General features: G+C 38.2%; 1 pseudogene; it reads right to left on the reverse strand.

Moving 5' to 3' along the window:
• Positions 1–48,187: 48,187 nt before the first annotated feature.
• LOC132662599 (U6 spliceosomal RNA) lies at positions 48,188–48,286 on the reverse strand (annotated as a pseudogene).
• Positions 48,287–60,948: the final 12,662 nt, after the last annotated feature.

Genomic DNA, 60,948 nt, shown 5'->3' on the forward strand with positions numbered 1-60,948 from the left:
GAGAAGAGAGAAGAGAGAAGAGAGGAAGAAACAGGAGAGAAGGAAGGGAGGGGAGGGGAGGAGAGGAGAGGAGAGGAGAGGAGAGGAGAGGAGAGGAGAGGAGAAGGGAAAGGGAGGAGTGGGTAGGGGAGAGCAGAAGAGGGGAGGGGAGAGGAGAGGAGAGGAGGAGAGGAGAGGAGAGGAGGGGAGAGGAGAGGAGAGGAGAGGAGAGGAAAGGAGAGGAGGAAGAAAAGAAAAGAAAAGAAAAGAAAAGAAAAGAAAAGAAAAAAGATGTTGGGGAAAGGGGTATATTTGTTGAGGGAATGAATGAATAACTGCTTACCCAGCAAGTAGCCCATTTGGTCTGTTTGAGATCTCACTTTTCCTAATCCAGAGTGTGAGTCAATCAGAGCCAATAGCAGGCAATAAGTGAAGTGATCGATATTAACTTGGCAAAAGAGGCTAAGAAATTTGTCCTGTGTCACAAACTAATACACAGGCCATGGCTAGATCATCATCTTCCCTCTCTGAAGATCCTATTGAGAAAATGTCTAAAAATTCTATCCTTCATTCTGCCCATTTTCAACCAAGGAAAAACACTTGGTGCAATTTGTAGATGCTTTGCAAGGGCTCAGCAGCTCTGCTAGAAGTCATCAAGAAAGCTGTTTGTTTCCTTCTGTAATTCTGGACTCAGTGCATTTGTCTCAGGCTCTTGGTGATCTGGGACAGCACATTATGTGATGCCGTCCAGGGCCATGCCACTTAGGAAGTTTTGCTTATGTCAACATTATGCACTGTACACATTTTTTTCCTTTTGCTAGGGGCAGCTGAAAGTAAGTGACACTAATTTCTATTCTGCAGTTATCCAAATATTGCACTCACAACACAATCCATAAACATAATGACTACTCATCAATAAAGCAGGGGGATGTGTGAGAAATTGTAATTGTCACCCCCCAAAAATTTAAAAAATAAAAAGAAACAACAAAAACGCTGGCAAATGGTAGGTCCCTTATCTTAATTACAGGCTTATTTGCATTTAAATGAAGGTTATTCTATAATTACTACTGAATGTTTTGTGTTGGAGTTGAAATACCACTCTGCAGGCTGTCAGCCCATTTCCTTTTCATTTTCTCTTGTCATTCTTCTTCTCTATAATTGTCTGACATAGGCAGGCACAGAGAGGTGCTGGCTTTTAATTCCCTTTCCAAAAACATCACCACCTCAGGGCACCTTGTAGATTCTGGGGCATCTCGCTACAGTCCTTCTACAGGATGGTGCCAAGAGAATTAAAGAAACCTCCCTCTGCAAAAAACAATCTCCAGATCTGCCAACTTGGGAGCAGAATTAACTTGGCCTGACTATGCATTGGCTATGATGCTGAGAATTCCCTCTCCCTCCCCTGTGCGCACATCACACCCAGCACAAACATTAGCATTCATCAACAAATACAGTCCATTCTTGTTACCTGTGGTAGTACTGTTCTATAAAGTCACCGTGGACATGAATTAGAAAGCACTGAACCATTGCTCCTAAGGGAAGTACAGGACTATGTTCCTGTAAGCCTTTGGTCACAAGATTTTTGTTAACCCATCAATACAAAAACTTATTTTATGCTCAGAGACACTTTGTTTAGTATATATTGTTGATTCATTAATATCAAACTCACAGCCAATAGCACCATAACTCATACGTGAACAAAGTTCATTTAAACATATATATTTCTCCATAAACACATAAAGCCTTCTTGCACATAGAATCACTGGGCGACTCTCCAGCACTATGCTTGAGGGCCATAGGGCCATTTTACACAGGAATACACCAATAAAAAACACAAAAGGATTTTAAAAAACACAACAGACCACAAAAAGACACTTGTTTAAGTAAGGGGACTGAAGCAAGAAGGCAGAGCATCATCTTGTTTAACCTCAACTGGGAACATGTGTATGAGGTGACTCACATTTTTCACAGTTCTGCACATGTCTGTGAATAACTGCAAAAGCATCATGGGTATCAGTTTAGGGGGTTACAAATAAATTTTAGTGAGCAAGTGAATTCACAAATATGGGACCCATGCAAAGTGAGAATGGGCTGTGCTTACTGAGCATCTCTTTTATGTTTACCACATGTGAGATGCTCTCCAGAAACTAAGAGAGCATGTAGTCCTCAGATTGGAGGGGGTGGATGGAAAGGAGCTGGAAGCAGAGAGAGAAACTGACAAAAAATATATGAACAAGAAAAAAACAATAAAAGTTTTAATCATGATAGTGCCATGAATAAAACAAACCGAAAAAGGATTGAGATGGAAATAATGAGGGCAATAGGAAAGGGTTTGTTTTAGATATCAGACGGCATTCATGGTAAGATTCAAGAGACCCTGAAGAGTTGGGGGAGGGATGGAGACAGAGGGAGGAACATCAAGTAAGAAGAACTGACCCGGGGAAATGTATATTCCATAAATTTAATCAGTGGGACTAGAGACTGTTGCATGTGAAGAAAAAGGGACAGTATGAAATGGGGTTAGAGGAAGGGCAGGGGCTTGGTCTGGCAGTGCCTACTAGAGGCGATAAAACAAGTGTACTTACTTATTGGTGCTCATCCCACTGGAGGGAAGAAATCTCCTAGAACCTAATAAGGTGCAACATACTGCAGGTACTCATAAGCTTGGCTGACTCACTCACCAGAATGCCTGCAAAACACGATGGGTATATCAATTCAGGATTGAGCTTTACTGCATATAACAGAAAAAAACCCAAAATATGTTAGCTTAAACAAGATCACAGTTTATTATTCTCACTTAGTAAGAAGTCCAGATGTAGGCAGTTGCTGATATTGGTTTAGTGGCTCAAGGATGTCCAAGTTGAGGTCTGTGGAATTTGCTTGATTTTGCCTCAAGGTTGTAAGATTGCTGCTCCAGCTCTAGCCATCACATCCTAGCTCCAGAATGAGGGAAATGCAAAAAGTGTATGTATCAACTGAGTCTAGTCCCTCTTATACAGCTTTCCTGGAGGCCCACCTGATGACTTCCACTGATATCTTATTGGCCATACTGTGCCATGTGTCCACCTCCAGGTGCAAAGGAGACTAGGAAATATATCTTTTATACTTGGATACATTGCTTCCCCTAACATAATTGTGTGTAAAGAAGAGGGGAAAATAAACTTTTTCAGCAACTGGTAGTCTCCATTCATTGAGATTAGGGGCACACGTTCCAGCCAATGCCTTGGAAGTGGTACAGCTTCAGAGATGAGGGACACTGGGGCCATATAATAGATTTAAATAGTGGATATGGAACTTTAAAGTTGATGAGGAAGATCCATTAAGTCAAAATATCTCCATCCATTTCTCCTTAGACCGGTAGCCCTTTATATTGCGGATGAGGGCCCCTCATAAACCAGTAACAAATGCAAGAAATTAACACGCACACAGCCATGTTCAGTCCTAACACTGTATTGTGAATTTGCTTATTTATGGTTTTCATCTGTCAATATAGAAGTCCTTATGCCTAGGGTGAATGTATCATGGGGAAGATATGCTTTGAAGTTGAAAGAAAGGGAGAAAAAATAGAAGATCTAAAACAGGGCTATTGTCAAAGAGATAGGTCCTAGACAGACAAAAATTAAGAGGACCAAATCAGTCTATAGAGTTGAGAAAGGTTCTTCTGAGGAAGTGACGATTAAGCTGTGACCTAAGGATCAATAGGAATCAATTAAGTATCAGGGTAGGGGAAAGCAAGAAAATTCCAGTCCCAACATCCTTTGCAAATGTTAACGAATGAAAATTAAATCAGGACAAATGCCATGCTTAAATGATAAGGGGAGCAAAGAGACCATCTTAGTTGTCTTTGCTAATTTATCAGAAATTCAAACCTATTGGAAAACTTCTTGATTTCTTGGCTTTTTAAGGTCATTGCTGGACAGATGCCAGTGCTAGTGCTTTGGGTTTCCTTAGCTCTTTATGTTCTGCACTTTATGTCCTTTGAGCTGAATATTTACCACCTAAGCCTAAAGGGCAGGTAGAAAAGCAACCTACTGTGTGGTTTGGCTCAAACCTGCATGGAGCAGGTGGCTCTTCCCCTGCATGGGACAGAGAAATCTAATACCTTTTGCTAGCCCCTGCCAATTCTGCTCCTCCCATGCTTCTACCTGCTGGGCCTCATCCCTGTATATGGGCAGGTAGGCACCTGGCACAGCAGATGTACCCGATGACCACAATACAGATGTCCCCAGGCATCTCAATGTGTATGTATCCTCTACCCAGCTGCCAGGGAGGGCTTTCCAACCACAGATTCCATGATGCCTTTTCCCTACTCAGGAACCTCCAGTGGCTTCCCTATAAAACAAAATCCAATCTCTTTAGCATAACTTAAAGACCCTCCCCAATCTATCCTCATCCTAATTTTCCAGATTCACCTCCCACATTCATCTCCTGCTCTCAAGCCACACTGACTGCTTGCCACTTTCTAAACACGTCATGCTCTATTCTTGCCTCTATATCCTCTTCCTGGCATGCCACCCTCACCCCACTCCTCATCTGGCACTTTAAGACCCAGACCTTATGTCACTTCCTATGTGAAGCCTCCCACAATGCTCAGCTAGTTGTTCTTTTTGCAATTATTTCTTGCAAATATTTATTCATATATCTGTTCTCTCCTGCTATACTGTAGGCTTCTAAAATACAGGGGACAATTATAACCATTTGTGCACCCTCTGCATCTTGCATAGAGCCTGGCACATCCTAGGGCTTCAAAATCACTTGTTTCGTAATTAACCATGGTCCAATGAGTGTGCATGACTTTGCAGTATGCAGTAGTATCCATCTTCCTGAGAGCAGCCACCTCTAATGGTTCACCTCTGGTCCCCCACCCTGCCCTGAACTAGTGGAGAGGTTACTGTGTGGCACCCCTACAATTACCTGCTCCACTGTGTTGGCACGTTCTGCTTTGGCACCCTCCCTCCCACTAAAATGCTCCCAGAACCTGAGTTCTCCAGCTTTTTTGAAGTCCCCGTGGAATGAGCAGCAGCTGAAAGACGAGGTAGATGAGGGGGCTTCACAAGGATCCTAAGTAAATCTGGGGCTCCCTGACCCTGACCTCACCCCATTTTATGACTTCCACCATTCAGGGCATTTATAGTGTGGGAGGTTGTGCATGACTGCAAAGAATATCCTTGTCCCTGAGCCTCTCTTACCCTCCCCCAGCCCCACTGCACACTGAAGTCCCATCCCATTGTAGAGGGAAGAGAGAGCTGTTCTCATCAGCTCCCCTGGGGAGCTGGGGGCTGCTGCGCCATTGTTCTCCTTCCTCTCTACCATGCTTCCCCCTTATTATTTTCCTCCATGCACACAGCCTCTTCATCTCCTCCTCCTTTGAAAGGAGCCTCGGCACGTTTCCCCTTGCCCCTAACAGGTGTGGGGAATGACCCTGGCCCTCCGCTGGGGGCCATTTGCTGTGATGCTCCAGCTTTATAGAGTGTCATTTGTATTCAGTCCTTCCCTCTCTTGCTCTTGCCCAGTGTGTTTTGATGAGCTTCTCTCTGCACTCATATTGTCTCAGTCGTTAACCACTCATTTGCAAGTCTGTAATTTACTTTTGATCATTCATTTTATGAGGCACACAGGGTAAAAAGCCGATTCTGTTCTTTCCTTCTTTTTCTCCTCCTTCCTCAGTCTTGTTTGCAGCTAGAGATTTTCTCCAAGTCCCAAACCCTGTTGCCTTATCATCTCACAGAGAGGCATGTGCTGCCTTGACATTCCTAGGAGAGATTTTCCTTCTGCTTCACCTTCTGATGTGGTTCATTAGCTGTTCTCCCCCCCTCCCCTTAGGGATTAGCTTCTCTGGGAAATGCAATAGTTGGTGGAGGCAATTATTTGTGGGTCTATTGATATGATAACCCCTATTGACAGCAGGGGAATCACTGGCAGAACTGATAGGATTGCTCTGCCACGCACTAAACCCCCAGGAGGAGGAGTTACAAGCTGAGGCCCAGCAATGCTTTCCCAAGCTGACATTTCACAGCCATTTTTTGTTCAGCAGGAAACAGCTTCAGCCCAGGATGAGAAGGCAGCTGCCTGCCAAACAGGGGCCCTGAGTATCTGGCTGTGTTTTCCTCCTTCCTGTGGTCATCAGAATTTTCAGTGAATAAAAGCTGCTGCCTCTCTCTTACCAGAGGGGAGAAGAGTTGGTGGCAGGAGAGGCGTAGACTCATTAAGCCCAGTTTTAGCTGAGCTTCCCAGGTTTTCCCTATTTTGTTTTCTTCCTCTTCTCTTAGGAAACACTTTCCCTAAAGCAGAAAGCAGCACTTACATTATCCCTTGTTGCAGAAACATTCCAGGCTGGCAGGATCACAGGAGATCTGTGGGGCCTTCAGTCACCTCCTGGCATCCCCTCCCCAGACATTCGTTGGGTCCCCAGACTCCCTTCCTCCCCTGAGTACCCACTATGGCTCTTAAAGCCTCAGAAGTAGGGTAATTTTGGTTATCCTATCTTTCACGGATGTCACTGTATTGGCCAAACTGGGAACTTTTGAAAATGAAAAGAAACACTAGTAACAGGTACAAAGGACAAAAATGGATAAACCTGAAGTCCCTGTTTACCAGACTCCCAAATCGCTCTCTGAGTGCTGGGTTTCAGTGTGAACACAACAGGTGAAGATTCCTTCCCTCTCCCCTCTCCCAAAGTTGCACTAGGGACAAAATGCTTTTGAGTTGAACTTGAAAATGGGCTTTCACATAAAAACAATGACATAAGTAGGGGTTAGACTGAATAGTTCATTATGAGCTATGATGTCAATTTTTCCTTTGAGAACATGGTCTGCATTTATGCAAGAATTTTCTTTTTTTTTAATGTTTATTTACTTTTGACAGAGAGAGACAAAGCATGAGTGGGGGAGGGACAGAGAGAGAGGGAGACACAGAATCCAAAGCAGGCTCCAGGCTCTGAGCTGTCAGCACAGAGCCAGACGCGGGGCTCGAACTCACAGACTTCGAGATCATGACCTGAGCCTAAGTGAGACGCTCAACTGACTGAGCCATCCAGGTGCCCCTATAGAAGGATTTTCAATAGGTGCCACCTTCTGCTGTGAAACAGTAGTTTTGCTGTCAGTTTTTAGATCCCTAAGTTTGCCTCAATGGTCTCAGACAACCCACCACAGATCAGTGCAGGAGCCATGTACCCTTGAGTCAAAGACTTGAATGCAAAATCCCTGGCCAAAACAAACAAACAAACAAACAAACACAATTCAGGTAAAAGACTTTCTCATATATTCAGCACACACTGGGTATAATGAACTTCTGAGTTGTAGTTCTGAGCTACTACAACCTCAGGGTTTGAGTTCTAATCAGGAAATAACATTCTACAGACACCTTTTTAATTAGGAAGCCAGCACCAAGATATCCCAGCCAAGATGAGAGTGCTAAAAACTCATTTTGAGGGCCCTGAGCAGAGCTGGAACATGGCTCAGAGGATGTCATCAAAATTTTAAGCTGAGTAAGGAGCTTATTCTCAATTCCTCTTTTTTGAGGGGCCAATCTTTAGAACTATCCTTTGGAGAAAGTTAGTAAATCTAACATACCTTTACTGTTAATTAGTATCCCTGGATCAAAAGCATCTTAGAAGGTGAATTTACTGCAAAGGAGCTTTCCACATGGGCCTAGGACATTTTGAGTCTAATCTCCACTAAACACAACTTTGTAGAAGCTGGCCTGTCATAAAACCTACAATAGCCACATCAAAATGGCATCCCAAGGGGTGCCTGGGTGGCTCAGTCAGTTAAACGGCAGACTTCACCTCAGGTCATGATCTCGACTCCGTGAGTTTGAGCCCTGCATCGGGCTCTGTGCTGACAGCTCAGAACCTGGAGCCTGTTTCAGATTCTGTGTCTCCCTCTCTCTTACCCTCCCCCGTTCATGCTCTGTCTCTCTCTGTCTCAAAAATAAATAAATGTTAAAATTTTTTTTTTAAATGGCATCCCAAGGCTTATTCTTTAACTGCCCTATGTGACGTGGCCCCCTTCCTCTGTGCAGATTGGCTTCCCCACAGACCCCAGGAAAAGTCATCCCCTAGGCTCTTGCCAGTCCAACCAAACACAGAGCTTAGTTGGTCCTACAACATTGGGATGTGGTACTCTCCAGCACAGGATGTACCCACTTCCAGGACCCAAGGCAAGTTCCTCTCCCTGGCACCCTAACAACACAACCCCATGTTACTTCTCCCTCTGTAATCCCATGGTGGTTATATTCACCCATCCCTTGTTTCTGCCATTTCAATATATGTCCACTAAGCCACTCCAGCCATATAAATAGCTCCTTTTATGGGGTCAAATATTGGCAATTCTATATAAATAAAACATTCATTTCTTTCCCTTTCTTTTCACCCTCCACCCCATATCACTAATGCTAGGTTGTGGCATAGGGGCTCAATACACACTAATTAATTGGTTAATTGATTCATCATTTGAAAACACCCTCCATCTAGTGTACCCACATGTATAACTATTTAGTATGGACAGAATACTGCCTCGTGAAAACTTATGCTACATGACAATATCTACGTATCCTAATTGGTAATGATTATTCAGCAGCTGGGCCCTGGGTGAGAAGCAGCATCCCAGAGCATGAGATGAGAGGCTTTAGCTTCTGGTTGAAGGTAACAAAGGGTGAAAAAAAGAAAGGAGAATGAGCAAATGGTGTGAACCTCATAGAAAGTGAAAACTTGGTTAGACAAATAGCCCAGAGACTCAGACCTGAGATGCTGTTCTCATTCCTTCGCTGAATTCCAAGCATTTGAGGAGCATATGGCATGTGCCACTTGCTTGCTAGGTGGGGCACACACACTTAAGAAGAAGGCAAAACCTCTGTCCCTTGGGAGCTCCCAGCATGGTCTGGGAAATGTGGAAAGAGCAAAGCCTGATCCATTATAGGGGAGCTACAACATAAATGCAAATAAAAAGCTGTGGTGGAAAAGAAGATAATTAATTCTTCCTAGGGGAACCAGGGAAAACTTCACAGAACATCAAACTTTGGAGCTGTGTCTTTAGGGATGAGTGAGTGGATAGAAAGATAAGAAAACAGGGGAGGATATTTCAGGTCAAGAGAACAACATGTGCAATAACAAGAGAGTAATATGGAACCAAGGGCAAGTTGAGAAACTAAATTTGCATAGCCAGGGGCCTAGAGAAGCTGAAGAAAAGCTCAGTTTGGATTGAGGGATGGTCAAAAAGAACAAGAGAGAAAACACAGAATATTAGAGAGAAAAAAGGAACAGGAATAAGATGGTTATAGATGGTCGAAGAGATGGAATGAAAGCTCCAACGACATCTCCAAACCAATCCTTCCATCTCCTGTGGACCCTGGCTGTCAAGTGATACTTCATATATGCTCAGGGTGTGCCCTCTTATCTGTATTCCTCCAGGAGTATTAAATGGCTTTCAGTCACCACAACTGTCCTTAGAAGTACATTTACAAAGTCTCTAATATATGCCAAATGTGCATTCAATCTAGGGATGCAAAGTCAAAGAAGAAATAGTATTAACAAGTGCTGCTACTAGCTTGTGATCTAATCCAGTGGGTGGAGAAGTGAAACTCCTTTATGTGTGTGGAGGTCATGGTAGGTGAAACAAATGACAAAGTTTCAGAGGTGACAGTATCAGGAACAAGCCTCAAGAATCTGAGGATGGATTTATGTAGTTTCCACCATCATTTTGCTTATTGCTATCAGTGTGGAGACTCATACTTGGCTTACACTGGATCCCATTTCTCCAACTCTGTGATAAGATCCATGGTTGTCAAGTTAGGAGATTTCATGTTTTTTTAAAAAATAATCCTGATATTTTTTAACCTTGTCTTTAACTGGTTTAGCAATATTGAACACAATTTAATCTTACTTTTTCCCCCTTCCCCTTTTCAGCAGCCCCCAAAATAAAAAAATAAAACAAAATATTAAAACACTTCCTCAAACACTTCCCAGCATACATTTATTAGATTGTAAATGGTATATTTTGGCTGTAGGATACATGTTGCAGGTACCACTGGAAAAAATATGTATGTATTTCAAAATCATGTGCATATGTGTGTGTGTGTGTGTGTGTGTGCATATACCTATGAGTCCCAGAAAAGTGGGAAATTATTCAATGTTAAAAAAGATTAAGTTGCAATGAAATGATTTGATGGTCTTTTCAACTATTTTTTTGTACTTTGTATACTGTCTCCTCCACTGATGCTTGGCTTTCTTGCCTAACATATTGTTTGAGTCCCTCTTTTCTAAAATAAGGGGGTTAGAAGAGAGGAAGGGAAGGCACAGGGTGAGGACAAGGAATCATCTATGACCTTGTCTCCTCCCTTGAGCCATGGTTCTCTTTCCTTGAAAGAGTAGCTGATACTTCCTTTTTCCATTCCTCATAGGATTATCCCTGTGGTAAACCCTGAATCACCACTCAACCTCCACCTGTTTTGTGGTTTTTTTTTTCCTACCAGGACTCCCAACTGGTTCAGGACTCAGGTAGTCATGTCTTTCCAGGCAGACTGTGTCCCTCCCAAACCCAGGGATAAATCTTATTCCTTTGAACTAGAATTTCCCAAACTTTTTTTTTTTTTGTCTCAGGATCTATTTACACTCTTCCCAATTGTGTTCCTCAAGGAGTTTTGCTTATGTGTATTATATCTATTGATATTTACCACATTAACATTTGAAATTGAGAAATTTTAAAACACTTGTTTGTAAAATGATTCCAAAAAATGATAAAACAAGTACATGCCAACATAAATAACATATTTTTATTAAAAAATAACTACATGTGCCAAAAGAATTTGAGGCAAGTGGAATTCCTTTACAATTTTGTAAATCTCCTTAATGTATGGCTTAATAGAAGACAGCTGGATTTCCATCTCTGCTTCCACATTTCAATCTGTTGTGATATTTGTTTTGGTTGAAGTATATAAAGAAAATCTAGCCTTTAATTACACAGGTAGGTAATTAAAAAGAGAGGAATATTTCCTTTTCAGATAATTGTGCATATTCTTTGATATTCTAAACCTTGCAAGTGGTGTTTTTTTTTTTATTTACTGGCAATGTAGAATCTTAAACTAAGTGATGACCTTTTCATATTTTATTGCACGAAAATCCATTAATTTATCTTGTTCTTTGAATGGGTCATTTAGTCACGTATGATTTTTTTAACAGCATGCCTTGGTCATTTGGAAAATATCAGTTCACTAAATTATGCAGATCTTCTAAATGTTGACTTATTTTACTATATAATATCAAAAAACTCTCACCAAAACACATTTCTTAATGTCACCACTAATTTTATCAAAAAAGTTTTTAAGTGTTTTGGAAACTATAAAGCTGATGGTAGCAGGTGCAGGTTTTTCTAAAACTCTAAGTTACATTTGAAAGCTCAAATTTTATCATTAGCAACAAAAAATGTCAGTTGTTTTTCTGGAAGTGACTTCATTCATTTTTGGGAAAATTTCTGTCAAGTGTATAGTGTGAATAACCATACTTTGTCTCTTGTTATTTCAAGTAAAAATGGTGTTAAATGGAAAAGTGGATAATTGATCTTACTACTCAAATAATCACACAAGTGTTTTCGTCTTAAGACAGCCATCATACTTCAGAATGTAACAGAAGTGGTTTATGTGTAGTTCCAATCTTGTCATCTAGAATAAAAAATAAGTAAAGGCCAAGTTTTATGAACTTAGTCATTTTTACTACTTCATCAAGGACATTTTTAAGTGAAACTGGCCTTTTTCTTTACCATAAGCTGTGGCAGTGGAGAACACAACAGCTACACAACAGAACAATGGTGTCTTTTTTTTTTTTTTCTGTATAAAAGTTACTATACTACAATGGTACATAGTATTGAATTCATGTTAAGTATGAACATACCCAACCAGCAAGGGTCTGCACCCTCCTGTCCCAGGAGCCCCGCCCCACCTTCAAAATGGTTTCCCATAGCCAGAAACATGGCTCGTTTTTGTTTTTTTTTTCAATGCTTTCATTTTCATTTGTGACTTTGTCTGGATTGACACTAAGGTGTTAGCAGTTTTACCTACCATTGCTTTTGCACTATCAGTGCAAATATCTACACAGTCAAAAAGACCTGTAATTTCTTAGTATTACTACAAAAATAGTTTGACTTTGCTGACCCCCTGAAAGGATGTTGGAGAGCCCATGAGTCCATGATCTACAGGTTGAGACCTACTGGTCTTGCATAGCCAATCATAGCAACTCCATTCTGCCTCCCAATTTATCAGTTTATTCATGGGCATGAGGCAGCTTTGACCTATGATTGATGAGGGTAAGTATATTGAGAAACTTCTTGGAAGGTCTCACATTCTTAAAAAGGATGCAAAGATACAAATATTTTTCTTTTCTGACTCTGGAGATTGGCATCATCTATGATTCTTGGAAATGCAGTAGCCATCTTGCAACCAGGGGGGAAAAGCAAAGAAAATTTCAGAAACATGGATCCTAGACTTCTAGCATGACTTTGAGCCAGCAAATTAATCAACATGGTCATACCCTGTCTCTGGACTCTGCTCTGTGAGATAATAAATGTTTTCTTGGTCACTTTTTAGTGAAGTATTTAGTGAAATATTTACTTTTACTTGTAATGATATTGTCTTTAACCTTGCAGACTCCGCAGTCTCCCTTGGTTGAATATTAGTATATATATACTTTATGTAAATCCAGACTTCCCAGCTAGGTTACAAACTTCTTGAGGGAAGAGATAAATAGTGATAAATAGTGATTATTATTAGTGCCTTATTAGTGATAAATAAAGGCAGTAGAAAGTCAGCACATTAGTGATCTTTTTAACTTCAAAGAATTCTTCTATGATTTGGTGACATGGTTATGTTCTGTGGTCTTGCTGCTAGAGCATGGATAAATTTCTTCCATTTTGTAAGACACAGATTCTTCTCCTTATGAGTCCCTGTCATTTATGCTGTCTTTCACAAATCTTCTCCAGATAATTAGTTTCATAAAATATTACTGTCTGACCTATCCTCCGCATCTCCAATCCCCATTCTAAATAATCAGTCAAAGATGCTTACTAAAAAACCACAATACAATAATAATACAACAACATATATATAATGAATATTAAAGGAGCATATTGAATTAATCATAAACATATCTTGAAGACTTACATCTGGAAGCCCATCTACCTCACTCACAATCACGGGCTTTGACTTTCTTTTTTGAATGTATATGTGAGATTTAGGTGCCATTGTTACTATATTTAGCCTCTGGAAAATTTCCATAATGTTCCTCACTTCATGATTGAATCTTGGATGTAACCAAGAACTTCCATTCATCTCTTTTCCCAATCAATTTTCCTAAATCGCAATTCTGCCACTTACTGGGCTATTTAGCCACTTTGTGCCTCAGTTTCCTCTTCTGGAAAATAAAGATAATAAGATAATCTATCCCATAGTTATAAAAATTAAATGAATTAATAAACAATGCAATTCAGAAAATGCCTGACACATCTTAAGAGTGCAACAAGAATTTGTTCTTATTACTATTTTTAACATCATCATTATTGTTACTTTGCCTAAATATGCTGATTCTGTACCCTTTGATATAGGACTTTAATCTCCTCATTTCCCACATTCTGGCAAGTATAACAGAGCTATTAGCAGCTGCTATTTTATCCTGTTATACCCTTGAAATGCACAAAAAAAAGTTACAGAAAAATAGCTTATACAATGTTTCAGAGAAGAAGAGATTAGTTTTTTTTTTTTCTGGTAATTTCCACTATATCTACAACCTTATTCTATTTCTTTTCTTTCTTTGACCATATCTTCCTTTTTTGAGTTTTCTCATTTCTTCTTTATCCTCAATTTTTAAATGTTCCTCTACACATATTTGAGATCCATTCCATTTTGGGTTCTAAGAGCATTTAAGAGAAGAACAAATTTATCCCTGTCACTCTTATTGACTTTGTGGTCAGAGCTGGAATCTTGAGCAATTGATTTTTGTTTGTGTATAGTTTTGATACACTGCACTTCAGTAATTTTCCAGAAGGACAAAGGGCCTATGGCAGATGGTGGGTTTCCCTTGTCTAATCAAACACCTGCTCAGCATTCTTGTTCAAGAAACTGACTATTCCCACGAGCACTTTGGAAAAGAAAAATAATGTGTCATCACTTCCTTTGACAAGGGGGTTGGTTGGTCTTTTACCCAGATAGACCGTCAAGAGAACCCAAGAGACAAACGTGTAGGAAGAAAGATCAAAGTTTCTTGATTAATAAACATCTTAATGTCTAAACCCCTAGAGCCAATGATTACTCTCTTCTTACCCAAAGATAGTAGCTGTGGAAGCTATCTTTCCCTAACTTACTGTCACTCTTGCAGGTCTTTCTCACTGTTACTTCCCTGGAACCTCCTAGTTTGTGTCACTTCTTTTCTATCTTCAGTATTTTGCCTCATTATTTTTCTTGTTTACCTGTTCTCTTTCCAGACCCACTCTCCAAATCTTTCTTCATTTGTACATAAAAATATTTTCCTTTAACTTTTCAACTATTTCTAATCCTTACCACTCTCATAACTGGGCTCCGCTGGGGTTTAAGACAATTAAAAACAACAAGGAACCTATGAGTAGGGTGACCATATAATTTATCATCCAAATTGGAAAGTTTTTGACAGTGAACAGAGGTGCTATCAATAATTAACCCAAGACTTTGGGTGTAAACTGAGACTGTCCTGGGCAAATAAGGAAACAATCCCCTTATATACAGATGAACACTATTATTTCCAGGGTGAGCTGATAATATAATTCAAGCTTTCTGAAACTGAGCTTTCTTCATCTGATGTTGACTTTGAACTGGCATTTTGTGCAGTTTAGTAAAGTGTGCATTCAAGCTATCAGTGGTGGCCAATGTAATTATGTTTAAATATGCCCTATCTTGAGTCCATTTATCTGTAACAAATTTTCTGTTTCCTAGTGTATGATTGAACAAGAATATTCTCCCCACCCTCCCATTCCCTATTCTGGAGAAGGATTGACAAGGTGAAATTAGTGACGTCTGTGGGGAAAAGAGGGGAGAAAGTGAAGTAAAAGCAATAATTTTGAAAGTCCAAAATCAGTCTTCCAGTTTGATAGACCTAAACATAATTTTATTCCCTTACCTCATCTATTTCTTCTCACGAGGGCCATTATTATCCTGCTATTGGTTCCATTCTTAACATAGGAATGCAATTGAAGATTGGAGGTCTGCGCCAGAAATAGACCTATATGGAACCACAGTAGACCACATCAGGTCAGCAAAGAATTAATTTGGGACCAACTCTTTAACAATACAACACTTTGTGAGCTTCTCAGGGAAGTCCTACAAGAGCTCAGGTGTCCAGAGGGTGAGGGATGGGGACAGATGTATGTAGACCAATACCAAGCTCAAGTCTAGGAACTAAATGGGATGGGCTAGGAAGGAGTAGGAAGATGGTGAGGCAAGAACTGAGCAGGAGAAGAGGCCTTGTTAGAATATCCTCACGATCAGAAAAGCAGATTTTCAGGTCAATGCAAAAGAGAAGAGGCAAGAACTTCAGGCCAGGAAGGAAGAGACACAGATGAGCCTGACTGAGAAAGAGAGGTGACTGTTACCAGTGTCCACCATCACAAAGACTTTTAATGGAGGGTACTCTGGATATTAAAAGTAAAGTTTCCCCAAGAGGAAAAGACTGCATAGACCCTAAAAACACTTATGAGAAAACACCAACATCATATCCAGGCCTCCCATCCCACCAAACTCTGATCCTTTGGAATCAAGGTTTTAGTGCGCCTATCCAATTCAAAATAACTAGAAAATCAAGTGATCATTCCTGCCTATATGGTTCATTATCCAGCATTATGTGCTCAATGCAGCCAGGGTTCAAAGAGTGAGAGGAAAGAAAGGCACTCAGCTCTACTCTGGCTTTCTTTCTCCTGCAGAAGTCCCCAGTTTCCTCTCCACTTGATTTGGTCACTTTAAGTGCTTGAACCCAGATGTCAATGTTTGCCCTCTGAATCCTGGTATTTAGGCCTCATGGAAAATAACTTACTCGTGAATGGCTAACAATACACTTGCCAAACTGCAAACATTGCCAAGATACTTCTCTTGGTTCCTCACATTTAAAGAGCTTTATTTTTTTTCAAGTACTGTCTGAGATGTCTCTGTGGATTGGTGTTTATATGCAGCAAGTGCTGCAGTTAGTTAATAATGTCAAGATCGTTGAGCCTCCCTAATGAAAGAGATACACAACATCAACTGTCATTTTAAACAAACATGCAATCAGGATAGCAGTGCTGGAAATATGATCTGCCTAATTTCATGGAGATGATGCAGGAACCAGGCTGCTTTCAAAGTGTTTCCTCTGGCGAGCTCCATTTCACAGGATTTCGGGGGGGAAACGGTGGATTTTCACAAGAACCACAAATTGTCAGTTCTGTGAAAAAGAAATTGCTTTAGCAGCTGGAATTCAGGAGGACAAATAGGTGCACTGATTATATCTTCATTGTTCACCAGAGCCACAGCACTCAGCAAGTTGTAATTACGCTGTGAAGAGCTCAGTTCTGATAGTCAAGTCTTCCCCCCGTGTGAATATAAACAGTATTATTCTATTTGTTATCAAAGGCTTGCAGCCTATCCTGCAGCGCGCGCGTGCGTGCACACACGCACACACACACACACACACACAACATATACAAACCTATGGAATCAAGCTCTAGCCCATTTTGTCCAAATTTAGTAGAGCCTGGACACATTAGCATTCTGTCCAATTAGCCTTCAGCACAGACATGACTGGCTGCACTCAGCCAACTCCTCTGCCAAGTGTCATACAGAGGGAATAAAAGAAGTAAGGTAGAAAATTAAAACATGAATAAGTGAGTTAGGAACTAGTATTATGTAAAATGATAGGGAAACTAAAGACAACACACTTTGGAGACATCATTGAATAAGGTTTGCATAATGTCTGTTAGCCACCTCTGAACAGCTTTCTGACAAACATCCAGCAAATAGCACATTCCTACTGGTCTCATTTGTCCCTGATATGCCTCCACACACAAGTCTGTGGCAATTACTAATTGTTTCATTAGCCACTGACCCTTAATTTCAATTTTCCCTTTGATTCCTAGAATCTTACTCCTTTGAGCATCAGGAAAGAGGCAGCTCCTGGTATTTCTGCTCCTCTCTCCAGTTTGCAGCGCAGCTAAGTAAACATTACCAGCCTTGATTAGGGGCAGCTACTCATCTGACCTAGGGAATTTACCTTGGGATACTATGAAACCTTAAGAAATTATGGAATTCCAGAGTTAAATCCCCAGAAGAGTCCCAAAGCCAAGCTACAAGGGAGAGAGCAGTGGCAGATATATGTTCCTTTCCCAGAATGACATTCCCTCCATCTATGGGTTGTGGTGATTTGTGCATCAAACACCAGCCAATAAATCAAACATGGTTTGCTGATCTCATATTTCTTCCTCCTTCTTCTCATTCAAAGACCTAACTCCTATTTGAAGAAAATGGGAGAGCAAAATGAAAAAACTTATAGATTGGGCACTTATAGACCTAATTTCAATTTATATTAACAGTTGTATTTAACACAAGATCAATTAGAATCTTGTACTTTTGAAATCCTACCATAAAAGAGGATGGCTTTGAGATAAACTAAATGGACAAGACAGACTCTACAACAGAAATCACCTTTGGTATTCAACTGAAGTTACAGGCTCACCATAAAGTAGAGGCCAGAAGAGGTTGGAGGAAATAGGAGAGAAATTATTTTTGTGTTTCTTTAAAGATGCTAAGTCTTAAATATTTAGAAAATATGCAAGTAAGAATTTTTGTAATATTAATGGTTGGATACCGATAGAGATAAAATCTTGATAAGGGATAAATAAATTGAAACTGGTTAGCATACTTCACAACTACTACCCACTCACATATGCTAAAAGAAGACTGAGTTTAGGAAAGAAAAAGAATGAGAAGATGAACCCAATATGGAAGATTTGGGTGTAATAATGGCCTATGTAGTCCATTAGCATAAATGGATAAGAATGATATGTATATCTTAGGACCAAGGGCAATTGTGGAAGAAAAAACATGCTGAGGTCATAGCTAGTAACATAACAAATGACTCAGTAAAAGAAGGAGTTGCTTAGTATGCAGAAAACAGCAGTGGATATACAATTAGAAGCATGAGTTCTGACTGTGGATCTGTTGGTGAGTGTTGGTGTTATCCTGAAAACTAAAATGCCTTGATTTTCACCTTGAGAAGAAGATAGGAGAAGAGGAGAAAATAGGATTATATTCCAATATTCCTGGAAACTCTGACACTTATAACTGGACTTTATGACACTTATTTGAAAACATACAATCTGAACAAAAGGCAAATAGATGCCCAAATAGGGTTGAAAATAGGAGGAAAGCAAAGACCATAGACCATGCTGATAGTGGAATAAGGAATCAGAAAGGACTAAAGAAAAATGAAGGCTGTCCACACTTAGGAAGGACCACTGAGTCTTTCAAGGTTGAATCAGCACTTGCCTTCACAGTTAGGTGATAATCACCTAGCATACCTAGGCCTCAGGTAATGTGATAGTATAGGAGAAATGTAAAATCTTCAACCTCATAGCTTAAATCTCCGAATTCCTCTCATAACAGTTATAATTTTTATAAAAGGAGCTATCACAGGACTTGAGCACATAGTTTCTTATAGAACAAATGCCTAACCTTTCCCCCTAGGTCTTGACAGAAAAGAGAGAAACAAAGGATGTAATGAAGAATACCAGAATCTGGGGTGGGGTGGAAGTAGAATACTTGATTGACTCTAAGATAAGACCCTTCTCAGAAAGTCAATTTCATTTAAGACTCAGTTCCATCTTTATCCCCACAAAAAGTCTCTCCCCGGGGCTTACCAATGAATTTCAACAAATCTTTAAACACTGAGTATATCCAGGGTGCCTGGGTAGCACAGTAGGTTAAGCAGCTGATTCTTGGTTTTGGCTCAGGTCATGATCTCACAGTTTGTGGGTTTGAGCCCCACGTGGGGCTCTGCACTGACAACACAGAGCCTGCTTGGGATTCTCTCTCTCCCTCTCTCTCTCTCTCTACCCCTCACCCACTCTTGCTCTCTCTGTCTCTCTCAAAATAAAAAAGAGAATGAATGAATGAATGAATGATCAGTATATCTGAGCCACCACCCTGAGCATAACACTGTACTACGGCAGTGGGCTGAGCTGAGATGGAGTGTGGAGGCACAAAAGTAAGGACAAGAACAAGAAACCTGCCCTCACTTAGCTTTGTGATCCTACTAAAAGAAGATGCAGACTTTCTGTGTGATGTCTGTCAAGGCATTGACCATTTTTGCTATTAAATTCTCCAAACTGTAAACCCAGAAGACAAGAGCCCTCCCTGCCTCACAGATTAAATAATCCAGTGTAGCTAAGAACAGAAGGGAAGGGAGGAGAAGCATATTGCAGATTCTAGGTATCAGCTTGGAACCTCTTTTGAATAAATACGCAAGTAAGATGTACAAAGAGAAAAAGAGTTACCACTCCTATAATAATAAAAGACATCTAATAATAACTACCACAAGGTCTAGTATGTCTCAGAACTAGTGTGAATTGCACTCAGGTCTGGCTTCATGGAGTGCAGCCTATGAAGTCACACACAGCATCATGCTCAGAGGTACCCTGTGCTTGCTGTAATGCTATGCTGTTACTGTCTTTAAAATTCTTAACTTTTGAGCAAGGGACCCTGTATTTCCACTTGGCACTGGGTCCCACAAATTATGTTGCCAATTCTGACTGGACTCGAGGGCCAGGATTATAAAATCAGTCTGGACAAGGCATCTGACATCATAACCCAAGGCTGAAATAGCCCTTTATCCTTGTCAGTTTCCTTAAATGTTTGGGCTCTTTGTTTATTTTACTTTTCCAGCTAAGCATTTTAAATGTCCTTCTTACCATTCTAAATTTCCTTACATTTAAAATCTTTGTGACCTTCTTCAAAAAGATCTAATTTTTTTACCTATCAAATGATATTCTATAATTTAGACTTTTTGAGGTATGAATACTAGACATTGTTTAGACCCACAAAAGTCTGAAAATATTGTGAGTACATTTGTGGGTCTACAATGGCCAGGGACTGACACACGCAGCTGGTAGTGTTGCCACCAGCAACAAAAAGAAAGTCAAAGAGGAGATGAGCTCTTTACAAAAATATATCAAAAGGTGCCTGTAAGACCTCTTCTGTCAAGGACATTATGGGATATGAGTTGTTAAAGCAGAAAATTGAATAATAATAATATTGAACAGAAAATCACGTATAAAAACACTCTTGAAAGAGGTAGAATAGAGAAGTGGCTAAGAACGTGGCTCTTGTGTCAGACATCTGAGTTCAAACACCAGCTCTGTAGTTTTACTAAGGATGTGAACTTGGACAAATCTCTTCACCTGTGTTAGTTTTCTATTGCAGCATAATAAATTACCACAAAGCTAGCAACTTTAAACAACACATCTGTATTATCTTACAGTCCCTGTGTGTTAGGAGTCCCAGCATGGCTCAACAAGGTCCTCTGCTCAGGGTCTCACAAGGCTGCAATCAAGGTATCAGCCATGCTACATTCTCGTCTGGAGGCTCAGCTAGGTAAAGCCTAATTCCAAGCTCATTCACCTTGTTGACAGAGTCCATTTCCTTGCACACACATGACTGAGGACCTTCACTTATCACTGGCTGTTGACTAGCAACCTTTAGGTCTGAAGGGTCATCATCATCTCACTGCCATCCATGGGTGGGCCATGGATGTCTGTTTCCTCAAGACCACACCAGTCTGCCAAGATGAGTTATACATAGTGTAACAACATTGTAGGAGTGAAGTCCCATCAGATTTGCCATATCCTGTTGGCTAGAAGCAATAGCAAGTCCTTACCCACACTTGAGGGGAGATTAACACCAGTGAGCGAACATCACATCATGGGGTCTTTTTAGAATTCTACATACCACAGTCCACCTTTAATTATAATTTGGATAGAAAATAATGTATAAAATCATTTTTGAAAGAGGTAGAGTAGAAGAGTGTTTAAAAGTGTGAAATCTTAGATCAGACATCCAGAGTACAAATCCTAGCTCTTCAACTTCACTAAAGGTATGAACTCCGGCAAGTTTCTTAACCTCTCTCTGCTTTTCGATTCTTCCCCTATAAAATGGAAATCAAAATGGTAATTACCTCATGGGTTGATGGGAAGATTAAATGAAATAATGCTTGTAATTTAAGAAAATACCTGGCACTTAACGAATGCTCAATACATTTTAACTTAATAAATATGTTCCTCCTTGCAGCTAACTTGGAACAGAGTCTAGTCCTAGTTGTTGAAACCAACATCCCTTGGAAAATTAGAGGCAGAGCCACAGCTAGACCCCAAGGGCGGAGTGTAAGCCTGTTATTCTTGCTGAACCAGAGTCTGCCTTTCCAAGCTGTCACTTCCCTTACTGAATCAGCCTGCCCAGTGGGTGGGGATGGAGAGATGCATTTCCTTTAGAGTGGGCTAGTAATGGCCAACATAGTAGAATGAGCAGCACAGCACAGAAAAGATGGCTTTCCTCCTGGGAAAAGTGGATGGTTAGACTTGGAGGCTAACTTGAGATGGGGGCAGGCATGGGGACTATGAGGCTCTGAGAGAGAGCTGGGGGTGTGTGGGTGGAACAAAAAGTTTAGGGAGACAAGGGCAGGAGTGTGCTGAAGTGACCTTGTCTCTGCATCAAGCTCAGAGCAGCAGAGGAGATGCTGACTTGCATTTCTGCAATTGCATGAGTCACTCGCCATATGGCTGACCTCATCTCTCTCTGGATTTCCCACAATGGTGTAGATGCAACTACTGCATATATAGGTGTGCATACGTATGTGCCTGGACAGCTACAAGTGTAGTGGGTCAACACTCACTCTGAGGAGCTGAGACCCCTCTCCTGGCAATTAGGCGTGAATTTGGGCCTCAGTATGATAACACATCATTGTTACCAAATACTGCTGGTCAGTGCAAGGATCTTAATTTCTAAGGAAATGACTTAAAAGATCACCTTCTCTGAAGTTGAAATTAATCTCTTGAATTGATGGTGACCAGGGGAAAAGGAGACAGACAGTAGGAGAAAAGGGATATCAGCATGACTCAAGTAAGAAGAAAACAGAATTAGTTTTACATTTGCAAAACAACTCACCTGTAACCAAAAGCTTTTTCCATGTATTCTCTTAGTCCTGACCAAAACAAATAAAACAAAGAAGATATTATCTGCATTTATGTAAGAAAATGAATCTCCAGGACATGAAATACATAGCAGAGAAGAATTCTAGAATGCAGGTCTTTAACGTTTAATTCAGTGTTCTTTACAGAATGGGAAAGGGGACCCCAGAACAGCCTCCTTTAACACCCTGACATCTATATAGAGGTTACTGGCTAAACATTAATTGAGCAAATTCTCTCCAGGCACTGCCAAAATAGAGATATGTGATATTAAACTCTCTGAAACTGTTTTCTTACCTGTAAAATAGGGATAATAATAATATTCACCTAATTGCTTTGTTTGAGGATTGAATTAGTAAGTAATTATAAAGTATGTAAGAAAGTGTCTACACAAAATGTTAAACTAAGTATTAGCTGATGGTTTTGGCCTCTTCCTTTTGCCTTCACACTTAAAATAAAAATACTTCTTCAGGGAGGATCTTCAGGGAGGAATAAGCACCAACTTGCTAAATGCATTAATGAATGAATGAGGAAGAGTGAATGGAGATAGCAGAGAACACAGAAATAAAGGCAAAATGCCCAGGAAGGTAAAGTAACTGGTTTTCTCACAGTTGCCTAATTGACAACCCAAACCTCAGGTTTAGCTAATACAGCATGAACCTAAGTTTACTAAACTACCAAGGAGTTTCCTTCTCTCTCCATGTTAGTATCACTTCCTGGTTTATGATCATAAAACACTACTTTTCATATGAAACAGTTTTAACTCATCTGACACCCTGACATTCACTTCCCTATACTCAGTCTCACTGATGTACTGGTGAACTGGCTTGGCAGGTGAGGGAGACCTGATGGCAGTCTTTGCTGATATCTGTGGCATAAGTACTCCCACTATGATTGATTTCAAGCTACCTCAGATTTAACAACCAGCTGGCAAATTTCTGAATATTTAACAATCGGCTCCTGTACACAGCTGTGCCCACTCCCCTGCCTTTCTTCTTGTTTCCATAAGAGGATTCAGTATGACTGCAAAGTCCATTAAGCCTCATAGGGTATGGATTCTTAAATCCAGCTCCCCAAAGAATACCACCCCCGTATCCCACCATCTCTGTACGTTGGGATCTCAGTGCATAGGGCAAGGAATAAGAAATCAGAGCAAAAGGAAACAAGCAAGAGAACCTGGGAGCTGAGGTTTCTAAGTTTTATTCCAAACCACTATATTAATAAATGGTTTGAACTGAAGAAAAGCCAACTTCACCTGGTCTTGGTGGCTTATTTTCTCCATTCATCAGACAGTGACAACAGCGACCTCAGTCACGGGGAGGCAGGAAGCTTCATTAGCTTATGGCTTTTAAAGGCTCACACACAAAAGCCAATGTAATAGGAGTGCAAAGTCTCATTATTAGGTAATAACTCTCATCTGGCTGATTCAAATTGCATATCTCTTTGTATCTAACCTTCTTCCAATTACGTTGCTTCATTTTTTTCTGGATATTTTTTAGAGTCACTTTGAAGTGTCATAATTACTATTTCAATAAAACCTCACACAAAATGATGAGTTTAAACTGGAGAAAGAAAGCAGGAGAAATTATGCCTCTCCTCACCTCCCCCCAAAATTAAAATCTCATCCCTGTTTTACAAGCAGTGAAATCAGTGCCTTATTTGGAGGGTGTTCATTCAAGGAGAGAAACTTTTTTATGTGGAAATGATCATTGTACACTTGCCAGATAGTTAATTACATTAGGTTGTTCTGCCCACGATTGCAAATCAACTTCATGCAGCAGGGACTTGTGGTCAAGATAATAGCGAAAGATAATGCAGTAAAACAACTGTGAAAAGAAAATGGTGCAAAGCATAAATGTTGAAAATTGCTGTTTGTTTTTATATATATGTATTTAGGAAGGTGGCAACATGCTCTTTGCTGTTATCACAAGCATTAAAGTTTAATAGACCATCCGTGAGTTATTTACTGCTCAGAAACACCCTGCTCTGTGAGATAAAGTAGCAGCTATCTTTCTAGTTTTAAAATTGACATTCAGCCAGTTATATTTCTGGTCTCTCTCATCACTTAGATGGCTGTTGACTTTTCGTAAATGTCAAAGGAGATTTTCAACTTAATTTTCTTCCTCATGCTAGTTTCTTCCTTGGGCTCTCCAGAGGCCCTGCTTGTCTGTGGCCTCTAAGTCAGCTCCAAGAAAGGTTGCAAAAAAGAAATCTCTCATTTGAGAAAAGCCAGTGCATTTACAACTGTCTTTTGCACACATTCTAAAGAAGGAATTTACTGTAGCTCATCCATAATTACTCCTGCTTATTCTTTCTACTGTGTTCACTAGGATGAATGATATAGTGAAATAGTACAGCATATACACATATCTAGAGGATCACAAATTGTAACTATGTGCTATGTCCCTGTGTGAGTGGCTTCACTTTTCTTGGTGTATTTCGGGGCCTTTCTTGTTTCTCATGACATCTCTCTTCTCTGCAGGTTTTTCCTCAATCTCCATCAGCTGGCCCATGTGCTCCACACTCTACAGTCCCAGTTCTGGAAGATCAAGTCTGACTAGCTTAGCACTTTTTACTCCTACACCAAGTGTTTTACCTCACAGAGCCTCCTTACCACTTTACAGAACAACAACCAGACGATGGCTAGACCACTCATGGGTAGGGTGGTAACATCTAGTCAATCAGTGGTCATTTCTGTGCAAAGATTACCCATCAAAACTGCCTTAGTCAGTGGCCACAGGTTGGCAGTGTCACCTCAAAGGAGATGTCAGGTGTTTCATACACTGACTAACCAGTGCTGTATAATATGCTACATTCCGAGGCAGCAGGTACTAACCACAGTGAGGAACTCCAGGAAGTATCAAGCTCAAGAAGAAATTGGGCTAGGAATTTTGAACAAGAGAGTGTGGCTGCTGGACTTAGTTCAAATCCTCACTCTACCATCAATCTCCAAATGACCTTGGGCAGGTGATTTAACCACTCTGTGTGTAATACCCTCATACGAAAAATGGGGTTTCTAACATTACCTACCTCATAAAGTGGTCATATGGATTAAATGAGGTACAAAATGCTGAGCCCAGCGTCTGCCCATGGTAAGTGCTTACTGTCTGGATTGTCTTCAGCTGTTTATTTGATATCTGTTTATGCGTATGTGTCTGGGTTTATCTCAGGTACACAGAATTGGAATTAATGATAATCCTTGGTCCAAGACACACTTCCCTCATTTGTCTATGCAGTGTGCTCTCTTTATTTTATGTACTCATTTATAATATAATCGACATATAATAACCCATCAACTGTAAGCCGTCCCAACCCAACTCAGTTCCCTCTCTCTCCTGAAGAGATAATCACCATCCTAAATGATGTGTGAATCATTGCCCAGCTTTCTTTGTATTATTCTTATAAAAATACGAATGCTTAACTACATATTGTTTAGTTCTAGTTGTTTTTAAAACTCTATAAAAAAGGGTATCATATATGGGACTTGCTTTTTGTCCCTTAAAGTTATATTAGATTGGTTCATGTGATCATGTGGATCTTATTTATTCATTTTTATTTCTATGTAATATCCTGTTATGAGATAAATTATTTAAAGGCTCAGTAAATACTATTGTTTTTAGTTATCACTCAGTGCTAGCCACTTCTCTTTGCCCTTTCCCCAGTTACTAAACATCCTCTGCTAACTCCTAACTTCAACCTTGGACATTGTCATGTTCAGTCTAGGACTGAGCTCTGACCAGCAGTGGACCAAGGCAGACAGCACCCACCTGTTTCCTTCCTCCCTTTCTCAGGACTCTGCACCCCTGAAAGATACTCCTGCTGTTTGGTCCATTCAATCCTCTACGAAGAGAAGAAGCCTGGCAAGTAACTGGTATGAACAGTGAATTGATTGTTGCCTTTTAATTTCTTCAGTGGGAACAGGAAGAGCTTTTATTGACAAGGCTGTTATGCAAATGTGAATCTATCACAGTGCATTATTGGCATTCTTATTATCTGGCACTTCTGCAATCCTGCGCTGTTTCAGCTCTCTTCCCCACCCCCATCTTCTTTTATCATTTCACTGATGGTTCTAGTAGAAAAACTGCAGACTACAATGCTTTATGGAGCCATGGATAGGTAGGTAACAGCTGGAAGATGCTTCCCATGTGTTGTCTGAATACAGAAATGGCAAATAAAGCAGGAGCCCTGGGTCCCAGCTGCATTTTCTTTCTAGTGACTGCTGTGGACCCAATAGAAAACTTACGAAGTGACCCTTATTAGTTTGGCCAAGCTCCCTCCCAGGCAATTACTATAGCAAAGCTCAGACACTGAATTCTGATTGATTCTGGAAGATTAAGCAAGAAAACGAAGGCATAATATTGTAGCCAGAAAGATAACCTGGCTTTAAATTCATGCACTGATTCAGAAGAAACAGGCTGGCTGCCAACGTTTCATGCCAGGTTTTCTAAGTGACATCACATTTTTTTTAATGCTGATTTTGACCTCCCCTCCCCCCAAATATATATCCACGCTTCTGATTAAAGACTAGATGCAGAAGGTTTAGCTTCATATTTCTTCCTCCCACCAAATTGATCATATTTTTCTCCCATGTTCTTTGAGTACAAGAGGTAAGGTGGGAGGAGGGAAGAGAGGGGAGTAGTATAATTGAACATATATTGAAGAATTTCTCTGTAAACTATAACTCAGCTCTTTGCTGGTGTAGGGACCACATTTGAAGGTTTTCTTTCATTAATTCCACTAATGGTTTCAATATTTGTATGCTTAATTCTTCGTAAGCTCTGGCTGAGAGATTCAGAATCAGCATCCCCTATGGTGAGTGCTGAGCTGGAATCTGAATGAATGGCTATGTTTGCCATAGTGGAAGAGGCCATTTTTCTATGGTGAGATGGTAAGAACCTAAACCACCTACCCCCACACAGCTCACATTCATATGACTTGACCACTCTGCTATCTTTACTAACATGACCTTACTATTCCAGGAAACCCTTGCCCAGAAAGATAGATTTGCAAATAACTGAACGTTCTTGAAAATCCATTTTATTTATTTATTTATTTATTTATTTATTTATTTATTTAAGAGAGAGAGCATGCATGCAAGTGGGGTGGAGGGGAGGAATAGAGGGAGAGGGAGAGAGAGAGAATCTTTTTTTTTTTAGGTTTTATTTTTTTTTATTTTTTTCAATATATGAAATTTATTGTCAAATTGGTTTCCATACAACACCCAGTGCTCATCCCAAAAGGTGCCCTCCTCAATACCCATCACCCACCCTCCCCTCCCTCCCACCCCCCAACAACCCTCAGTTTGTTCTCAGTTTTTAAGAGTTTCTTATGCTTTGGTGGGAGAGACAGAGAATCTTAAGCAGGCTCCACACCCAGCACATAGCCCCACCCGGGGCTCTCACAACTGTGAGATCATAACCTGAGCCAAAATCAAGAGTCAGATGCTTAACCCACTGAGCCACCCAGGTGCCCCAAAATCCATTCTCATATATATATATATATATATATATATATATATATATATATATATATAATTTATTATCAAGTTGGCTAACACACAGTGTATACAGTGTGCTCTTGGTTTTGGGGGTAGATTCCCATGATTCATCACTTACCAAAAATCCATTTTAAATTGACAGCTTTTTAGTAGGTAACACCAAATTGATTGTTTATGACCCACATCACTTCCCATCCTATTCTCAAAACCCTCACCTTCCTGGGTCCACTGATCATAAACACTTACATCACGATCCTTATCCAATCTTAATCAACCTTCTTCATTTAAAGGTCCACTTTAGATGAGATTTCAAGACCTCATAAGTATCCTGGCTTTGCCCTATACCCCAAGACCCTACAAGAACTCTGTCAACATAATGTTCTTTCTTACCACAGGAAGCAATAATATACTCAGCTCTGACTTATCAATGGGTTATTTTGTGCCAGTGTTTGACAATGAAGGGGAAGAACAAAAAGAGAGGTAAGAACTGGTTATTGAAAAATGACTGAGACTCGACCAACTATGGAAGACAGAGAATATTCCAAGAGGGGAAAACAGCTGAGCAAAGACAGGAAGGCTTACAAGTATACCAATCCCAGGCCATTCTAGGGTTTAAACTGCATTGTGTCTGAGGGAACACATTAATCTTCTTCCGGTACAAAAGGACAGCATCTTATAAGCAACTCCTTCCCATGACTGAGGAGTTCTAGCCTGCAGGGGTCAAGGGCCTTTAGGAATAAAGAGTGGCTCCCAGACACCCAGAAGTAAACTGTTTCACCTCTGAGCTGTAGCTTGCTCACCTCCTAGGCTGTCTCCACCATACTGCCTGTCCACCTTTCTTCAATTTTCACTTCACTCCTTTCCAGGAGTTCATCCCAATTTCACGTGGACCAAATCCAAATCTGCTACATGTACACATCATTTAGCCAGGCATTCTGTCTTCATGACTATCATCATCATCATCATCATCATCATCATCATCACTATTACCATCATCACCAAGTCTTCAGAATCTAAACTAGGAAAGCCAATCAGTAGAATGTATTTGAGTACCACACATTTAGCTTTCCATAACCAATGATTTATTACTTTTGCCAATATGCACTCCTTCTCAGAGATCTTAATAAAGCCACGAACTGCCTCTTCAGATGAATGTTTTCTTCCCATAAGCCTCAGAGACCTCCACATGGGGAACAGATTTATAGATTGGACCCTGAGCCTGGGGTCTGGTTAATATGGTTCTCAGATCATAGTGGTCTGGCCTGTGCCTTCCCACAAAGGAAGCAGTTTAGGAGACTGGTCCAGGCTACATCCCTGATACTTGAAAAGAAGACATGATATGAATGTATGTACTTTTTATAGGCCACTTTTCCCTGTAACAATTTCCTTTTTGTTTCCCACAATCTGTAACTTCCTGGGAAAGGCAGCTGTACTGCACATAAGGGAAGATTTGATCTCCATAAGCCCAGAGAAGTCCAGTGCTGGTGGGTGGAAAGAATCAGATCTTTGTAGGCAGACAAACATGAGTTCAATCCTGGTCCTAACCCTGTGACTTCAGATGGGTTCCTTAAACTTTCTTTAGTTTACCAAATGTTAAAAGGAAAAAAATTCCTAATACAATAAGGCTGCTGAAAGAGGAAAAGTTCCTGGCACAATACAGGTGCTTATTAAACTTTATTTTCTGCTCTTACCCTCAGTTTGCAGCCTTAAGGCCTGATTCCCATTCACCATGGTAATAAGAGACTTGACCTTTTAAAGCAAGAAATCCATGACTTAATACCCCCAGCAACTGTCTATGATAGGAGACTACATTCATTCCATAACTTCCCCTTTTGCATTCACATGGATAACTGAATATTGCCACTGAACATGTAAAAGGTGTCTTCCAACCTCTCTGGAGGTGGAGATGGCTGAAAAAGTGAGGAGTGGTGGCTAAGTAGTGCCTTCAAGTATAAAAAGTGTAAAACCTCCAAGCGTAAGCCAACCTGTCACTCTCTGTGTTGCCTATAAAGTTGTTATGGCCTGGAGCATGTAAGCCGAGTCTCCTTGGCAGGAATCCCAAAGGCTTTAGCATTCATGACTGCCCAGCATTTCCCAGAGTTCTTGCATGAGCTACAAAGATGTCCCTTAGCTTGCTGTCGAGTGAAAAATATATCATTCCCCTGTCTTTCTCCACTGTCATCTCTTCACATGCTCAGCTAATTTAGTCGGGAAGCAGACTTCTCCAAGAAAAGTCATACTTAAACAGGGCTTACATGCTCCCACAGTTCTCTGCAACCTGCAGAAATTAGGTCTGATTTCAAATCCAGGTGTTCAAAGAGAAGAGGAAGCTGGGTCTGGGAGAATAGATGGAGCTGATTGCCTTGAAAGCTTTCTTGTTAATTTTAGTTTCAGTCTCTGTCCCCAGGTCTTTGGTGCCAACTGGAAAGAGCTCTTTCCATCCAGAGAAAGTGAATATAGTATTTCCCAAAAAACCCTGAACCATTGCCCATACCTCAGATCTCTAGGCTTTCCTAAGGTTATAGTCACCAAAGCTAGGTCTTAAAAGTAACTGCAAGAATACAAACTGCAATGATCAAAGGATGCTCTGGGTACCCCGGAGGCTTCACGAAGACCCACAGCGCCCTCTGCTGGGAACAGGCCTGTCATAGCACCTGAGATGGTTCTGCAGCAATTTGCCCATTGCTTTCTGTGTTCACATATCCGATTCCTCCGCCTCTCAAGCCTTCTTCCCCACGGTTTCTGGGACCCAGCCAGGATTCTGGTGCTTTTCAGCTTATATATCCCATATATATATGATATATATATGGGATTATATATATATATATATATATATATATATATATATATATATATATATCTTATATATATGGGATTATATAATATCCCATATATATATCTTATATATATGGGATATCATATATATATGGGATATATAATATCCCATATCTTATATCCCCCTCAAATGCCAAAATAACCAAATTTTTACAAATAATGCATTTGTAAACGGTTATTTCAAAACATTCACATGCTTTTGGGTTGAGTTGACCCAGGCTTTGAGTACATCATATCTTGGAAATTTTTTGGATTGCCAGAAGATGCAAGGAGTAAGAGGAAACTTTCAAGAAAAAAAAATATTATAAAGGAGGATTTATTCCAGAGTATTGCTACAGATCTGTCCATTCCATTTTTACCTGGGATACTCTGCCTTAATATTTTCACAAATAATCTAAATGACGAGGGAAAGGTGATGTCAGGTATACAGAAAGAAACCTTCAAAGGTTGTGGTGCCTATTAAAGCAGTGTGCCCATTAAAAAACTATTTCATGGAAAGACAAAACTACCATCCATACCTATAGACAGATACAGCTTAAGTGCTAGAAGTACTAGAAGTAGAGAAATCACTGGAAAATATTGAGTTGTCCCAGTAAAAGAAGACTAGATTGAGAGTCAGAAGACGAGATTTCTAGCTACCATTTTACACATCTTTGAGACTTGTTATTGTCTTCAGTAAGTATTTGAAAACCTACTGTTTTCCAAACACATAATAGATCCTAGGACACAACAATGGAGAAGAAAATCTGCCCTTTCAAAATTTGCAGTCTTCTGAGGGCAGAAATTTAATCAAACACTATAGCTTCCTGAGATCAGTGGCATGAAAGGATAAGTACAGGGTGATCTCAAAGAGCATAGCAAAGGAGTTTAACCCAGAGGATCAAGAAAACGGTTGCGAATGAATTTAAAGAATGATCTGAAGGAGTTGATAATTTTTCCAGTTTGATTTTTTTTTATTGGGAAAAATATACATAACAAAACATTTATCATGTTAAACATTTTAAAGTTTATAATTCAGTAGTATTAAGTGCACTCACAATGTTGTGAAACCATCACCACTATCCATTTCCAGAACTTTTTCATCATCCCAAACAGAAACTCTGTACCCATTAAAAATTTGATTCCATTCCTCTCTCTCCGACCTCTGGTAATCACAGTTCTACTTTCTGTCTTTATCATGTTGACTACTCTAGATACCTCAGTATTAGTGGAATTATGTAATATTTTTCCTTTTGTGTCTGACTTATTTCACTTACTTTAATGTTTTTAAGGTTCTTCCTTGTAGCATCTTTCAGAATGTCGTTTATTTTTAATGTTGAGTAATATTCTATTATATGAATATATATTCATTGTGTTAATATATCCATTTCATTTATCCATTCGTATTTGTTTATCCATTCATATATCCATTGTATATCCATTCGGATATTATACATTCATATATCTATTCATATATGTATATCCATTCATATACTGGATTGTTTCTACCTTTGGCTATTGTGAATAATGTAATGAATATTGGTGTACAATTTATCTCTTTGAGCACTTGCTTTCAATCCTTTTGGGTATATAACTAGAAGTGGAATTACTGGATTATATGGTAATTCTGCTTAAATTTTTTAAAGGAATTGTCATACTGTTTCCCACAGTGGCTGCACCATTTTACTGTAATGTAAAAGTGTTCTAATTTCTCCACATCCTCACTAACACTTATTATTTTCCTTTGATTTTTTGTGGTTTGTTTGCTTGCTTTTGTTGTTGTTTTGATAATTGCAATCCTAATGGGCATAAAGTGGTATCTCATTGTGGTTTTGACTTTCATTTTCCTAATGACTAATGATTTTAAGCATTTTTTTATGTTTATTTTTGAGAGAGAGAGACAGAGACAGAGCACAAGCAGGGAAGGGCAGAGAAGGAAACACATTGAATTGATATTAACTTCAATCACATAGGAAAACTCTATTCCTATAAAGTTCTGTTCCCCCTTTTATGTTATTAATGTCACAGATTACATCTTTATACATTTTGTACACAATATTTTTATGCACTTTTTCTTTAAATAGTGTAGAAGATAAAAAGTGGAGTTACAAACAGAATTATAATAATACTGGCTTTTATATGTGTCTTTCTATTTACCTTTATGCATTTTATCCTTCTTTTTCAGAATAGTTTTAGCTATGACAATTCCTTTGTCTTTCCATACCAATTCTAGAATACTAATGTCTGTATCTACAAAAATGCTTACTGAAGTTTTGATAGGAATTGCATTAAGCCTGTATATCAACTTGAGGAGAATTGACATTTTTACTATGTTGAGTCTTCCAATTCATGAACATAGAGTCTCTCCATTTGTTTAGATCTTCTTTGATTTTTTTCAGTATTGTGTAGCTTTCACATACAAGTCCTGCACATGTTTTGTTATATTTACACATAAGCATTTCATTTTTTGAGCAATTATAAATAGTGCTGTATTTTTTTAATTCCAGTGTTCATTGTTCGTGTATCAAAATTACAATTGATTTTGTCCTTCTGGAAGTTCCTTTTTTTAAATATTCCATAAACTTACTTTCTATGGAAAAAAATTACATTATCTGTAAATGGAAACAGATTTATTTCTTCCTTCATGACCTTTATATCTTTTATTTCCTTTTTTTGTTTTATTGACCTGACTACAATGTCCAGCACTGGGGTGAATAAGAGTAGTGGGAGAAGCCATCTTTAGCTTATTCCTATTCTTGGGAGAAAGCATTCAGTCTTTCACTATTATGTACATATCAGCTGTAAGGCTTTTTGTAGATATTCTTTATCAAGTTAAGGAAAATTTCCTCTATTCCTATTTTTTGATAATTTTAATCAGAAATGTATATTGAAGTTTTTCAAATGATTTTTCTGTATCAATTAATATTATTATGTGATTTTTCTTAAACTTGGTAATATGGTGGATTACATTGATTGATTTCAAATATTGAACCAGCTTGCATTTCCAGAATAAAACCAACCTAGACATGGTAAATAATTTTTAAAATATATTTCTAAATTCTATTGTAAATATTTTATAAAATATTTTGTATCCACATTTATGACAGATAATTGGTCTGTAGGATTTTCTTTTTTAACTATTTTCTGGTTTTGTATCAGAGTAATACTAGTTACATAACATAAATTTTTATTTTCTCCTCTTTTCTTTTTTTTTTTTTTTTAGCGTTTATTCATTTTTTGATAGACAGAGACAGAGCGTGAGTGGGGGAGGGGCAGAGAGAGAGGGAGACACAGAATCTGAAGCAGGCTCCAGGCTCTGAGCTGTCAGCACAGACCCTGACACGGGGCTCCAACTCATGGACAGTGAGATCATGACCTGAGTCGAAGTCGGACGCCCAACTGACTGAGCCACCCAGGCGCCCCTCCTCCTTTATTTTCTAAGTGAGATTACATAAGTTTGATATTAAATTTTTCTTTAAATGTTTGTTAAAATTCTCTAGTGAAGTATTCTGAACCTGGAGATTTCTTTTGGGGGGAATTTTTAAATTATGAACTCAATTTACCTAACAGTTATGAGGCTACTTATATAATTTATTTCGTATTGGGTGAATTGTGATAATTTGTGGTTTTCCAGGAAATGGTTAATTTCCATAAAATCACATCTGTAAATATAGAGTTGTTTGTGTCATTCCCATATGTCTTTTTTGTTATCTGCAGAGTCTATCATGATATCCCTGTTTCATTCCTAATATTGATCAGTTGTCCCTCTTTTTTTTTCTTTACCAGTTTTGCTAAGGGGTTGGTATACTTTTTATTAAGTTTTTTTTTATTTTAATTCCAGTATAGTTAACATACAGTGTTACATTAGCTTCAGGTGTATAATATAGTTGTTCAGAAATTCTGTCCATTACTCAATGCTCCGTTACAAGTGCACTTCTTAATCCCCATCACCTATTGCACCCATTCCCCACACCGATCTCCCCATCCAGCTCTTTGTTTCATTGATTTTTCCATTGTTTTTCCCATTTTCAATTTCCTACTTATCGCTTCTTATTATTGCTTCCTTCCTTCCACTTGCTTTGGGTTCATGTTCTTCTTTTTCTACATTTTAAAGGTGGGAGCATATAGAATTGATTTGATACTTTTTTTTCATGTCTAATGTATGAACTTAGTGCCACAAATTTCTCTTTCACCAATGCTTTAGTTGTTTCCCACAAACTTTGATTTGTTGTATTTTCATGTTTATTCAGTCCAATGTCTACTTTGATTTCTCTTGAGGCTTTAGATTTGACCCATAGATTTTAGTTAATTGTTCTGTGGGTTTCCAAGTGTTTGGAGATTTTTCTGTTATCTTTCTGGTTTTGATTTCTAGTTTTACTTGCTTGTAGTCAGAGAACACACTCTGTATGATTTTAACATTTTGAAACTTGTCTAAGTTTGTTTTATGACCCAGGATATTGTCTACCTTGGTATGAGTTCCATGGACACTTGATAAAAATACTTAAGATACTTATATGCTCCTTTTGTGTAGAGTGTTTTATAAATGTTGATTAGATCCTCTTTGTTGATGGTGGATTTGTGTTCTTCTGTATCGTTTTTTATTTTCTTTCTAATTATTCTATCAATTGTTGGGAGAGGGGTTAAAGTTCCAACTGTAACTGGATTGATCTATTTCTTGTTTTAATTACATCAGTTTTGCTTCACATATTTTACTGCTTTGTTATCTGGTACATGCACACTTGGCATTGCCCCTCTTGTCCTTATATGATGTCCCTCTTTGTCTCTGTTAATTTTCTGCATTGTAATGTCTACTGTATCTGATATTGATATATCCACTCCTGTTTTCCTTTGACTAGTGTTTGCATAATTTTATATATTCTCATCTTGTTATTTTTAACCTACATAGAAAATGTGAGTTTTTTGTACTGAATAGATCATTGGATCATGTTTTTTTTTTAACTCACTCTTCCAATCTCTGTCTTTTAATTTGTGTATTTAGAACTTTTAACAGTTTAATGTAATTATTGATATGTTAGTGCTTACATGTAATGTTTTAATTTTATTGTGTGTTTGCTTGGTAGAAAATGCTGGTTGACAATTCTGAAACACGTTGTGCCACTTCTTTCTGTGCTACATAGCTTCTAATGAAAAATCCACTGTCATTTGAAGCAGTTTTTCCCCTATAGCTAAAGAATCATTTTTCTCTGACTGCTTTCAAGATTTTCTCCTATGACTTTAGTTTTCTAATTATAATGTTCTTGACATAGATTTTTTTTTTTGGTTTATCTTGTTTTGGATTCACTCAGCTTCTCAAATTGGTAAATTTATGTCTCTTGCCAAGTTTTCAGCCATTATTTCTTTGAGTACGTTTTTAATCCTGCCCTCTTTATTCTTTCTTTCTGGAAATTCAATGATATGAAACTTAGATTTTTTTTGTCATATCTCCAAATGTCCCTGAGTGTTCTGTTTATTTATTTCCAATCTATTTCTTGCTGTTGTTCAGACTGGGTGATTTCATTATTCTCTCACCAAGTTAACTGATTCTATCCTTTGTCTCTTCTATTATGCTGTTGAGTCCATCCATTGCAGTTTTTATTTTGGCTATTATATTTTTCATTTCCAAAATTCCCATTGGTCCTTTATATCTTCTATTCCTTTGCTGTGCCTATTTTTTTCTGAAGTTCTCTATATGTTCATTTGTTTCATGTATGTTCATAATTCCTCACTGAAGCATTTATAGCATAACTGCCTTAAAATTTTTGTCAGATAATTCTAATGTGTCTATTGTTTTTGTGTTGCCATATATTGATTACTTTTTTTGCGTACTTTGAGTTCTTCCTGGTTCTTGGTATGACAAATGATTTTTTTAATTTATTTATTTATTTTAAGAGATAGGGACCATGCACATGCACATGCACACACACAAGTGGGGAAGGGGCAGAGAGACAGGGAGAGAGAGAGAATTTCAAGTAGGCTCCACACTCTCAGTGCAGAACCCAAGACGGGATTTGAACCCACAAACTGTGAGATCATGACCGGAGCTGAAACCAAGAGTCAGTTGCTTAGCCGACTAAGCCACCCAGGTGCCCCCCCCCGCCTTTTTTTTTTTTTAAGACAAACGATTTCTTTATTGAAATTTGGACATACTTGCATTATGTTATAAAAATGGATCTTAGTTAAACTTTCCATTTTATCTGTTTTTCTCTGATACTTCTCCAATAAGAGAAAGGATATGTGCCACCTTGTCACAGCCAGTTAGAGGTAGGCATCCAGGTTATCCAGTTGGCCTTCATTAGTACTTGAGATAGAAACGCTTTCCATTACTGCTGGGCAGGGGTGGTAGTTTGCACTCTTTATGCAGTAGTCATTGATAATTATAATGGTAGTAGCCTCATTGCCAGTAAGTGGTAATAAAAGTCTTGACTCTCTACTGGGCTTCCATAATGCTATGCCAGTGAGAAGGGGAGAGGTATCACATTACTGCCCAGTGGGTGTGGAAATCCAGGCTCCTCACATAATCTCCACTGACATCATCATGAGGATGCCTTGTTACTAGCCAGTAAGTATGGAAGTCTCCTCACCCTAATTGATGTTTCCCAACATAATCTTAGTGGGGTTATTGAAGTGTCTTATTAGTCTTCCAAAGATGGAAGTTTATGCTCCTCACTTGGCCTTTACTGGTAAGGATGGGAGTAGGCCACAGCTTCTTCTGTAGTGTTTGGCTACAGTAAAAGTTATTATATAAAAGTTTTAGATCTTGCTAGACTCCTCTGTCCTGATCTTTTATTTACCCTGTCCCTATTTCCTTTTCTGCATTACTGGTTTCTTCAGCAACAAGCCTTGGATATAGAAGACAAAAGGGAAATCTAGGGAATCCACCAGCATACCATTTCTCACGCCCCAAGTACCTAAGCAAGTCAGCATCTTTCTCTTCACTCTTCAGAGTCTTATGTATGTTTTATGTACATTATTTTAGGATTTTAGTTATATTTAATGAAAGTAATCAGGAAAAGTATGAAGCTATTTTAAAATGTTTGAAACAAAGTGTAACAAGAATGGGGTTGATGTGTAAAGTTTCAGGAATCTCAGATAAGGCAAAAAAAATTAATTGGTATTTGTTGGGTGTTTCTAAAGTGTCAGTTTTCTGTGCTCTCAAGATTTGCATTAAATAATAGGCAATGTTTTGTTTTCCTTTTAAGGAAGTATGGCTTAATATGGGAGACTAAGAGGACAAAAATGTCATCATTTCACCTTTGGCTCAATGAAACTACAGTTACCCACTTACTCAGGGGTCATATATTGTTATAAGTTATAACAAGTGACCAGCAGTGGAGAATTAACTTGATACCAAGACTTCTTACAGAAATCCTGTTATCTCTTTACCCCTAAGTCTTCCTCCAATTGGCACTCCTCCTGTCCTAGGATTGGAAAGGGATAGAGCCAACTCTCCTTTCTCATTAACTGCTGAATGGGAAAGTCATTCCTAGGGACAGAATAATATAGGAAATAGAGTTACCTACATCTAAATTACATCCCTAGGTACCAATCTTCTTCACCACGTGAGCATTGTCTTCTTTGGCAATGCTGTGCTTAGAGAACGAGGTAAGGTAAGAGGGGGAGATTTGTGAGGAACAGATAGAATTGTGTTATTATGCAGAAAACAGGAATCTAGAAATTGACTTAAGGGATCCAGAAAATGTAGTCAAGTCAATTTGGCAACAAAACAAAACAAAACGAAAGCCAGTGGCTCACATCAATACAACCAACATATTCTCCACCAAATTTCCACCCCTACTGTCACCTAGATTAATAGAATGAGGTTTCTCTTCACAAATAACCCTCCAACTTATTGTCACTTCCAAAGCTTTTCTTTTCTTAGAGACTACACTTAGTGTTGTTCATTCTAACTGTATTCCCCCTTTAAAAAGTGCTTAAGATCAAAGAAAAATAGAACAATAAATACCAAACAAAAGGCAAGGTAAAAACCATACTCAGAAAAAATATATAACATTTAATGCCTTTATTATTGAAAAAAATTAAAAATGAAAGGAACTTAGTAGTTCTTTTAAATTAGGAAAATACAACAAAACTGTAGAAGAGAAAGCAGAGATTTAATAAAGGGCAGAAATCTATAAAATGTAAACATTTAATTTCATAATGTGATATACTCCACATGACAAACTTGAAAATACTGGATAATATATATAAATGTTTTATGTGTTTGACTGAGCTGGCATGAAATAAAGATTTGAAACATGAACAGAGCAATGAACAAGCTTGATATGATAGACATATAGAGAATAACGTTAGGAGGTGAAACACACCTGACATGTCATTTCATGTGGTGGGAATGTCATTGGAGTAACACTTTTGACTTCTCTCTAATTCTAATTCAACACACTCTTCTCTAAGGGATTAATCTGACTGTTCAGTTTAGAAAGAAAAAAGTATATAACATACAAATTCTAGACCCTTCCCCTTCAATTTCTCTTAAAACCAAGCTTCCAACAGGGACCATATAGTCTGCTTTGCTACTCTATGCCATAATTTGATCATTATAGCCACCACCATTATCAGAGAGGTGTGTGTGACCAGCATTCCCTATGACCATATGGGTAATTCTGTCTAAATCTGAGGTTTAGTGTTAAAACACTTACTTTCCCATGAATATCAGCCATATCCTCTAACATTAGCTTGATCATTATAGAAGCGATAGTTTAGATTCCATCTGTCAACTTTTTATTTTACGTTTTGATTGCTACCAGAACTCTTATGGAGAAGACAGGTGTATTATTGTTGGCTGACCTCTGAAGTCCAACAATAACTTGAAGAGGCACATTGTATTTAAATTCACATGGGACACTTATGAAAATGCATAACATACTAGGCACTAAAGCAAGTCTCAAAAAACTTCAAGGAATTGGTACATACACAATACATTTTTCTTTGATTAAAAAGTCGCTTAATGGAAATCAATAAATAAAGGGAAGTAATTTTTTTTAAATAATTTTTAGGGACACCTGGGTGGTTCAGTCAGTTAAGCGTCCAACCCTTGATTTTGGCTCAGGTCATGATCTCTCAGTTTGTGAGATTGAAACCCACGTCTGGCTCTGCACTGACAGCAGGGAACCTGCTTGAGATTCTGTCTGTCTGTCTCTCTCTCTCTCCTCCCTCTGTCTCTCCCCCACTCATGTGCACACCACATGCGTGCACTCCCTCTCAAAATAAATAAATAAACTTACAAAAACTAATTTTGTAAATTATAAAATAAAGCATTCTTAAATAACTAAAAGATCAGAGGGGATTAAAACAGAACTTGGAAAATATTTTAGATTAAAGGATAACAATAATACTTCATATCAAACCTTATGGGATACAGTTAAAGTGGCACTTACAATAAATTTCTGACCGTAAATCTTTATATAAGAAAAGAACAAAGGACAAAAAGATGAAACAAGCACTAAGAAGTTATGGAGCACCTGGGTGGCTCAAGTTGGTTGAGCGTCAGACTTCAGCTCAGGTCATGATCTCACAGCTCCTGAGTTTAAGCCCGGCGTCGGGCTCTGTGCTGACAGCTCAGAGCCTGGAGCCTGCTTAGGATTCTGTGTCTCCCTCTCTTCCTCTAGCCCATTCACATTCTGTCTCTGTCTCTCTCAAAAATAAATAAACATTAAAAAAATTTAAAAAAGAAATAAGCACTAAGAAGTTTAAAAAAGAACATCAGAATAAATATGAAACAAGTCGAAGACAGTAACTTGAAAGCAAACATCAATGAAATAGAAAAAAAGATTATGAAGAACTGGTAAAGCTGAATCCATTACAAAAAAAAAAAAAAAAACAGTGGCTTTCCTCAAAAACTTAAAAATTGAACTACCACTTGATCCAACAATCCCACTCTTGGATATATATCCAAAAGAATTGAAGTTAGTATCTTGAAGGGATATCTGCACATCCATGCACATTGCAGCTTTATTCCCACTAGCCAAGGTATGGAAGCCACATAAGTGCCTGTCAATGGATGAATGGATAGTGAAGATGTGTTATATATGTATTCAGCAATGAGAAAAAAGGAAATCCTGCCATGTATGGCAACATGGATAAACTTTGAAGCTATTATGCTGAGATATTCACACAGAGAATGACAAATATAGTACATCACTTATAGGTTGAATCTTTAAAAAACCTGAACTTGTAAAAAACAAAGTAGAATGGTGGTTAGGAGAGACTGGAGGGTAAGGGAATTGGGAGAGATATTTAAGGGTACAAACTTACAACTAGTAGATAAGTTCTGGAAATCTAATGAACAACATAGTGATTATATTTCACAACACTATATTATAAGCTTCAAAGTTGCTAAGAAACTAGATTCTAACTGTCCTTGACATAAAAAATAAATGATAGATATGTGTCACAATAAAGGTGTTAGCTAACATTACTGTAATCATATTACAATACATAAATATACTAAGCCAACATGCTGTACACCTTAAACTTACACGATGTTATATGTCAATTATATCTCAATTTTTTAATTAAGATAATTAATATAAGCAAATTCAAAAAGACACCTAGGAAAAGACCAATAAAATTCAGACATTTGTAACAAGATGACAAGAGAGAGAGAGCACCACAAGCACTACCAACAACAAAATAAAATGTCTGAAATATTAAGTATCGTTAGCTAAGGTTTTTTCTAAAACCTGACAGGGTTGGTACAAAAAAGACAAACCATAAGCAAATATTAATAATTGATCATGATTTAAAATCCTTAAGCAGATATTAGCAAACCAAATCAAGTATTGTTAATAGCAATATAGTAATGGCCACTCATAGAAAGTGAAAGACAAAACCAGGAGGAAATTAAGAGGATTAGACTTTTGAAAGAAGGAAAGTGCAGTTGGAGAGATTCAAGTTTATATGGTGTGTCACTCAAGTTCTCCAAAGAAATAGTACCTATAGGAGATATATCATCTATCTATCTATATCTATCTATCTATCTATCTATCTATATCTATATATATATATATAGATATATTCATATATACAAATATACACATTTGTGTATAAATCCTTGCATAAATATATAAATATAAATGTGTGTGTGTGTGTAGAGAGAAAGAAAGACAGAGACAGATGTATTTCCACTGGCTCACACGATCGTGGAGCCTGGCAAATCTGAAATCTGGATATCCACATGCAGAAGAATGAAACTGTACCCTTAGCTTATACCACTCACAAATATCACCCAAAATGGATGAAGGACTTGAACTTAAGACCTGAAACTGTAAAACTCCTAGAAGAAACATAGGGGAAAGACTTATTGGCATTGATATCAGCAATGATTTTTTAGATTTTACACCAAAAACAATGAAACAAAAGCAAAAATAAATAATCGGGAGTACATCAAACTAAAAAGATTATCCACAGCAAAGGAAAACATCAACAAAATAAAAAGCTTACTTATGGAACTGGAAAAAAATGTTTGCAAGCCATGTATCTAATAGGGGGTTAATACTCAAAATATACAAGGAACTCATACAACTGAATACCAACAACAACAACGACAACAACCTAAATAAATAAATAAATAAATAAATAACTCAATTTAAAAAATGGACAAACTACCTGAACATACATTTTTTTCGAAGAAGACACATAAATCACCAACAAATATAGGAAAAGGTGCTCAATATCACTCATCATCAGGAAAATGCAAATTAAAACCACAATGAGATACCACCTCATACTTGTTAGGATATTTATTATCAAAAAGACAAGAGATAGCAAATGCTAGCAAGGATATACAGAACCGTGAGTCCTTTTACTCTATTGGTGGGAATGCAAACTGGTGCAACCACTATAGAAAACAGTCTGGAGGTTCCTCAAGAAATTAGAAAGAGGAACTACCACATGATCCAGCAATGTCACTTCTGGATATATATCCAAAGGAAACAAAATCTTTATCTTGAAGACATATCTGTATTCTAATGTTCACTTCAGCATTATTTATAATAGCAAAGGTATGGAAACAATCTAAGTATCTATTGACAGATAGATAAAAATATAACACACACACACACACACACACACACACACACACACACTGGAATGTTCTTCAGCCTTTAAAAAAGGAGATCCTGCCATTTGTGACAACATGGATGAAACCAGAAGGAAATTGTGCTAAATGAAATGAGGCACAAAGAAAGACAAATACTGCATAATGTCACGTATATGTGAAAACTTTTAAAAAAACACATTGAGCTAATACAAACATAAAGTAGAACAGTGGTTGTCAGGGACTAGGGGAGTGTTGGAAATAGAGGTTGGTAAAAGTACAAACGTTGACTTATAAGGTGAATAAGGTCTGAGGATCAGATGAGTAACATGGTTACTATAGCTGATAAATATTATACAATTGAAATTTTCTGAGAGAGTAGCACTAAAAGTAATCTCGCTCCCTCTTAAAAAAACAAAGGTAAATATGTGAGGTGTTAATTAGCTTGATGGTGTGGGAAGCCTTTCACAATGTGTACATATAAGAAATCATCACACTGTACAGCTTAAATATACTACAACTTCTGTCAATTATACTTCAACACATGGAAAAAGGCAGTGGCAATGCACAGCATAACACAAATGGAAGTAAAAAGTATGACAAAAATATAGCACAAATGACTGGGTGGAAAGTAAGAATACTTAAGAATCTTAATCTATAAAGTGCTATAATATTATTTTAAGGTAGACTGTGAAAAGGTAAAGATATATATTATAAACTATACAACAATCACTTAAAATATAAAACACAAAGAGGTTTTTGTCATCTGATATGTTAAAAAAGAGGTAAAATGAAATTTTAAAAATGCTCAATCCAAAAGGAGGTAGAATAAGAGAGGGGAGGATAGGAAATGAGTGAATAACACATGGGATAAACAGAATACAAACAAGTTGGATGATTTAACCTTGACTCTACAAATACTTAGATCAAACATTAAGAGTGTAAACCATGGGTCAGCAAACTATGCTAAATATGGCCCATTGTGATTTTTTATGAATAAAATTTTATTGGAACACAGCCTTGCCCATTCATTTATGTGTGGTCTATGCAGCTTTCATGCTTTAACAGCAGAGTTTAGCAATTTCAACAGAGACAATATGATCCAAAAGCCTAAAATATTACCATCTGGCCATTTTGGAAATGGTTTGTAGACCCTTAGTCTATAAACTACAATTTAAAGTCAGAGATTCTCAAATTGGACTTAAGAAAAATAGCTAAACGTGGGGTGCCTGGGTGGCTCAGTTGGTTAAGCATCCAAATTCAGCTGGGATCATGATCTCTCAGTTCATGGGTTCAAGCCCCATGTCGGGCTCTGTGCTGACAGTTCGGAGCCTGGAGCCTGCTTCGGATTCTGTGTCTCCCTCTCTCTCTGCCTCTCCCCCACTCACACTCCATCTCTCTCTCTGTCTCTCAAAAATAAATAAACTTTAAAAAAAATTTAAAAATAAAAATAGCTAAATGTGATCTGCAAGAAACGCACCTTAAATACAAAGGCATTGGTAAATTATAAGTGGAAGACAGAAACAGTGATGCCAATAAACATTAACTATATGCAAGCTGGAATGGCTAAGATAATATCAGACGAGGAGACTTCATAAAAAATATTATCACCAGAGATAAAAAAGGAACATTTCCTAAGGATAAATTTGTCAATTCATTAAAAAATAACAAATGTAAATGTGTATGCATCTGACAGATGCAAAATATATGAAGCAAAAACATACTAGGACTGAAGTGAGAAATGGACAAACCTACAATTATAATGGGAGATTTCAACACTCCTCAATCAGTAATTGATAGACAAGATAGATAGAAAATTAGCAAACATAAATACTTGAACTGTACTATCAACAAATTTGACATACTTGATATTAATGAATATTTTACCCCCAAACAGCAGAATACATATTCAAGTGTTGGCAGAACATTCACCAGTATGAGATCCAATCTTCATAGTTATCAATGGCAGAGATCTATAGTTCCAAAGGATCTTTGGAGTTTACAGCCCCCAAGACTGATTTCTTTTTTCTTTTTCTAGAAGTTATAGTTTCCATTGTATAACACGAGAGGAAACCAAAAGCCTAACTGGTGGTCTGTTGTACCCACTATCATTTGTCTAAAAGTGACTCTTCCTGGGGCGCCTGGGTGGCGCAGTCGGTTAAGCGTCCGACTTCAGCTCAGGTCACGATCTCGCGGTCTGTGAGTTCGAGCCCCTCGTCGGGCTCTGGGCTGATGGCTCAGAGCCTGGAGCCTGCTTCCGATTCTGTGTCTCCTTCTCTCTCTGCCCCTCCCCCCTTCATTCTCTGTCTCAAAAATAAATAAAAGCGTTAAAAAAATTTAAAAAAAAAGTTACTCTTCCCCTTGACTTTTATAAGGGTTCATAACATAAGCATATAAGACATACTAATTATACACTCAGCACTGAGAGCAACAAAAGTGGTACACAACAGTGGTCCAAAAAGCCCACCACATGGTCACAGCACCTTCTGTAGTAAGCAGAAAACAAAACAGTATCTCTTTCTCTCTCTTCTCTTAACTCCATCAGAGAGTGAGAAGCAATCATGATATGGTCACTTGACCTCCTTGTCTGTCTATGTGACCAGCTACAAAAAACACTCAGTTTAGGGAACAAGTAAGACCTACAGTTTAGCCTGCTCAGCAGAAAGTTCAGGGATGCTCAAGGTCCATGGTAGTCTGCCTGTCCCAATGCATAGTAATAAAATAGGTAGGCATTGATATCAAAACAGATGGACAAATAGTTCAATGAAACAAAACAGTGGACTCAGAGAAAAACCATGTATAGGTTAGAATTTAATATATGACAAATATGGAAATAAAGCACCACAAATCAGAAGTGGAAGAATAGGTTATTTTGTATATGATGCTAAGAAGGAAAATTAGATCCCTAAATAACATAATGCATAAAAGTAGAATCCAGACATATTAATGAAAGATAAAATAGACAATCAATAAAATAAAATGTCAGAATATATATTTGTGATTTAAATGTAGGGAAGAATTGTCTTTAAAATACTTGAGAAGCACAAACCCTCAGGCTAAAATTAGTTGAATATACCTATATAAAAATTAAATATTTTTGTTTAGGAAGAATAGTGTGTATAGAGTTCATAGAGAAGTGATAGACTTTAAGAAAAAAACTTGCAATATTCAAAACTGACAATGTAAAAATGTACAAGGAATTCCTTTAAGTCCACAAAAGATAGATAACCCAAGAGAAAAAAAAAGTGGGCACACATATGAATGGCAATTAAAATGAAATACACCCCCAAAGCAATAAGCAAATCAAAAGATATTCAAGCTCAGTAGTAATCATAGAAGTAAATGAAAACAATCATGAAATATCATCTTATCCCTTTTAATTTGCTTAAAATGTAAAACTAGGCAATACCACTTATTGGTTGTATGTAAGAATAAAGGAACTCACTGCACTCCCAGTGGGTGAAGAATGGGGGAACACTTCTAAGCTATCTCTCAGAATTTTGTCAAATCACATCTACACACCCTCTATGACCCAGGAGTTACACTCCTAGGTATGTAGCCTAAAGAAATTCTCCCATTGATCCACAAATGACATACATAAAACTGCCCATTGTTACCTTGCTTATTGTGATACAGATTCAGAGCAATCTGGGTGCCCATCCCTGACTGGAGAGTAGACATATTAATTTTGGTCGATACACATGCAGTCTTATGCAGCATTTACAAAAAATGGACTAGATGTTCACAGAGTGCTATGGCTGGTACTCCAGTGCTAAGTAAAAGAAATAAAATGACATCTGTGATTTACCATGATTTCCAAAAATTAATAACACAGGGACACACAAAAAAAAGCGTATTTTGTAAGACTACATAGAATCAAAGAATACATATAAAATGTATTACAATGTTTGCCAATGTTGAATGAGGAGAATGAAAATTTAAAATGGGGACAAATAGGAATGGAGACAGGGGTCGAGAGGGGGAGAGTAAATAGGTATTAGTAAATTAGTAAATTAGTTCTTTCTCTCTTGAAATAGTTCAAAATGACCTCAAATGGAGGTAACAACATAAGGTAAAGCACAAAGGCAGGAATGCATAAGTCTGAAAAAACAAAGAGAAATAACCCAATCTGAATAGAACAGAGTGTTTCAATAGGGGTAACTGAAAAGAAGCTTGGAAAGGTATGTTGGTAGGCTGAAATTGGATGATTTTTATTTATTTTGATCTAAAAACTAAGATATAAACTTTACTAATATTTCATATATGGATTGACCCTGGGACTCTAGCTCATAATTAAAGACATTTGGGTTCCATATGGAAGAAAAATTCTGAAAAGAGCCAAATTTTCTGTCATTTCTCCTAAAATCTTTCCTAAATGTCTTCTGTTTCAGTGTAGCTAACATCTATGGGCACTTCCTATGGCTCTGTGATGTCATTTCCTTTTGTAGCTATTAGTTCCCTGCAGTGTTTGTACTTTACTCAACCCAGGCTGTCTGATAACAGATGTGATTTCCAGCTGTGTCTATATACCAACCACAGCGGGTTCATTAATAACAATTATTAAGTACTTTATGTTATAAATCGAGCCTGTGGCAATAGAGAAAACATCCAGTCATTTGTTTTATGGCCTCTTGTCAGAGCTAACTATAAATTCCCATTATCTCAACATTATCAGCACTACAAAATGAATCTAAGCATGAGTCATAAATAAAACTACCAAACAGCTCAATCATTCTGCAAAGAACAGAGCATAAATTAACAGTTGACGATGTAATGTTATATATGAACTTAAGTAATAGCTCAGGCCTTCTTGTCATCTAATTATGTAAATTATCATTTTTAAGACTTAGATTTGTATTTGCATGGCCGGTGCATTCATTTATTCATACAATTAGAGTTCAATAAATATGTAGTCCATACATCGCCCTCCCATAACCCAAGAGTTCCTGCTAATGATATATGAAGTACAGTGAAAATGAAGAGAGAGAAGTTTCAACTGAGAGAATGTCTCTTAGGACTAGAGAGTGCAGGGGGAAAAAATCACATTTTCCCTGAATATTACATTTCACAGGATAAATCATTAAATTTAAGAAAATTAATAGACAAAGAGTCATGAACTATATGCATTATTGTTTCCTACATGGAAGTCCGTATGGATTTTCAGTCAATCATAAAAATATTCATTTAGTTATCTCTCTGCATTGGGCCCAAGTCATCTTCAATGATGAAGACAGAACAGAACAATAAACTGAACACATGAATTTAATTTTTTAAGAGAGAAATAGCTAGTAACATGTGAAAAATGTTGAAACTCACTAATAACCAAGACATACAAATTAAAATTATGAGGTATTATTTTTCATGTTTTAAAGGCTAATTCCCAGTGGGAGGGAGAAGGCAGTAAAAAAGGAAATTAAATCAATTACTAAAAGGCATACAAAGGGGTTCAAATCTGAAAGGCCATTTGTCAGTATCTACCAAGCGCTCTAAAAGTGTCCATCACTTTTTTTTTTAATTCAGGTATAATTGACATGCAACATTACACTAGTTTCAGGTATATAATATAATGAGTTGATACTTGTATGTATTGCGAAATGATCACAATGATGAATCTAGCTAACATGTAAAAATATGGAATGCTTCGTGAATTTGTGTGTCATCCTGGCACAGGGGCCATGCTGATCTTCTCTGTTTATGTGCTACCAAAGCGAGCACAAGTGTTCGTTACTTTTGATCAGAAATTCTAACTCTGGAAAATGTATCAGTTACAGATTTAGTACATGAGTGTTACTGATACCGAACTTATAATGGCAGATAAAAAAGAAATATCAAACAATAAGGTTCATTAGAAGAATGGGAAAATAGCTCAAGTAATGTCTAAAGAAAAAGCTAAAGAGTTCATGGTACACCTATATAATGGACTACTGTGTTCTATCCAAAAGTATTTTGATATTATTTAATAGGAAAGTGTTCACAGAACACTTTTATATGTCATAAAATGTTATGTATAGTATAATTTTAATTATTAATCATACTATGAAGTTTGTATACACATATATACATGCACCAATATACAAGGCTAGAAGAAATACCCTAAAATATTAAGTTTTTTTTCACATGATGGAACTGTGAATACTTTTTATAATGTAAATTTTCTATATTTTCTGAAGTCTGTCTCAGTGAGAGAAATAATATACAACAAATCTGGCGAGTAAGAGTTTCAACTCATATTTTTTCAGGACTTCCACAACCTGTAACCAATAGGCTCATCCAATCTTGCCTTTCACAAAGTTCAACATAAAACTGGCCAACTCCATTTTCTCACTACCTCCAAATCATGCTCTGCCTTCCAACCAACCTCTGTTCAAGCTACATTTCATGTGTACACTCAAGGTAACAAAAGTAGCTGAGCAATATTAAAGTTGAAATCTTAATGAACTCAATCTCTGTCTAGGATCACATAGAAACAGGAATACCCCAACAGTCAAAAGTAATCACATACCCCCCAAAAGTATTTTTCTTGCATCTTTTAAAGAACCTTGAAATGAGATCCAGTTCATTATCCACAGCCAAACTGCTCAAAGTCCATTGTGCAACCTCCATATTTCCCTCAGACCTTCCTTTCTGCCATGCCCACACAAGTGTTCTCACCTTCTTCTAACCTATGACCCAGTTGTCTTCTTTGGCTATATCCTCTCTTTTTCATGTCACATCTCTTGTCTCTGACCAGTCTCCAGATTGGCAAAGGTAGAACTATGAGAGGGAAAGCTGCAGTTTCCACATCTGCAGAGAATAATAAACACTGTCCTACCAATATCATAAGATGTAAGGTTTTAAATATCTTAAAACTGTACAGCATTGTACATGTTGTGACTATTGTAACCTCATTTCTTATTTGCACAATAGGTATTACTAATATATAACTAATACTCTGTAAGCACTATTTTATCCATAATATCCACAACTATGGAAGTATTTACACTTCATTATTCCCTGTCTTCCTTCCTGAACCAAATCCATCATTAACTCTATTTTACCTTCAAATTATATCTTAAGTCATCCACAGCTCTTTGTGTCCATCAGCACCCATCTAACCCAAGTATCTATGATCTCTGAAGTAACTTCCGACTTATACTCCCATCCACTCTTGCCTCCTCCACACTATTATGCATACAAGAGCCAAACATTTTTCTGAAAAGTTAATCAAAAGTAATCAATTCCAAGAGTCACAATGTCCAATGGTTTATTAACAGACATGATAGGCCCAGTTATTTGAGTAGAACATAGATGATGAAGTTCATACATGACATAAGACCACAAAAGAGTAACTAGAACGTATAAAAGGGATGTTTACTTTGCCATAGAACTCTGTAAGTCTGTGTAGCCAGGAGAGAGAGAAGTGTGCTGACAAATTACTTATTCAACTTTACAAAACATATTTGAACGCATTTACATTGTTTTTCCCACAGATGACTACACTAGTAAAGTTTATAAACCAAGCACACACTCTATGAACTAAGTACCTTAACAGCTTCTTATTGTAATTAGGATAAAATCTTTGAACCTTACCATTGACCTACAAGTCTATGCTTCTTATCTCTCCAGCCAATATCTCCAGGCTTATTATGCTTATACTGACTTTATTTCTTTACTATTTCAGCTCTTTCCCACATTTGTGGGATTCCATTCCATTTGCCCTATTCCACCTGAATAGTTTCCACAGGGGTTCAACCATTTTGAAGCATGTATGCCAAACTGATGTCAGGGTTTGACAGGAATGTATTTGCATGCAGAGCTGATGAGCTTCCTGAGACAATACTAATAATAGGATACGAAACATCCAGCTACTGAAATGATCTCAATCTATTAGCACTGTTCATTGAAATACAAAAGTGATTCTGAAGATGCCATGGGTCTCTTGCCAGCATTTATTTCATTCCAATCCCACGGACTGGGAGATTTGTGATTTAAAGATTGTTGTGTAAAACCAGTAATTGCTTTTTCTCTTCTGGGAAACTGGTCCTCTATATAAAGAAAAATAAGTGGGATGCCTACTGTTAGTTACTATTTCCCCCTTCTTTGCTGATTGAACTTTGGTTTTATTTTAGGTGTTACTGTGTCAGGTTAAATGCTGGCTTCTGCCTAAAAGCTTACAGTGTCCGTTGACAGGCACATTTATGGCTAATGACACATATGCAAGACATTCCTGGGAAAGATTATGGTTTCTGGGAAAAAAGAATGGATGTACCTGGTAAGGCACATCCCTTTCCCATATTTTCCTACCTTGGATGTGGATATGATCTCTAAATCTCTAGCAGCCATCTGCTAACCACAAAATGAAAAACATTAAGCAAAGGTCAAGAGATCCACAGAGAATCTGGCCTGACACCTTTAACCTACCAAACCAACTCTATCAGATATTTATTTCCAATTCTACATGACCCTTTCTCATTGATTTATGGGAGACTAAAATATGTTTGCTAAGTCTAGATAGCTCCTGTGTTTTGGTGTCCAAGGGCCTACTTCTGGTTATGTGACCTCATGTTCCAACAAAGCTAGAAATCCCTTAAAGCTCCAAAACCAAGTGGTAGTTTGTAATCTGGCAAAATAGAGTATCTATTTCCTGATTATGTTTCATGTTAAGTATAAAATTGTAATTGAGACATTTTTCTGAAACACTTGTTTTCAAAGAAGCAAAAATTACAGGGAAGAGTGCCCAGCTGAGAACAAAGTTACTGAATTCTGGAAGCTGAGATATTAGCAGAAGCACATAAATGAAGGAAGTTTTAGTTTACCCTTCTAGGCCCATGACAGACCAACTGGTTGAATATAATCAGTAATGTTATCAACATCCTAAATGACATAAAAAATAGGGTATCTCTAGTGGACATTTATTAAACTCTTTATTCTAGAAAAAAAGAAATGTTTTATTTTTCAAGTGTCCATGGAACAGTCATACAGATTGGTTCTGAGTCCTAGATAATAAGAGGGCTCTGAATAAAAGGTGATTGTACAGTTTCACCAAAAACTCTATAGTTGTTTGTCCCAAAATGGCAGCCACTGGACACAGGTGGATATTCAAATTCAAATGAATTAAAATTAAGTTAAATTTAATTTGAGTTCCTCAGTCATACTAGCCACATACGGCTATTGGATAACACAAATATAGAAAAAATTTCATCACTGCAGAAAGTTCTCTTGAACAGTGTTGCTTTAGGTACTGAGACACAGCTATACACCTAGGACATTCCTCAGTATACAACGTATATAACTGATTGGATTGCCCCTGGAGAATAAGCTCCATGAGGGAAGAGATTTTTATCAAAGTTACACACTGCTTGGGAACGCAAGCTGGTGCAGCCACTCTCGAAAACAGTATGGAGGTTCCTCAAAAAAACTAAAACTAGAACTACCCTACGACCCAGCAATTGCACTACTAGGCATTTATCCATGGGATACAGGTGTGCTGTTTCGAAGGGACATATGCACCCCCATGTTTATAGCAGCACTATCAACAATAGCCAAAGTATGGAAAGAGCCCAAATGTCCATCGATGGATGAATGGATAAAGAAAATGTGGTATATATATATATATATATATATATATATATATGTACACACAATGGAGTATCACTCAGCAATCAAAAAGAATGAAATCCTGCCATTTGCAATTATGTGGGTGGAACTGGAGGGTATTATGCTAAGTGAAATTAGTCAGTCAGAGAAAGACAAAAATCCTATGACTTCACTCATATGAGGACTTTAAGAGACAAAACAGATGAACATAAGGGAAGGTAAACAAAAATAATATAAAAACAGGGAGGGGGACAAAACAGAAGAGATTCATAAATATGGAAAACAAACTGAGGGTTACTGGAGGGGTTGTGGGAGGGGGGGATGGGCTAAATGGGTAAGGGACACTAAGGAGTCTACTCTTGAAATCATTGTTACACTATATGCTAACTAATTTGGATGTAAATTTTAAAAAAATAAAAAAAAAATTAAAAAAAAAACAAAGTTACACACTGCTCTATCTCTAATGCCAAGACAGTAGCTTATACATACCTGGTGATCAACAAATAATTGTTTGGAGAATTCAGAGTTCTCACTTCAGCTGGGTATAATATGAAATAAATTTTATTCTCAAAATTTCTTGTACTTTCCTGGCCTTGGACACTCAATCTGCCTAGAGAACACATCTCATTTTATTTCCATTATATTCCTATTTAAGCTTTAGTCTAATCTAATGACTTCTATATTCTCATTAAAATGGAAAAGCTCGGGGCGCCTGGGTGGCGCAGTCGGTTAAGCGTCCGACTTCAGCCAGGTCACGATCTCGCGGTCCGTGAGTTCGAGCCCCGCGTCAGGCTCTGGGCTGATGGCTCGGAGCCTGGGGCCTGTTTCCGATTCTGTGTCTCCCTCTCTCTCTCTGCCCCTCCCGCGTTCATGCTCTGTCTCTCTCTGTCCCAAAAATAAATAAAAAACGTTGAAAAAAAAAAAAAATGGAAAAGCTCAGTCTTTTCCCTCCTCTAGAGTTCTTCCCTACTGTATTTCTCTTCTTTGTGTCTTCTTTACTATTCACATGGAATACTTCAGTTCTGACACTTCTGGTCACCAAATATGTGGAGGTTTGTCTCCCACAACAAGAAATTCTCTGTGACACCAGCAATTCAAGTCAGTTCTGACATTATCTACCTGGAGATGCTGTCAGATCCCACTGGTTAAATCCCACCAGATTGTCCTTGCCCCCCCCCCCCCATATACTTCAGATGCCCGCCACACACCTATATTTCTGACCAATTGGCTATAGACTGGAGTATCCAAACACTTCCTCTTTGAGTTTGATTAATTTGCTAGAGTGGCTCACAGAACTCAGAGAGATGCTTATTTATGTCGATCAGTTCATTAAAGGATATGATTAAGAATACAGAGGAACAACCAGATGAAAAGATACCAAAGGTGAGGCCTGGGAGGGTCCCAAGTATGGGAGTTTCTGTTTCTTTGGAGATAGAGCTCATCACCCTCCAGTACATGGATGTGATCACAACCTGGAAGCTCCCTGAATGCCATACTTTTGGGATTCTATGGAGGCTTCATCATGTAGTCATAGCCAATTATTAACTCCATTTCTATCCCCTGTACCTCTCTGGAGTGAGAGTGGGGCAGAGCTGAAATTTCCAAGCTTCTAATCATGGCTTGGACTTTCTGGTGACCAGCCCCCATCCAGGCAATATCCAACACCCATTCAGAGTCACCTCATTAGAACATGAGATGTTCCTAGTGCTCTTATCACTCAGGAATTCATAAGGGCTTTTAGGATAACTGTGTCAGGAATAGGGTCAAATAAAAGTATTAGAACAAAAGGTTTTCCTGGTGTTCTATCACTTAAGATAATTACTAGGATTTCAGGATCTCTGTGCCAGGAATGGAGGAGCAGGAACCAATATATATATTATCTATGATCTCATGCTCATCCATTTACTAAAATCTCAGTCTTGTTCAGGAGAATATTTTGTCAACTTCAAATCTTCATAGTCACCATGGAGTTTCTTTCCAATCTCCAAGTAGGACACCACTCTTGCTCGCTTTCTCCTTCCTCCCCTCCTCCTCCCTCCCTCCCTCCCTCCATCCATCTTTCTCTCCCTCCCATCTCTCTCCCTCCCTCTCTCTACCCCCCTCTCTCCCTTCCTCTCTCTCTCTCTCTCTGTCTCTCTCTCTCTTTCTCTCTCTCTCTCTCTCTCTCTCTCTCTCCCCCTTCCTTCTCCTTACTACCGGTTATCCCACCCTTACCTTCCCATCAGAGTGCAAGCTTCTGATGCCTCTCTTGCACCTGTCTTGTTCAGGAGAGGAGGCAGCAGCAGGAGGAGAGGGAGGAGATTTTGACTATGTGACTGTCAGTCGACTCAAAATGGACAGGACTCTCCCAATCTTGGTCTGCTTCTCCTACTACCTGTGGCCTATGTTATCAAGGTGATCTTATTGTATGAGGCTGCACTGTTTTCCAGAGACCTCACCTAGGCCCCCTCCATCCTGGAAGAGATTCTTCATCCTCTTTCTCAACTCTGTCAATCACTGATGTCACTGGTTTTTCTTAAGAACTGCTTATTTCTGCTTCATATTTCCAATATCTTTATTTTCTTTGAAAACACTTCTTTTACTTATTTTAAATTCTTGTTTGTTCTACTCCACTAACTATTCCTCTTAGAGTAGGTATTATATTATGCATCTCTTTTTTTAATCCTTATGTAACTCAGATGCTTGATTATTTTTGTGAGCTCTTATTCCTTTGACAGTGTCAGCTTTCTTGGATGCTTAGAACAAGATAGTGGGCTTGGATATATAATTATGCATTGTTGATATATATATATATATATATATATATATATATATGATATTTAAAACCATGAAAATGGATGGGATCACCTAGAGAGAAAGTATGTAGAGACAAGATGAGGATTATGATAGAGCTTAAAGGAATTCTAATATTTAAAGGTTAAGGGAAAGCAGAGGAATAAGCAAAGACTACTGACAGCCAGAGGGGTAAAGGGAATGCAGAGAGGCTGTAGTGTTACAGACCCAAGAATGTTTCAGTAAGGAGGGCATGGGTATTTGCGTCAAATCTGTTTCAAGCAAGATTAAAAGTGAAACACCTGACTTTGCAAACAAAAAACAACAATTTTACTCAATCCTTTGGATCTCATGAAGTCTGTGGAAACATTCTTGTTACTATTAGCTGGCACAAAGATGGACATGAAACAGCAAAAGGCTATGCTTTCCACCTTTCCACCACAGCATAAGTTCATTTATTCCACAGCCACCTCAATCAACACCCTACCTCAGGAGGGACCGCCAGGCAGTATACAAAAGAAGCAAACACTTGCCATGGCCTTCTACTCACAAAGGAAAATAGGAAATTTTGCCCAGAGCTCAGTAAAGGTTTGGTTACCTTCTTGGCAGGCCAACCCTCAGAAGCAGGGAGACAGCCTACTCCCAGGAGGTGAGATGTGTCCCCAGACATCATCTTACAGTCAGGCAGAATATGTGAAATAACAAAACAAACAAAAGAGTCCAGTGGGTTCCAAACTGTGCTCTGTCAGGATTTTAGGGTACTCTCCATATTTGATTCAAATTATAGATACTCAGATGATAGAAAGGTAGGTAGGTAAGTAGGTAGATAGAGCTATCTGATCTGTCTATACTTAAGAAAAGAGCATGTACATATACATACAGGGGAACCTGGAGGGCTCAGTCATTTGAACATCAGACTCAATTTCAACTCAGGTCATGATCCCAGGGTTGTGGTATCAAGCCCCAAGTGGGGCTCCAAGCAAAGTGTAGAGCCTGCTTGGGATTCTCTCTCTCTCTCCCTCTACCCCTCTCCCACACTTGTGCACTCTCTCTCTCTCAAACAAACTTGTGGAATTAACTTGTGGAATGATACTAGTTAGGTTTTGTGCAAATCTCAGTTGAAAACATTCCCACCATCTTGCAACTGCAAGGCGAACTATTTAAAAATAAGTATATCATTTGAACTACTTATCTTTGTGATTTATGGGATATGTTTATAGAATAGAAAACAGGTAATTGAGGGAGGAGCGAAGATGGCAGAATAGCATGGAAGCTTTTTTGTGTCTCACATCCATGAAATACAACTAACCATCCTGCACACCTAGAAAACTGATTTGAGGATTTACACAATAATCTGCACAACCTGAGCCATAGAACTCAGCAGGTACACAGTGCAGACAGGTGAACTGGGGGAGAAAGAAGCCACAGAGGGCAGGGAGCTGTTTTTGTGTGGGGAGAGAGGATGGAGATGGGGGGGGTGGAGATTGGAAAAGCATTCCCCCCAAAGCAGCTGGAGAGAAAGTGGAAAAGTGAAAACAGCCACAGGAACTGAACAAAAAATGGAGAAAGGAGAAAGGAAAGGGTTCAAATTCCATTAAGACTCAGGGTGCCTGGGTGGCTTAGTCAGTTAAGTGTCTGACTTCAGTCCAGGTCATGATCCCACGCTTTGTGGGTTCGAGCCCTGGTCGGGCTCTGTGCTGATAGCTTGGAGCCTGAAGCCTGCTTCAGATTCTGTATCTCTCTCTCTCTCTGCCCCTCTCCTGCTTGGACTCTGTCTCTCTGTCTCCCAAAAATAAATAAATATTAAAAAGAAAGAAAGAAAGAAAGAAAGAAAGAAAGAAAGAAAGAAAGAAATTCCATTGAGATTCTATAAACAGGGGGAGCGCAGAGTCTGAAACTCCACAGCTCAATACCTGGTGGTGCTCTGGTGAGAAGGGTGAATCCCCAGGAGCAGAGTGAGGTCCGGGGGTCTTCAGGCCACAGGGGAGAGGTGGTTCCCCTGCTGGGAGGACATTTGGTAGAGGCTGTTCAGCCCCCCCCCCCCCGCCCCAGGCAAAGGTGTCAGCAGACCCCAGAGAACAACCACATTCACTGGTGCTGGAACAATGTTGTCAAGGGTGAAGCCTGGTGCCAGATGTGTGTTGAGATTTTCCCTAATCCCTGAAATGCTGCTGCTACACAATCACATGAACATTTTCTGGGGCAGTCTGGCACCCACACAGTCTCTGGCCATCAGCGGCAGCACCGTCCTGCGAACATTCCTGGCTGGGGCCGGCAGCTGGTCATTGCTCAGTGAGACCCTTCCCCAGAAGATGTGAGCGGGACAAAGCTGCAGTCCCTCAAAAGTCAGGGGTCAGGAAACACAGCCTCATCTGAGATAAAACTCAGGAGAGAGGTGCCACCTGGCAACCTGATGACTTGGTCACAAACAGCGTAAAAGTGGGGAGTGGACAGAAGCCAGAGACACAGGACATGTGCACAATTGCTGATGGGGAGAACAGAGTTCCAATACTAGATACTGGGTAGCTGGGTGACATTTTCACCCCTCCTGTGCATGCACATACACACCTAAAAGCACCACAAAAATCCACCCCACTAAGCTAAGAAGCGCCATCTAGTGAATAATTGAGCCATTACACTAAGCCCCACCCAACTGGGCCAACCTCACTCTTCAGGAACACCCTAAGTCTCTCTGCCTGCTTAGTTCATGGTCTATAAAGTGCTTCATAGTTTGACTTCTAGGGGAAAATGACATAATTTCAATCGTATTTTAGTCTGTTCACTTGTCCATCTATTCAATTTTCTTCTTTTTTTATCGTCTTCATTTATTTTCTTTTTCTTGAATACAGAAAGAGAAAAAAATTATTCTTATTTTCAATTTTTATTAAAAATATTTTTCTTCCATTTTTCTCTATTGTATTTTTTTTACTTTTTTGTAAAATTTTCAAATTCTATTTTACTTCCATCATTTCCTTTTATTCTACTTCACTGTATTCATTTTTTTCAAATTTTCAAATGTCTTCCTTTTTTTCTTTCCCCCCCTTTTTTCTCTAATCTATCAAGCTCCTTTCAACAACCATACAAAACACACCTAGGATCTAGCATCATTTATTTGATTCCTGTGTGTGTGTGTGTGTGTGTTGTTTTTAATTTTTTAATTTTAATTTTCTTTACTTTATTAATTCCTTTTCTTCTTTCAAAATGATGAAATGAAGGAATTCACCCCAAAAGAAAGAGCAAGAAGAAATGACAGTCAAGGACTTAATCAACACAGATACAAGCATAATGTCTGAACCAGAATTTAGAATCACGATAATAAGAATACTAGCTGGGGATGAAAATAGACTAGAATCCCTTTCTGCAGAGATAAAAGAAGTAAAACTAGTCATGATGAAATAAAAAATGCTATAACTGAGCTGCAATCTCAAATGTATGCCTCAGCAGCAAGGATGGATGAGGCAGAGAAGTGAATCAGTGATATACAGGACAAACTTATGGAGAATAATGAAGCCAAAAAAAAAAAAAAAAAAAAAAAAGAGGAGACTAAAGCAAAAGAGCATGATTTCAGAATTAGAGAAATCAGTGACGCATAAAAAAGGAACAACATCAGAATCATAGGAGTCCCAGATGAAGAGAGAGAAATTGGGGTAGAAGGGTTATATGAGCAAATCATAGCGGACAACTTTCCTAACCTGGGGAAAGACACAGACATCAAATTTCAGGAAGCACAAAGGACTCCCATTAGATTCATCAAAAACTGACCAGCAACAAAGTATATCATAGTCAAATTCACAAAATACTGAGGCAAGGAAAGAATTATGAAAGCAGCAAGGGAGAAACAGTCCTTAACCTACAAGGGAAGAGACATCAGGTTTGCAGCAGACCTATCCACAGAAACTTGGCAGGCCAGAAAGGAGTAGCAGGATATATTCAATGTGCTGAATTGGAAAAATATGTAGCCAAGAATTCTTTATCCAGCAAGGCTGCCATTCAAAATAGAAGGAAAGACTAAAAGTTTCTCGGACAAACAAAAATTAAAGGAGTTCATTACCACTAAACCAGCCCTGCAAGAAATTTTAAGGAGGATTCTCTGAGGAGAAAAAAAGAAAAATTTAAAAAAAGCAAGAAAGCAGAAAGCAAGAAAGAAAGAAAGAAAGAAAGAAAAGGAAAAAAAGAAAAGAAAAGAAAAGAAAAGAAAAGAAAAGAAAAGAAAAGAAAAGACCAAAAGCAACAAAGACTAGAAAGGACCAGAGAACACCACCGGAAACTCCAACTCTTTAAGAAACGTAATAGCAATAAATTCATATCTTTCAGTGCTCATTCTAAACATCAATGGACTAAATGCTCCAATTAAAAGACATAGGGTAACAGAATGGATAAGAAAACAAGATCCATCTATATGCTGTTTACAAGAGATCCACTTTAGACCTAAAGACACCTTCAGATTGAAAGCAAGGGGAATGGAGAGCCACCTATCATGCTAATGGTTGACAAAAGAAAGTTGGAGTAGCCATACTTATATCAGACAATCTACACTTTAGAATTTTTTTGACATTTATTTATTATTGAGAGACAGAGAGACACAGAGCATGAGCAGGGGAGGGATAGAAAGAGGGGGAGACACAGAATCTGAAGTAGGCTCCAAGCTCTGAGCTGTCAGCACAAAGCCCAATGTGGGTTTTGAACTCACAAACTGCAAGATCATGACCTGAGCCACAGTCAGTTGCTTAACCAACTGACCCACCCAGGCACCCCAAGAATCTAGACTTTAAATTGTCTAGATTTAGACAAGAGATGTAACAAGAGATGAAGAAGGGCATTATATCATAATTAAGGGATCTATACACCAAGAAGACCTAACAATTGTAAATATTTATGCTTCAAATGTGAAGCACTCAAATATGTAAGTCAATTAATCATGAAAATAAAGAAACTCATTGATAATAATACCATAATAGTAACGAACATCAACACCCCACTTAATGCAATAGACAGATCATCTAAACAGAAAATCAACAAGGAAACAATGGCTTTGAATGGCACACTGGGCCAGAGGGACTTAACAGATATATTCAGAACATTTCTTCCTAAAGAAGCAGAATATACATTCTTCTCCAGTGCACATGGAATGTTCTCCAGAATAGATTACATACTGGGACACAAATCAGCCCTCAACCAGTACAAAAAGACTGAGATCAGACCATGCATATTTTCAGACCACAACGCTATGAAACTCAAAATCAACCACAAGACAAAATTTAGAAAGATAACAAATATTTGGAGACTAAAGAACATCTTACTAAAGAATGAATGGGCTAACCAAGAAGTTAAAGAGGAAATTAAAAGGTTCATGGAAACCAAAGAAAATGATAACACCAAAGCCCAAAACCTATGGGATGCAGCAAAGGCAGTCATAAGAGGGAAGTATACAGCAATCCAGGCCTTCCTAAAGAAGGAAGAAAGGTCTCAAATGCACAACCTAACCTTACACCTTAAAGAGATGGAAAAAGAACAGCAAATAAAACCAAAAATCTGCAGAAGATGGGAAATAATAAATAGTAAAGCAGAAATCAATGCTATTGAAGCAAAAAACAACAACAACAAAAAAAAAAAAAAAACAAAAAACAAAAAAAAAAACAGTAGAACAGATCAATGAAACCAGAAGCTGGTTCTTTGAAAGAATTAACAAAATTGATAAACTGCTAGTCAGTTTTATCAAAAAGAAAAAGCAAAAGACATAACAGAATAAAATCAAGAATGAAAGAGGAGAGATCACAACCAACACAGTAGGAATAAAAGCAATAATAAGAAAATATTATGAGCATTTATACGCCAATAAAATGGGCAATCTGGAAGAAATGGACAAATTCTTAGGAACATAAACTGCCAAAACTGAAACAGGAAGAATTAAAGAATTTGAACAGACCCATAACCAGTAAAGAAATCGAATTAGTAATCAAAAACCTCCCAAGAAACAAGAGTCCACTACCAGATGACTTTCCGGGAGAATTCTACCAAATATTTAAGAAAGAGTTAAC

Source organism: Panthera onca, chromosome D1, assembly GCF_046562875.1.
Source record: "Panthera onca isolate mPanOnc1 chromosome D1, mPanOnc1 haplotype 2, whole genome shotgun sequence".
NCBI lineage: Eukaryota > Metazoa > Chordata > Mammalia > Carnivora > Felidae > Panthera > Panthera onca.